The sequence below is a fragment of the Xyrauchen texanus genome, chromosome 8, assembly GCF_025860055.1.
Source record: "Xyrauchen texanus isolate HMW12.3.18 chromosome 8, RBS_HiC_50CHRs, whole genome shotgun sequence".
Classification (NCBI taxonomy): domain Eukaryota; kingdom Metazoa; phylum Chordata; class Actinopteri; order Cypriniformes; family Catostomidae; genus Xyrauchen; species Xyrauchen texanus.
Genome location: NC_068283.1, coordinates 40,328,065 through 40,400,153, shown reverse-complemented (window position 1 = coordinate 40,400,153; position 72,089 = coordinate 40,328,065). Strand labels below are relative to the sequence as shown.

Below are 72,089 nucleotides of genomic sequence, written 5' to 3'. Positions count from 1 at the left end.
CACTTTCATCTCATCCACAGGGATGAGTTTCAATCAGGATTAAGAGAAGATTAGATCATCAGTCCTGTGATGGATCTTTACATATGAGTAAAATTCTCTAATGAAATGTAGTTTTGTTGCAAATGTTTGTCGCATCATAAACCAGCTAAATGATTCTTATGCTGCCTTCAAGTGGACCTGGGAAGCTTGTAAATCTGAGCCAAACTTAAACAAATATGTAACGTAATATGGCAAAGGCTCTTTTTCTGTTGTACCGGTGAATAAACATACGTGAATAAGCCTGCATCTACTTACAGTATACCCGACATACAGTCAATTGTTTATTAATGCATGATATTAAACACAATATTAATGAATTTGTTTACAACACCTGTGAATGGTGAGTCATCAGATGACTCTATATAACAAATTAATATGATTGAAATAAAGTACAGAAGTTGACGTAAATTTGCTAAATCATTCTTAAATATAGACACGCCCCTTCCAAGATCCCTTGTTGGAAACTCAGGTCTCATCTAGAACTGGAGGCCCCCTAACACTGCACATTTTGGATATCTTCCTTATCTGACACACCCAATTCAGGTCGTAGAGTCAATCAGGTGTGTTTGATTAGGGAGATATCCAAATGGGTAGTGTTGGGGGGCCTCCACCACTGATCAAGAATTCTGGCTTTTTCGCTCATTAATACAAATTTGCTTGCTCATTCGTGTGCTGGGAACTCGTAATTCCGATATTTCTGACTCCATTTGAAGGGCACGTTACTTCTTGGCAAGTTCTGTCATTATTCTTCATTAACTGCACAGTCAAAATCCTCAAGTAAAGCTGGATTATTACCAATAACAATTTTTACCACGGGTAATTCCGACATGCGTTCAACTTGTAATAACAATCATTCCAACATGACTTGAATGCACCATTTGATATTTAAATAGCTGCAGCATCTTCAAACATCAGAAGCATTTTTCAGCATTCAAGAGGATTAATGTCAAATATTTCTCAGTGTATACATGAAAAGTCTTTGTGTTTTGTAGCGGATCTGGGTGAATCTAAAGTGAATCTATAGGGGGTAATGAGAGATGTACTTAAGAGTTAGTACTTTTAAGAGTATCTCAATAACATTTGCAAAATCATACTTTTTATTTATTCTTTTCTATTATAATTTTCAAGTTCTGAGTACATATGTGATTCACTGTGATTTAAAATTGTACACTTGCCACAAAAACAAACTTGCAACCAAGCAAACCAAATGGCACAAGTTCACTTGACTTTTACTTAAAGGAGACCTATTATGCCCCTTTTTACAAGATGTAATATAAGTCTCTAGTGTCCCCAGAATGTGTCTGAGCCCACGGATCATTTATTATACCATTTTGCAAATGTCTCTTTTTGGTTGGAATCAAAAAACACGCTGATGTCGTGTGTGTCTCTTTAAATGCAAATGAGCTGCTGCTCCCCGCCCCCTTTCTGGAAGAGGGCTGTGCCTTTACAGCTCCTGCTTCAGACACTACAGAAACAACAAATCAGAACCAATATGACTGACAGCGTAATATATGTAATATATGAGTTCCGGCATATATGTATGGATATATATATATATATATATATGTATATCTGGTCTCCATGAATACAATCAGAGACAATGGTAACACTTTTACAGCCAACAACAGAACACTTATGACACTTACGAAGCTGAGACATTATTCTTCTCACTGTATCTGCTTCAGCGGACTGTGTGTAGATCACTCAGGGGAGGAGCTATGATAATAGGGTGGAGTCAGTCACCAGTCGGGGGCGTGGCCTGCTCTAATGGGACATCACTTTAGAGCAGAAATGAAAACCGTTCATTTTGACACACTGTTTTTGATGAATAGAAATATAAGATAGAGGAGTAGGAGGACTTTTAATATAGTAGGGTGGTTGTGCTGCCGACTCACATGTGTATAAACACCATGTAAAAGTTAATTTTGCATAATAGGTCCTCTTTAAAACAGCCTACAAAATTAATTTCAGTGTAAAATGCTTGCAATATATTCCAACTCCAGTCATTCATCCTTGTGAAGAGACATCTCATCAGACTTAAGCAATGTGTTTTAATTATAACCAATCAACAGATGGATGAACTTGACTCAATAAAGCTATAAACAACTATATTCAATTGTCAAACAGCTATAAAATCAGCGAAACATTTTGACATAGAACCCATTTATTTAAGGATAAGTACAATTTCTCTGTACCTGTTACACGCTGTAAATTATGATAATATAACATGAATGTGATTACAATCTGATGGGGTGATTATTTTTTGGGAGTCCAGTTGGTCACACCTGTTTCCTTAACTGTATTCACACCTCTCAAGATCCTGATTGGCTATTTCAGCAGCTCAGTCAGCTCATTGCAGAAAGAGTTTATTGGCCAGATCTCATATCGTGGGTCTGTGCAGAAAACCTCTCTGAACTGAATTGTGTTGTTGAAGATCCTACAAAGACACAAACATTGAAATTACGGCTCAACTCAAACAAACACACTCAGCTCACAGTTTCATTTTGAGTCTCAACTTTGTTATCTGATGGTGTTTCCTCACCAGGGTCTGATCCATTCCTGCTGTATTAATCTCACAGTCCTGTTAACAGGTAGGTGTGTGTGTGTGTGTGTGTGTGTGTGCTCTCTGGATGACTGTGGATATCACACAGCAGTCCTCAGCGATCAGATGTAGAGTCTCAGTGTGTGTGTCTTCTCTCAGGTCCAGTGCGGAACCACAAGAGAAGTCCAGCTTGTCTTGAGAGCAGAACTGATGCCCCCTGCTGGAGAGCGGAGACACTGCAACAGGGAAGCAGTTTCAGTAACAGCGGTCTGTCCAAACTGAACACAAAAAAACCAGTCAGGACAGATTCTGGTCATATAATACTTTTATTTCACTATACAAACAGTCCCCCTTGAGAAACCAGTTGTTATGTGTCTAATTCAAGTGCACTATGGTGATGAGTAATGGATAAGTGCAAAGTAGACATTTGTTTTAACACTTTTATGTTTCTATTTTTATAATATGAACTTAAGTTGTAAGAAGGTCCACAGCATGAAGAGCAGGACAGAGTTCAGCTCTCTGCACTGAAGGTTGAATAAGTTTTCGACTGAACCGAACAGGCCGGACACAAACGCAACAGAACCGCTCTCATAGACAGCATGAAGACAGCATGAAGGTGGAGCTCATCCTGTACAGACAAATATCATACAAACCATCACTTATAAATCACTGTGCATTCATAGTTAATTCATGTATTCCGATATAAGGTGAGAATGACCACACACAGAGTGGACAGTCCAGAGTCTCAGTTGCCAAGCTGCTCAGGACAGGATATAGTGCCTTCCCAGACTGCTGTTTATCATTCTGGTCAAGTGAGAGTTCATGTACAGTGACTGGAGTGTGAACCCTCATTGACTTCAGTGCCTTCACTATTCTGGCTGGCATATAACCACTCATCCTGTGGAACCAACACAGATCAGAAACAGATAAATTCATCATTAGGAAAATTAAACAAGCTCAACATTTGAAGCAGTGTATTTTTTTTTTATTCTGTTCTGTACCTGAGTGTGTGTATGTGTCTGATGTGTTTAAAGAGAAGTCTTGTTCCTCTGAGAGAGATAGCTTGTGGTTTTACAATGAGGTACAATTTGTCAGCAGAGAGATGTAGTACTCTCCACATAGACCTGAGGGTGCTGATGGGTAACTGTCCTTTCAGGCACAGGGAGAAGCCCAGAGCTTTAAACCGTAAGATCGTCAGCTCTTGACTAGTTGAACTAGAGTTAACACACACTGCTCAGCACCACTGGAAAATACATTCAATACGTAATTAAAAGGAACAGATTAAAGAGGCCCAGTACAATTAAACAGCAATAATAACGTTACTTTCTTGTTGCAGATTTGTACACATTATATTGGACGTCAGAACAGAGTTTATTACTTTTCAACTGATGTTAAAAGTTTCAACATCTGTAAATAATTCCTTAATTACAGCAGCAATTAAGGAATTAAAGTGTCATTTATGTTGTAGAACAAAACATCCATGTATTGTCAAGTATTGTTTACCACAGACATTATTTTCCTTATAAGTTGAAAACCCCCTTTATAAAAACCCATAGGAAAATCCAGAGGGAACCCATGGTGAATTCTCTTCTGGGTTTGTGGACTACAATCTGAACAGCTCACACTAGGGAGTCATCGGTCCCTATCGCTAAAGCCCAACCCTGCATAATACCATCCTAGGGATTCAGAGTTCTGCACAACACTGACTTTGAGAATGCTGATTTCAAATTGTAAGGTAAACTTCTCCTTACATTTGGGAAATGTAGCACAAAGCATAATTTCATTGTAACACAGTTAATGAAGGGCAAGGAGGAGGCGAGAACCTCGACCCCTCCGTGTCTCTGGGGACGGCAGGGCACTCCTCCGCCCCCGGCAACGGCTCCCTCGCTCCAGGCGGTCGGGGTATCCAGTCCCCACTTGCCCCGCGGACGACGGCCGTTCCCCGCATCCGGGCGGTCGGGCTACTCCGTCACCCGGCAGATGGCAGCGGCGCTCCCCAGGGTGGACGGCAGTGTCGAGGACTCTGCGACGGGCATCCCTCCTCCTTCCCGGGTTTCGGCACCAATGTAACACAGTTAATGAAGGACAAGGAGGAGGTGAGAACCGGCTTGTCAACATAAATGATAATTTAATTAAACTCAAAACACACAAACATCAATACACACACATGACGGACATGCCCGTAATTCTCTCTCTCTCGAACCATCGTCACCGGCCGCATTTATCCCTCGTGCGCCTCATCAGGCCGATTGGGGACCGGGCGCGCGATATTCCAACCAGGCCACGCCCCCTTCCGCTCCACATTTATATATTTACGTTCAATGATTGAAATTAGTTTTTGCTCTATTAATGCTGAAAAATAGGTCGGAAACAAGTCATCACAGTCTGTGAACTTACTGTACATGCCCACAGGGTTCTCAGCACCATCAAGATAAAAGTTACGCTTCCAACACTAATGGGCCAAACAGGGAAACTTTTTGGCCAATGATTAAAAAAAGCCAAATATCTGCTGATTTATGGGCTTTGGTGATATATTGGTCGACCACTATTTTAGATAATAAAATTCACAATTTCTGTTTAGTCTATTTTAGCATAATTAGTTAATCAGACCATATACAAAACACAATGTAAATGTAATTATGAAAAACATTTTGAAACCATTAACAACATCACTGACATGGAAGACGTTACTTTAGTGTCTTTTTAATTTAACAGAAAATGGCTAAAACATGAATGCAGCTGTGAGATGTAGGGCAGACACTGAAAGACATTCTTAATTTTCCTCTTTTCCTCTATATAGTCTATCGGCTGGAATGGTTTCTTCTCTGTTCTGAGTTTCAGCCCTTCCAAGAGGTGGGATCTCTTTCTTTGTGAGAGACCTATGATCCAGACATCAGGTGCTGACTGGAAAACTGGCTGTAATGATGGAAGGAAACTCCTGCCTGTTTGAGACTCGTAGTCCTTCGCATGAGAGTAAAGACCAAGCAGGAAATCAAACTGTTCCTCTACACTCTCATATTGTTCTTCGCTATAAGTAAAGGTATTGTAACTGCACACAGACAACAGCAGAATAGAGAAACTTGTTCCTGTAACTCTGTTATTTTCTACTGCTGCAACACCAAGACTCAGACAAGGGGACAGAACCTAAAAAAAATTATTAAACAATTAATATTATACATGTTCCCTTTCGGTCTGACACTATGGGAAATTCCTTTCTCTACGACCTAGTTGAAGCCCTTTGTACAATAATGGCAATTCTAAAATAAGAAATGGTGTTTAAGCCCGGCACCTTTAGGCACAAAGTTGGCCTATATAAGCGGGTACAAAAACACCACTTCCTCAGAATTTTTCTCCTTCAAGACAGTGACTTCATCTCTCATCTTGACAAACCCCCTCATCTGCTTTGCCGTCGAGAGACATTCCACCAGCGGACGGGTTCTTCGCCTACAGATGCGAGAAAGATGACTTGTTGCGACTTGTAGTAAGACAACTGACCCGCTCCCATGCAGTTTTCTGGCGGAGACATTTGTCTCCTTTTGTTATTGTCATATGAATGGAGCCCGCCAAACATGCCAGGATTAGCTCGATCAGTTATAAACACCATCATGTAGGCTAGAGCGCCGTCTATGAGCCGCCTCTACGCACTAAATTGTAGTGTGTTTTCAAATTGGTGCACTTCACATGGCAAAGACCCAATTAATTGCTCCATATCTGAGATCCTCATGTTCCTTCAAGAGCGACTGGATGCAGGTCTCATCCCATTGGTGCTTAAGGTTTATGTAGTGATCATCTCTGCATACCATGTCCCGGAGGATGGCTCCTCTATAGGAAGACATTATCTAATTATAAAGTTCCTCAAGGGAGCGAAGTGCCTCAACCTGCTACATTCCCTCTCTAAATACCACAATCCTGCTGGCTCTAGCCTCAGTTAAACAGGTGGGTGATATGCAAGCGTTGTCGGTCGACAGCTCATGTCTGTCATTTGGGCCGGGACTCTCGAAGGCCTACCTCAAACCCAGAAAAGGCTACGTGCTTAAGATATTATCCAAACACTTCAGGGCCCAGGTCGTTCACCTACAAGCCTTCTTCCCCCTACCCAACTTCACACAGTCAAAATATTATAACAAACCCTATAAAAATTAAATGTTAAGCTTTAAGTTAATTTTATTGACCACAGCACCTTAAAGTAAAAACTCTGTTGAATTATAAAGGTTCCAGATGCTTAGACGATCAAAAAAATATATTGTATCCAATAAAAAACATGAAATTACATAATTACATACACTCACCTAAAGGATTATTAGGAACACCATACTAATACTGTGTTTGACCCCTTTCGCCTTCAGAACTGCCTTAATTCTACGTGGCATTGATTCAACAAGGTGCTGAAAGCATTCTTTAGAAATGTTGGCCCATATTGATAGGATAGCATCTTGCAGTTGATGGAGATTTGTGGGATGCACATCCAGGGCACGAAGCTCCTGCTCCACCACATCCCAAAGATGCTCTATTGGGTTGAGATCTGGTGACTGTGGGGGCCATTTTAGTACAGTGAACTCATTGTCATGTTCAAGAAACCAATTTGAAATGATTCGAGCTTTGTGACATGGTGCATTATCCTGCTGGAAGTAGCCATCAGAGGATGGGTACATAGTGGCCATAAAGGAATGGACATGGTCAGAAACAATGCTCAGGTAGGCCGTGGCATTTAAACGATGCCCAATTGGCACTAAGGGGCCTAAAGTGTGCCAAGAAAACATCCCCCACACCATTACACCACCACCACCAGCCTGCACAGTGGTAACAAGGCATGATGGATCCATGTTCTCATTCTGTTTACGCCAAATGCTGACTCTACCATCTGAATGTCTCAACAGAAATCGAGACTCATCAGACCAGGCAACATTTTTCCAGTCTTCAACTGTCCAATTTTGGTGAGCTCTTGCAAATTGTAGCCTCTTTTTCCTATTTGTAGTGGAGATGAGTGGTACCCGGTGGGGTCTTCTGCTGTTGTAGCCCATCCGCCTCAAGGTTGTGCGTGTTGTGGCTTCACAAATGCTTTGCTGCATACCTCGGTTGTAACGAGTGGTTATTTCAGGCAAAGTTGCTCTTCTATCAGCTTGAATCAGTCGGCCCATTCTCCTCTCACCTCTAGCATCAACAAGGCATTTTCACCCACAGGACTGCCGCGATACTGGATGTTTTTCCCTTTTCACACCATTCTTTGTAAACCCTAGAAATGGTTGTGCGTGAAAATCCCAGTAACTGAGCAGATTGTGAAATACTCAGACCGGCCCGTCTGGCACCAACAACCATGCCACGCTCAAAATTGCTTAAATCACCTTTCTTTCCCATTCTGACATTCAGTTTGGAGTTCAGGAGATTGTCTTGACCAGGACCACACCCCTAAATGCATTGAAGCAACTGCCATCTGATTGGTTGATTAGATAATTGCATTAATGAGAAATTGAACAGGTGTTCCTAATAATCCTTTAGGTGAGTGTAAATTATCATTAGCAATTATGTAATAAACCAACTTCGTGCATGTGGATGATCGTGTATGTCAGCCACCACCGAAGACCGTTTTTGATCCATGAAAAACCCTGACTTAGATATTTGAATGACTGTTTCCAGCCTCTCTATAAACCTCAGAATTATTATATATATTTAAATTGTTTTCTTTTGCCCCTTACAATTGTCAATGGAACACCATCTTTGCATTTAAAATCAGTAACAGTGTGTACCCAAAGGTTTGCTTTTGGGTCCCTTCCGCACAGGGCTTGTGCTGAGGCAGCTCCCTTCATTTGGGCCATGGCTTATATGGCTCAGCGGTGACATTTGGCGTGAGGTTCTCTTGAGAACGATTGGTTTATATCCCTGGACCTGAAAGATGTGTACTTTCATGTTCACATTTCCCTTCAACACAGTCAGTTTCTAAAATTTGCCTTAGAGGGGATCTCATATCAGTTCAAGGTCCTCCAGTTCAATGGCTCCACACTCATTCACAAAATGTGCAGAAGCAGTACTTGCCCCCATCAAAATGCAGGGCATCCACATCTTGGATAACTTGGACGACTGGCTAATATTAGCACAATCTGAGGTGCAGTGTTACAGGCACAAAAACATCTTGCTTGCACACCTACAGCATCTGGGAGATGAGAGTCAACTGGGTAAATGTTTATCCACACCGACTCAGAAAGTCCCCTTCTTGGGAATGGAGATAGACTTGAGCATGTTCGACAGACACACGCAGTTAATCCATTCTCCTCCAATTGCAAGGCTTCAAGCTGGGGAGAATGGTTCCTCTGAAAACATTTTTGAGAGCACTCATTTTGATGGCCGCCTCAGCTTCTGCCACAGCTTTGGGCTTATTGCACATGATATCCCCTAAATGTTGGGTTAGTGTGAAAGTGCTATGGAACGCATGACATCACAAAAGGCCATTTGTTTCTTTTGATGACACTGTTTAGCCACTGTCTAGCCACTGTCTACCTGAACAATACCTCGTTTTAATCAAAAGAGCATTAGAGCACTCGGTCGAATGACCAAATATATCATCATGGCATTTACAGTACATTGCCTAAAATCACTGGCAGTGTTTCTGGCTCCAAAAACATTCCTATCAAAACTCCAATATAATAATGTGCTGATTCAGATGAACAACACGTCAGTGGTGACCTATATAAATACACCGGAGAAGAGAATGGTGGTGTCCAATGTTGAAATTGTTAATTGAATGTCAAAACACCACAAATTGGTCTGGGCAGTTTAAACCTTCATGGCTGATTGAATTGCTCCCGGCTCCACCGGGTTCGGACACCTTTACTCACGAATGACAAAATTCAAGAATGTGTTTCCCCTATAATCTAAAACAACATGTGTTGTGCAAAATCAGAATAGATCTGGAAACAGTACTATAGGTTGTGCCAAATGGCCCAACTAGTCATGGTTTCCAAAGTTGGTGGAAAGGCAGAAAGCCCCACCTTAAATAATCCAATAGACACAGGATAAACCCTCAGACAGAGCTGGGAAATCTACACATTGCCTGAAAGGTACTCATGAAAATGAGATGGACTGTCACGCAAAAGGCTTGACACCATCTCGCAAGCCAAAAGCCCCTTCAATATGGCCATTTACTCACTAAAGTAGCGAGTCTTTTCAGACTGGTGTTCATCGCAGGATACTCAGCATATTTCTCTGTTAAAGTGATGCTTCAGTTTCTGCGAGAGTGCTTGGATGAGGGTTTTTCCCCCATCAACACTAAAGGTATAGGTTGCAACTATTGCGGTGAACCACGCCTCTAGCGGCAGCATTTCGGTAAGCAAGCACAATCTTTTCACAAATTTTGGAGTAGCCAAAAAATTAGTTTTGTTTGGGTTTAAGAATGGGTGAGCAAAATGTTTGCAACTCACTAATTGCAGCATTGTTTGCTTGAAAGCACTAAACTACATAACTTAAAACAGGAAAAGTTTTAACCTTCTATAAAGTATATAAAAGTCCAGCTGGCTGTTATCCACCATAATGTATGTTTAAAAACAAATGACTTGGAAGGAGTAAAAATAATAATAATAGCCTAATAACCTTGGGCCAACCTGATGCATCTTTAATTTGTTAAGTGGGCCAACATCAGGCATCAGGGCTTGAAATGTACTTTAGTGATCATTTCATCACTGTCTAACGAGTCAAGCAAGTTCCAGTCCAGATATAACAGAGAGAGATTAACGGAGTGAAGACACGTGCAGCTCCGCTTTAATTGTACAACAGAGAAGCAGCGCATTCAAGGAGTTCGTTCTGGATTTTGGAGCTCAGCAGCATTTTTCGGAGTAGTCTGTTTTTAATGTTGTATGATTTTAAATACTTTCATTAGTCTACCTCTGTTCCATCCTCACCAGAATCTCTGTGCTCTTCATGGGAGATCATGACTTTGTTGATTACCAATTTGACTAATTATGTTGTCCAATTGCTTATTATTAAAAAAATAACTCAAAGCTGTTGTTTGTTTGCCACCCTCACACTGCCATTGACCACGCTGATGACATTTCTAGAGGGGTTGATAGACAGGGACACAGTTAAATAGATCAAACTGTAATTTATCAATTTTTCTTTTCAGTTTCTCAAATTTGAGAACACATTTTGAGAATTCAGAATGTATTCTGTATTTATTTATTACTATTTTGCATTTACCCAAAGACATACCTTTAATAGGTACCAAAGCCTCCCTAAAAAGAGTGGTAGCACAATACGTCCAGCAGGGCGAGTTGCTGCTCTATCATTCAAATTTGATGCAGCAGATCCCAGAGCGACATCTGTTGAGAAGTGAGCCAAAGCCATGAAACACTGTCAATATGGAGATGACCCACAAAACAACATAAGATCCTCATGACAGGTTACGATTAGAGTCAATCAAAGAGGTTCATAGAAATCCAGATGCAAATTCCAACAGAAATGCCATGGGAGGACTTTCTCCCGAAAAAAGGTTTCTCAAGATAAACTTGGAAATGTACGATCACTACAAGAGAGAATAAGGCTTTTTAGGTCCTCCGGCACAGCAATGACTCAGATCACTAGCAGACGTAGGAATATCTCTTCCTCTGCCAAGACTGAAGCCAGGGGAGACATCTTACCTTTTGCATCAGTGCTTAATCACCCAGAGTCTAAAATTATTTAAAAACTACCAAATGAAAGGGGCCATAATCCAGAGCAGCGATAGTATACTTGACCAGACCACTGGCACGAAAAGACAATTTTCAAATACTAAAGATGCAAAGAATGTTTCAGAGAAAAATGTCACCTGCGTACATCTACCAGCATGAGTTCACTGGAGGCTGAAGCAATGTCTTGCTCCAAACATGAGGAAAGTGAAAGGGAGGATAGTCTGCCATTGGGAGCAACTTGGGGTTCAGTGTCTTGCCCAAGGACACTTCGAGTCGTGTGGGCCACGAAACACCAACCCTGTGATTAGTGGCCACCCTGCTCTACCACCTGAGCCACAGCCGCCCCATATTTATTATTTCATCAGCTTTGTCTCTAGTAACTGTACGTCTGTACTTTCAGGAGTCTAGACCTCAAAAGGTAGTGAGGAAGTAACTTGCCCTTTGGCATTGATGGGAAACAGGAATGGTGTCTTGCTTTCGACATGTGAGCGACATGAAAATGTAATTCAACATAAAATTCAGCTCCTTTAAACTGAATGCAAAGACAAACCAGATTCCTCAGCACAAAACAGATGTGATAAATAACCAGAACACAAACTTGCTTATTCGTCATCACTATATAAAGCCAAATAAAAAGTTCTGGGAGGATGCATCACTTGTCAGTCAGAGAACTTATATTATGACATCACAGCTCATAAAACATATCTCTGCATTTCTCTAAATTTGGCATTTATTGGTATAAAGACATACACGAAATGGACTTGAGGTTAAGTAATAGAGCACACCTTCATTAAAAGGGCTCTACTTGACCAGATGCACTTTTACTCTCCGTACATGTATGACAGAAATACTAAGCAGACGCTCTATTCTTACATCTCACCAATAGAATGTGCCAGCTATACAAGACATGCCAATGTAATTAGTAGTTAGTAATTAATTCCGTTTTTTTACTTTTTTTAATTAATAACAAGCAGGGTCCGGGGTTGCTAGGTTACGGGGACTGCTCCACCATTACCACCATTAACCTCCTCATCTGCTCTGTGTATCATTACAGTAAATATTCCACTTGATTGTTTTCTGTTCTATTCATTTCATTTCTGTTTTTACGAAGTGAGAAACGCTCCAAACGATACAGTGCAGGAGCTGTATTTATCCTTCATACAGAGGATAATCTGCTGCCTGTTACAAACATTTGCTGGGGGTGCTACGGGGGTGCTATGGACTTTCTTGGGGAGGCTGAATCATACGCTAGTCCCTCCCTAGTGCTGCATCTATTGATATGAAGAGATGAGGTGTCACTGTCAAAAGTCATTGTGACACAGTAACACTGGCACAAGTAACACACACTGATGGTTCAGCATCACACAACAGATATGTAGTATATATATATATATATATATATAGTACATTTTATCTCCAAAACAGCTCCACGTGATGTTTAAAAATAAATAATAAAAAAAACATCTTCGGGCTGGCCTGAGTAGCTCAGTGAGTATTGACGCTGACTACCACCCCTGGAGTCGCTAGTTTGAATCCAGGGTGTGCTGAGTGACTCCAGCCAGGTCTCCTAATTAACCAAATTGGCCCGGTTGCTAGGGAGGGTAGAGTCACTTGGGGTAACCTCCTCATGGTCACGATAAGTGGTTCTTGCTCTCAATGGGGCGTGTGGTGAGTTGTGCGTGGATCGTGGAGAGTAGCATGAGCCTCCACATGCTGTGAGTCTCCGCGGTGTCACGCACAACGAGCCACGTGATGGGATGCGCGGATTGACTGTCACAGAAGCGGAGGCAACTGAGACTTGTCCTCCACCACTCGGATTGAGACGAGTAACCGCGCCACCACAAGGACCTACTAAGTAGTGGGAATTGGGCATTCCAAATTGGGAGAAAAGGGGATTCAAAAAAACAACCCCAGCACTACACCGCTGCCTACTCCTGGTTACTATTGCCAGGATGATTTTGGACTTTGTCATTGTTCAATAATGCAGTTTAATTACAAAACAAAATAATAAATAAATAAATAGAAATCCTCCGCTGTTTGAATGTTTGACAAGTTCAATTCTATGAAATAACATGTGGTTCTACACCTTTAAAGATTTGTTGTAGCTCTTTACACCAATTCATTTACACGTGTAAATTTGACGTCATCATGTGATTTAGCGACTTTTAGCAACATTTTGGCGATTTCCCATGAGAAATAGTTGGCAACACTGGCCTGTGAACACTTGACACCGTTCTTCAATGTCAACGCAAGGACAGCAAGAATGTGGGGTGTTGTCAAAAGATGATGAAAACGGGCCGTCTTATGTAACTGTATTGAGTGATGGATGAGTCATGTGTGATAATTCTGGAGAGAGAACATTATGTGATTGATCAGTCCTCTCTTACGCACATTAAAGAGTTTAAAATTAGAATCGTTCCTTCACCAGCCTCCGGAACTGAGTCATCTTGTTGCCTGCAATCGCTTCCTCTATTATATACTGTATTGTTTAGTGACCTGAAGGAAGGTAGCCAAAAGCTTTTAGTCTTGTCACAATAAACAAAGCCTATCCTGTTTTCCTGCCATTTCAATGTGTTTAAATAACTTGCTTTATTCCTCTCGCTTTCCCATATCCAAATGCCCTGATGTTCACTGGTCAATTTGATCTGTCAGAGGATTCGGGTTACAGTGAGGCACTTATACTGGAAGTGAATGGGGCCAATCCATAAATGTTCAAATATACACTGTTTAAAATAAATAGTCACAAAATGTAAACAACATGTGATTTTAGACTGATAACGTTTCTGTGTGAAGTTAATTCCAATTTTATACCTTTGCTGCCATGTCAACGTAACACTCCTCCACCTTAAAACTCCAAAACGAGCATTTACAACAATTTAAACAAAGACGAAATTTATACGGTAAGACGGAAGTATATACGTCCCATTTCTGCTTTTAAACCCCCATTCACTTCCAGTGTAAGTGCCTCACTGTAACCTCAATAATGTTTTTTGCTCTTTCTTTAAAGAAAAGGCATAACAAGTCAAATTATTATTATTTGTATTTATTTTTTTAATTTTTTTGTGGTAATTGTTTTTTATTGTTCTTCCACAATTGTTGTCAATTGAGCTTAATCAGAGACTATTTAGCAGAGATGGGCCACTTCTGTTTAAATGAATGAGAGAAATTGGAACGCTTAACGGTCAACGGATGTAGAAAGGAAGTCCCGCCTTACAGGTAAAAGAGCCAATCACCATTTAGATACAGACATCACCTGTCAATCAACTCGAGAACACGCATGAACATTAGCGACACAAGACGCTAAAATTGCATTTTGTAACGTAATATGCGCTAAACAATCACAATTTATGATTCCAGGATTGTCAGATTTTATTGTTGATTTGAAACATGTTCTTTGATCGTAATCCTGACCAACCTTTTTTGAGATTTTGGTGTTCTCTCATTCAAATAAATAGGAGCTGCACTCTCATGACTGGAAATAGCCTCCTGCAGCATTCCAAAGATGGCCGACAGTGGTCTGACTTGCTTCAAAAAGTGTTGAACCCATTATGTTCCTATAAATCAAGTTGATAAATCAGTCAAGTTGCGGTTCTAGCTTGTTTGGCACCACGACCTTTAACGCGCCCCCAAAGTTGTTGACTGGGGGTGGGGGGGTAGTGGTGCTGTCGCCTCAAAGTTGTTGACAGGGGGTGGGGGGTTGGTGACGCCGCCCAATTCGCCCATGCTTAATTCCGCCCTGAGGACCGCAAGTCCACTTTACTCGGCCATTTGAGAAACAATTTGAAAAGCAAAGAAAATGACTTGATTTTAGGTAAACTGTAAAAAAAAAACATTATATAAAAATAATGCTTTAAAATATTTTTAAATGATAACAAAGCAAAATATTGTATAATAGACAGACCTTTTAGCGTTTTATTTCCTCACTAATGCAGACAAATCAAATTACAGTACTTAAAATAGCATTTCTCACTGTAGAGGCCTGTATTAACCACTCATTGATTAGTGAAGAGGACAGTTATGGATGCAGAGCTACTCTTGGCCGGCTCACAGTGAATATTGTAAAGGCTGTAACTGCATATTGGTAGCTTGCATCTATTTTCACACAATTGTCAAATGCTTTTATCCAAAGTGGCTTACAGTGAATTCAAGCTATAAAATCTTATCAGAATGTGCAAAAATCAAACCTGGAAATCAAACTCCTCATGTATTCAGTTTAGCAAACGGAAAGTGATGACATTAAATACTTTTGTTAAAGGGATTTTTCCATTTAAATGACTTAAATATTGATCTGTTTCTCACCCATACTATCATATCACTAATGAAGACATGGATTATACCACTGGAGTCACATGGATTACTTTTATGCTGTCGTAACATACATTTTGGACCTTCTGAGTTCTGGTCATCATTCACGTACATTGTATGGACCTACAGAGCTGAAATTTTCTTCTAAAAACTTCATTTGTGTTCTGCTGAAGCAGGAAAGTCAGACACATCTGGGATGGCATGAGAGTGAGTAAATGATACGAGAATTTTTATTTAGGGTGAACTGTCCCTTTAAGTTGCTACACTCCACCTAAAACAATTTTAAACAGCATTTGCACATTTATACATTTTATGCGTGCGATTTATCAATTTATTTTGTGATGCATATTAATTGAGAGATTGACTACATGGAATATTTGTACTTTTTAATTTGTCACACTGCAATATAATTTAAAGAAGTGAAGGCAAAAATTATGAAAACCATTTATAAACTTTCCTTTACATTAATATAAATGTAAAAAAAAAAAAAAAATAGCTTTGCTAATTAACATGTTTATTGTAATAGTTTATGAATATACACGTAAGGACATAGAGGTGTGAATGGAAAAAGGTTAAGTTAAGTTTACAAGATATTTAAATCTACCCAAATTGTGTGAACCATGCAGAATTATAAGCAGACTGACTATTTATTAATTACTACATGATAAGACTAAGTAATTACTGTACTTGTAGACTTGGTTACTATAAAAGTATGAAATAAAGAAAAAATCCAACATTTGCGTCTCACTCACCTCCATGCACCTGTCAATCCTACTGAACATTGTTTCCATCCTCCTCCTGCTCTCTCTCTCTCTCTCTCTCTCTCTCTCTCTCTCTCTCTCTCTCTCTCTCTCTCTCTCTCTCTCTCTCTCTCTCTCTCTCTCTCTCTCTCTCACTTCAGGTGTGATTGTTGAGCGTGGTGCGAGTGTACGTTTGGAGCTTGTGAGTGTTTTTCTATACTTTTTTCTATACTTTTCTTTTCTTTCTTTCTTAGTTTATTGTTTGCGGGTTTTGGGTTTTTTGTTTGTTTGGGCCGCGTGCTACCGTCCTTTCTTTTGCGGACAGCATGTCGGCCCCAGGTGTGCAGAGTTTGGGCAAACTCACGCGGCGCCATGGGGTGAAGGTGGCGTCCGCGGTGAGCATTGAGGATTGTTGTTTGGCTGTAGGTGAGGTTGTGGGGCATGAGCACATCATGTCAGCCTCAAGAATGAACAGTGCCACTGTTATTTTTCTAAGCACTGTGGAAAAAGCGAATGAGCTTGTTGAGACCGGAATAGTTATCGATGATGTGTTTTCTCCTGTTCTTACACTTTCAATGCCATCGAGAAAAGTTTTACTATCTAATGTACCACCTTTCATTAGTAATGCAACCTTAGCGGGAGTTTTATCCCGTTACGGTAAAATAGTGTCTCCGATAAAAATGATCTCAATTGGATGTAAATCTCCTCTGCTGAAACATGTTGTTTCTTTTAGGAGGTTTGTTTATATGACCATTAAAGATGACGCCGATCTTGATCTGTCACTGCGTTTCAAAATCGATGATTTTGATTATGTCATCTACGCAACGACAGACAAGATGAAATGTTTTAATTGTGGGGAGGTGGGTCATTTAATTCGTGCATGTCCTGGGAAAAGTAAAAACAACAGCTCCGCGGCTGCTGATGTTAATGTTGATCCGGGTGAGGCTGGACCATCAAACGCGGCTCCGCCTGCGGCAGAGACCGGTGCAGGTGCGGGTGCAGCGGGGGACGGTGATGCTCCGGTTCCACCCGCGAGTGAATGTAATATGTTTCATGAAACTGCCCCCGAAAAAGTGATTGTGGAGAATAAAACTGATGATGCGGAGTTAAATACTCTTTCTCATGAACCTGCCACTAACACGAGCACGCAACCCAGTGAAAGTGCGTCTAATGTAGTCCAGCCCAATCTGTTGTGTGATGGTGTTGACATGGAAACGGAACAGAGTTATTTTAAAGTCCCAGCGAAGAGGAAGAAGTCAAGTGTTGTTTCAGCTGTTCGAGCTAAGAAAGCAGATGAGGAGTTCTCTGATGAGCAGGGGTGCCGCCAGAAATTCTGGGCCCTATGGAAACCAAAATTTCTGGGCCCCCTACATTTTTTACAGATAAAATTTAACCCAATAAACATGCCCAGTATACTTTAAAAAAGTACTTAGCGCATTGCATAGTTAAAATGTCTAAAGATGAGTACAAAGCCTACAAAAACAAGAAAAAAATATATAGAAATATGTACTTGTTTACATAAAAGGGAGAACATTTATAATCTCAATTGCAATTGCAAGCACAACAGAACATAATGTACACATATTGACATGTACTTTACATGAACAAGCTTTAGCTGGGTCAAACTGCTCAATCAGGAAACATCAGCTAGAACTAACCCAGAATTAAATCAGTCCAGGACTAAAACTAGCTAGGCCAAAAGGGCTCAAAATCAAGACACACCAGGAGTAATGCCAGGCCTATACCAGTCCAGGACTAAACAAGTACTGAACCAGACATCAACTGTTTGTTATCCAGGTCTAACAAAGTTATGTTCAACATCACTTTATAATGGCCCAGTGGCGTGCCTTTCTGCTGGCAAAATCATGTATCAAATCATCAAAGTTCAGCTTTCTTGCCAGTTTGCTTTCAATGGATAGTATGGCAAGCTGACAAAGTCTATCCTGCAACATAGCAGACCTCAGATCATTTTTTATCAGTTTCAGCTTTCTGAATGCTCTCTCGCCACCAGCAACGGTCACAGGCAGTGTGCAAAATATTCGCAAAACTATGCAGACCTACCCAAAAATACTCTGCAGCTGCATCTTGTAAATGCTGTTGACACCCTGGGAAAGTGGCCCTATATACAGAGTTGAGGTGTCTGACTTCATCTTCAAATTCACAAGTCAGATCAGTGTTGTATTTTGAAATCAATAGGAGAACGAGGTGCAGACAATAAAGCTGACTCTGCATCTGTATAAGTCAAACACACACACACACACACACACACACACACACGTAATAATAACCATATTATTTTTATTGGCCTAGTTTTCTTAATATAAAATATTAAAATATCTATTTTGTAAACTCCTTATAGCCAATGGTTACTACAGACACATGTTTTATTCAATTTTATATAATTTTTTCTGGGGCATTTTATTCACATTAAGAATGTCAAGTTTGACAGCATCGATCGTAGCAGCAGCACTGTCACTTCACAGAACATACGACACACACACGGCAAACTGATTTTGTAATTTTTGAAGCGTGTAGATTACTTTGTGTTTTGTAAAGTTATCATCATGTGGCGAACACAGTAGATAAGACGTGTTTAGAGGCTTCAATCTTCGTGAAGTTTCGCGCTCAGGCTCACCTTGTTCGGCTGAGACGGGGACGTGGGGACGGGGGGAAGGAGGAAGTGGGTGTGCAGCAGCCGCTGAATCTGTGTCTACGAGACATGATAACCCCGGAGACAGCAGAGATGTTATTATTGTTGGATGTAAATCATAATTCAGTAATTATTTTACTAAGCTAGCTAGATAAAAGCAGGTCATGTAGCAACAAAAATAAGTAACTCTGAAATTTTGGAATACAGGAATAGGGCAAGCTACCTTTCTTTTTGGAAAACTGTGTGACATACTGTCGACTTCGGCGTTCTCTGTCTTCTCTTTCCTTCTTTTCTTTCCGTTTTTGATGCCTTGACTTTTGATGTGACATGCCTGCGTGTGTCACTGTCTGCACTGCATCATAGCAAGTGCAATAAGCAAGAGACGCTACACTAGCGATCGTAGCTCGGCCAGCGCAGGTGGAATGAACCATTGTGAGGGGGAGGGGTGTGACTGAAACAGTAAATACATTATTTGTTTTTTAAATATTAAATCTATGGTCAAAATGGACAAAATACACATTTAGTGCATGAGGGGCCCTAGCAAATGTAATGTATGTATAAAAAAGAGAAAAGAAATAAGAAAAGAAAAAGGGGGGTCTGCTCTTCTGGGCCCTAAATCAGCCTGGGCCCTTAGAATCGTCCTAACCTTCCACCCCTTTACGGCGCTCTTGCTGATGAGAGTGGCAATGAGTCTTCTGACTCCAACATCAGTCTCTCTCAGTGTGACTTCTCCAACTGCTCTTATGAGCTAGACGACATCAAACTCTTCCTCAGAGCTACAAAAAACAAGAGAGGGGTGTGTGTACAGGACTACTTTCCAGACACAGCACAGTTTGTTGAGAAAACAAGGCTTTTTAGGTCAGAAGGTCTGTTCACAGACAGAGAAGTGTACCGTTTAAAAATCATGTGGACAAAAATCACCTCTGAGAACTCTAATGGAGGCAGTAAGAAACCCTGATAGTCTGTCTGCTGATGTGATGTGTGTGTGTGCAGTGCTGCTGTGCTTTTTACTCTCTTTCTCTTCTCCAAACATGGGAGACATGAACATTGCGACTTTGAATGTCAATGGAGCAAGAGAAATGAGAAAAGAGCAGAGATGTTTGAACTGATCAAACAAAGAAAAATTGATGTTGTAATGTTACAGGAAACACACAGTGATTTGAGGAATGCTGCTGATTGGGCAGTGGAGTGGGACGGGCTCTCTGTCCTGAGTCACAACACCTCACTCAGTGGAGGGGTCGCTATTCTTTTTAATAAGGGTTTTAGTCCACACTCCTATCAGGTGGAGGAGGTGGTTAAAGGCAGACTTTTAAAAGTAAGAGCTACTTTTGGACATTTTATTTGTGTTTTTATTTGTGTGTACGTCCCAACATCCACAACAGAAAGAATGTTGTTTTTAAACACATTATCATCTGTTTTAGAGAAATGCTGTTTGGAAGAATATTTATTCTTGGGTGGTGATTTTAACTGTGCAGAGTCAAACATGGACAGAAATCATGTTGAACCACACATGCCCTCTCGTAACCGTCTGATCCAGCTGGTCAAGCGGCATGAGTTATGTGATGTATGGAGACAGTTTCATGGCACACAAAGGCAGTACACCTGGTCTCATGTTCGGGACAGTGTGATCTCTCTGGCAAGACTGGACCGGTTTTATGTTTTTAAGCATCACTGTAATATTTTAAAAAGATGTTTTATTACCCCTCTTAGTTTCTCTGATCACAGTATGGTGCAGTGTTCTGTGCTTTTTAACTCTTTTAAACCAAGAAGTGCGTACTGGCAGCTAAACACTTCCTTGTTAAGTGACAGTTTTTTTAAGAGCACTTTTAAATTGTTCTGGGATGATTTCCGAGATACAAAGAGTTCTTTTAGATCCCTACGACAGTGGTGGGATTTTGGGAAAGCCCAAATAAAACAGTTTTGCTTGCAATACACTCAAAACGTCACTACAGAGACAACTCTTTTAATGAACACCTTGGAGACTGACATTTTAAAGCTTCAAGAATTGGCTGAGTCAACTGGTGTGCAGGGTCATTTTGACTCTCTTTTAAATAAAAGGACACAGTTGGCTGACCTACTGGGTATCAAAGCACAGGGGGCTCTGGTCAGGTCGAGGTTCCAGAGTGTGGACCAGATGGATGCTTCATCCAGATTCTTCTTCAGTCTTGAGAAGAAGAATGGTCAAAGCAGAGTCATCCATGCTCTACGATCCGACTCTGGAAGTTTATTGACTGACTCTACAGAGATTCGTAAGAGAGCAGTGGGTGTCTATGAGAGCTTGTACAAGAGTGAAGTTGGGGGAGGATACAGGGGTGAAAGTGTTTTCTTAGATGACTTACCCCAGGTATCAGAGGAAGCCAATGGCAAGATCTCTGGTGCTTTGAGTATGGGGGAACTGCATAAGGCCCTCCAAGGAATGGAGTCCGGGAAGGTGTCAGGCATCGACGGTCTACCAGTTGACTTTTATAAGTCGTTCTGGTCAGAAATAAGTGTAAACCAAATATAATTTTTGTAGTTACTTACATTTGTAAGTAGTGCTTTTTCAAATAAAACCCTAAAATCCGTTGTGTGTGTGTGTGTGTGTGTGTGTGTGTGTGTGTGTATACTGCAAAATTATTTACAGTATATAATTAATTAACAATGGCTGAATCACTCACTCCTATACAGGGATGGATTAACCACTAGGCCGATTGGGCCGTTGCCCAGGGGCTTCTAAACCCAAAGGGCCCCGAGCTATAAATCGATTATTTATTTATTTTGAGATCTCTATTATAAATGCACATGAATGTCAGCATTATGTAAAATACTATTTGTTCGGCCGAATGCGTGCTGGAGGACAGCGGCGCGAGCACAGGCACTCGAGTGTTTATGTTTCGTGTTTGTTTCACACAAGTAATTTTAGATTCATGAAAGCATGACCCTACCAGACAACATACTGTGTCCAATTGCAAACATGAGAGCAGGTAAACATCTTCGCCAAACGGATAACAGATAAACATCCATCCAGACTGCAGCGACACCATCCTGAACTGTGTCTGACGGAGGTGAACTGCGTTGAAGGACTAGAGAGAACAGCGTCTGATTCACAAAACACTTCCAAACACAAAGATAAGCTGCAGTTTACTGTGTACACAGGTGATGGTTTAAATTAATATAAGCAACAGAATTCGTGCAACAGTATAGAGGACTTTAAAATGTTTAAGTTGCCAGGTTAAAAGCAATCTGGAATCATGTGTAACAGTCACATTAAGTCCTCTATACAACCTGAACTTCATCAGAATGTCGATTTGTGACACCAGCGCTGGAAAAGCTTGATGCTGCGCAACAAATGGTAAAACAGAACGCAGGTGTCTCGAGATGTGTTAATAAATATTATAGTTCATTTAAACTTTACAGTGAGTAGTGGCACAACGACCAAAGATGTCCGTCTAGTGTGTGTTTAGTTTACACATCCTCGACACACGATTGAACAGTCCGTAACTCGCCCTATAGCCTACTTGAAAAACTGACCCGAAACTGGTCCTAAACCTGTAGGTTTATCAGGTACCATCGGACTCAGATTGGGTTGAAGACCTCAAAACGTGCAGAATAACTCAATGGTGATTTTGGTATTTCAATAACATGCACATCCCTATTAATAACACATGACGATCAGTTCATAGTTAAATAGTACATATAACTGCCTGTGTCAGACATTGCCACAAACATTACGTCAATTTGAATAATCCAACCAACAGCGTCCTGTGGCGCTTGCATGGTTTACCGGTTCATGAGCCTCTCAGTTTTTAATCCATCCTTGCTCCTAACTTTAGTTTAGCAAATCATATGATAAATGGTCTGCACTTATATAGTTCCTTTTTATTAACCTTAGAGGTTACCAAAGCGCTTTACACTGTGTCCCATTCACACATTCATACAGCAATGGCGGCAGAGCTGCCATGCAAGGTGCTAGCTTGCCATTGGGAGCAACTTGGGGTTCAGTGTCTTGCCCAAGGACACTTCGCCACATGGAGTCATGTGGGCCGGGAATCGAACCACCAACCCTGCGATTAGCAGCTGACCCACTATACCACCTGAGCCACAGCCGCCCACATATATTCCCAAAACATTTTTAAGAGAGAAAATCAAGCGAAATATCAATACATTTAGCAATTTGTAGAAAGAAAAGTAATTTCCAAAATTTGTGTTGTCTGCAGTAGACTTGCAAGCAATAATAGTTTGTATTATTTTTCATCCTATTTTCCTGATGGACTGGCCTTCCCTACCTAAAACATAACAATCTGCCAAATACATGAACATGTAAGATCTGAATACTGAGTGAAGCTGGATGAATAAACAAGCATAGGCCTTGAGAACTACAGAAACAGTCCAAACCGCCCCTCATGTGAACCTCTGTCCTTGTTATCCCCCCTCACTGCTTTCCTAACTTTCCATCCGCCTTTCATGTTTTGCCAAACTCAATTGTTTGGGTATATGTGCAACTACCACAAGCATCCTCAAGACTCAGCCACATCTGAATTAAATAGGTACTGACATGAACTCATTTCTGTTACCCACTGTCCTAGAGCAGCTCAGATCCTGTTTCAGATGTTTTCTAATATATTTTCTTTCTCATCTGAGTTTCCAGTTTTCTTTCTTCACTAATCTGCACAAGCATATGATTAATCCCACTAATCCCTACTGCATATGCATAGATCCATACACAGACTCAAAATCAGTGGTGTAGCCAAGGATGGGTCGGGGTGAGCCTAGGCCCACCCTAATTATCCCCAGGCCAAGTCAGAATATTATTCATTAGTCTTTGACTACAAATATATATTTATAAAATAGTTAAATACATTCTGATTTCTGAACGTGTGCAAGAACTGTTTCAATGTGCCACAAGGAAAATTTGGTAAAAGAACATGGCTGAAAACCTGGCCCATCCATTTTTATTGAGGCCCACCCAAAAGTAATTTTCTCACAATGCCCTTGATCCAAAAATTAAAGCCACAAATTCCATGAGGCTTCTCTCTATTTAGTAGAACATAAGCACGCGCATCAGTTATTTTTGCTTATTTTGAGTGAGGCAAGTGTTTTATTTTGCTCTTGTTTTTTCCGAAACAGATGACTTGTTTCTCTCATGAGATCTGGAAACAATGCAACTGGGATATCACCCACTCTTAGCACAGAGACCTGTCGTTTTAAAAAGAAACTTTATTAACCGCTCTTTTATTTTGTTCAAACTGGTTACCATTTGGAAAGAAGGCTGCAGAACTTCTGAACCGGAACGAAAATACACTGTTTCTGCTCAGAATGAACCGAAATGTGAAACATTGAATTTTTACTCTCTGTCTACGGCCTAGTCCACACTAATACATTTTTTGTTTGAAAACGCATCTTTTTCTCACCGTTTTGGCCTTCCGTCCACAACGAGATGGCGTTTTTGTCCGCGAAAAGGCACTCCAAAGTGGATACATTTAAAAACGCCGTTTTCACGTTGTAGTGTGGAATGTGAAATTGGATGCTTTGGAAAACGATGACGCATTTTTAGTCACGTGACGCAGTCAAGTTACCTCTTCCCAGTCCAGCCCTGCCACTTACTGACACAAAAATGTCATCTGCAGATCTGATGACTGAACGAATCTTTTTGGTGAATGGATTCTAAAGACTACCGACTACGATGAATCAAATCCTCAATCAAATAATACTGCTATCTTGAAAAGCCTCCTTAGAGTTATCTTGCATGCAATCTTAATTCTTATCTTAATTCAACAATGTAATTCAATTCAATGCATTTATGTATATAGATAATATTTGTGGCAGGGCGGAGGGCGGGGCCGGGTCTTGATTTCGGCACCAGTGTAATGGGATTAAAAGGAAAGGAGGAGGCGAGAACCGGCTTGATAATATAAATAATAGTTTAATATAAAACTGAACCAAAAAGACACAAACACACAAAGGTGTCGGGAAGCTTCCCGTAAATCTCTCTCTCTCTCTGTCGAACTGCCGTCTCCAGTCGGCCCTTATCCCTCTCGGGATAATCAGCCTGATTAGGGGCCGGGTGTGCGGAATCACGACACGGCCCCGCCCACCACCCTGCCACATTTTTTATGTCACAAAAAGCGACCGTTTTATACTTCACATGAAAAATACATTGAACACAGTATGGCTCCCTTTGTACTTCCAACTAGGGATGACATGGTACCAAGCCAAAACTTCCGTGGTTGATACCAGTGAAATAAAAAAAACTTTCCATACCAATATCAATACCGCAGCAAAATCTACAATTCTATGTTTAAGATATATTTGTTGACATAAATATTAAAGCTGCACTATGTAAGATTTTTGGGTTAAAAATGAACATATTGAAATTATCGATTAAGTACATAAACAATCAGTGTTCAAAACAATGTCCTTAAACCTGAAATCGCTGGCTACTGTCATTCCTCTTGCGTCATGACATCATGTCTGTAAACACAGGAAAGAAGAGCCGGCTGTCACGTGTTCAGGCTGAGAACGCGGTTCACCTCCGTCAGACACAGTTCAGGATGGTGTCGCTGCAGTCTGGATGGATGTTTATCTGTTATCCGTTTGGCGAAGATGTTTACCTGCTCTCATGTTTGGAATTGGACACAGTATGTTGTCTGGTAGGGTCATGCTTTTATGAATCTAACATTACTTGTGTGTTTACCGAGCGCCATCTACGTTGTCAGGGGAAGCTACTGTGCATGTTTACTAATATGTATGATTTCCGAAATGCTCTTCTTGAACATATTATTTTCATGTTTAAAAATGTATGTTTTATTCCCATTATTGCTAGTTTTATGTTCTTAGTTTACAGTGTTATTAGGCCTACAGTTTCACTTGCTTATCAACTGCCGTATTCATTTTTCAGTTTTTCATTTTATTCACAGTTTTAGTCTTTTGACCAAAACGTCCTTTAAAAATAGTCAATATTTCGTCATCATATTCAGTTTTACTCTGTCAAAAATGACAACATTTTTGTCAATGAAAATAATATCTTTTACTTGATGATGACGTGCAAAATGGACAAAAAAAGTGTCAAACTGTATCAGACCAAATTTTATTAAATATTCAAATATTTAGAAAAACAATTGTAAACATTTTCTAATGTAAACATGCTTCAAACATACAGTATAAATGTGCAAAGGCCTACTGTCCTTGTGAAAAACCTGAAATAATACTACTAATAATAATGTATAGATGGAAGTATTAGCTTTTTTTTTAGAAGTTAGCCTGTATTATGAATTATTCAAGCTTTAGAGACTTATTCATTTTCCGTGAAAGGACATAGCGTGTAGCATGCCTCTTATGGAAGCTGCAAGTTATGCAACACAAGTCCGGACGGGTCCCCGGCTTGAGTCGAGCGGTGGGGGTATGTGGTGGCGAGGGCATGGTCATGCGTTCGCCTGGAAGAGAGTAAGCAGTAAGGGCTCTCACATGAGATGAATTGCTGGTTATTGCTTGTTTCTGTGTTTGCAGTGAGAGACGGGGAAATAAAAGGTTGAGGAGAGCAGTTCTATTAGGCTGCATTTACACTTTCCTAGCCAAAACAACCATATATTTAGTCTTCACAGACATTCAATGCTAAGAGCTTGAGTTGAGGAAGGAGCGGGCTATTGCAGTAAGAGTCTGTGGTCACACTGGCACAATCTAAAAAGGCTGAACGACCATCACAAGAGGGAACAAAAGAGTGCAGTTTGGGTAATGTGAGGTAAGGTCAGCTGCTCCGAGCAGGGAGCATTTTGGGACATCGACGAGTGTTGACCAGTCAAAGCATGAAATGTGAATAAGCTGAAGGGTCTGGAATTTGATGGGCTGGCTGGATCAGGGCCAAGTGCCAGTCTGAGTTAAACACTTCCAGGAAACTTCTGAGACAGCATGTTACCATTTTACTATATTCAGCCAAACGTCACCACTCACACAATTCATCTTCTCAAAGGTGATCGCTGTCTGATCTGAAATAACTTTATCGTTGTATATGGGGACCATGGTGGGTAGTGCAAATCTGTTATTATAAAGATTCATTGTAATGAAAAGAAACCAGTCAATTGCATCAGACTTGGACAAAATGTTCTGAGCCCTCCGGACAGTGAATATGCATGCAGGAAAATTAGGTCATCTATATGTGTCCTACCCCACTGATTATGAATGTATTATGCAAGTTACAGAGCGCCTGTTACATAACGCAGTCATGTACTCATGGTCCTCTCTCTCTCTCTCTCTCTCTCTCTCTCTCTCTCTCTCGCTCTCTATCTTTCTCTCTTTTATTCCCCCACCCCCTCTCTCTTGCCCAACTGCAAGGGGGTTTTAAGCTTGGACAGCCTTTTTTGCACAAAAGCAGCAACAATATCTTCCATAACCCAATATGCCATTGGACTCCAACAAAAAGACTAGTGTTTCGTGGTAGAAGTAAGCCATTTGAGGAAAAACGAGCATCTTTAATCATAAGCAGACATGCATGATTTATTTCATGCGTGATGAAAAGCTCAGTTATTCTAAGTCTAAAGTGGTGTAAAAGATGAGAGGATTATGGGAACATGTTTTACTGCTTGTCCTTGTATTGTAAGGAAAACTTTAATTATCTTAAAATATGATATAATTTAGACAAACCATGCATCAATAGTTTGTTCTATTTTCATGCAATAAAACATCTGATTGGACAAGTTGTGTTCAAAAGTGCTTACTGTATGTGTTTCACTGTTTGTTTCACACCGATTTTCTTTTCCTTCCTTTCTCTCTCTCTCTCTCTCTCTTCTTTCTGTGCCCTGGAAACCACCAAGAACACCCAAGCAACCTCCTACCAATGCCTTAGTAATCAGTCAGAACATCATAACAACTGCCTAGCAACCACTCTGAACACCTTTTGCAACCACCTAGCAAGGCCTACATCCCTTCCTACTTTAAATCTATCTTCAAACTGTTTAAAAGTATTTACGTAAACTCAGGGACAGATTACCGACCGGGCCAATGGGGCCAGTGCCCAGGGGCCCTTGACTACCAGGTGGCGTTTGACTGCCAGGGGGTGCCCTGGGCTTTAAGGCTACGCAATCTAGTTTGGTGATCCCCTGCTTGAAAACCCGTTTGGGCATGAACAACGAACCCACCTGCTCAACAACTTTCGACCATGAACAACGAACCCCCTTGACAACTGGAGTGGGGCCCTTGGAGATAATCGGCCCCAGGGCATTTGCAAGTCATAATCAGCTCCTGCGTAAACTACATGAGGCCTTTAGACTGTTTTAAACTTCCAGCCAAGTGATGTCATCATTTTAAGATTTACACATTTAAATTTCATAACAAAATTCCATCAAATTGACTTGAGTAATCTTTAACAAAATAAAGAAATCCAGTTTTATTCTTTTTTTTATTTTTTTTTTTTATGGATTTTGTTTTTAAATTGAAATGCATAAATCTTAAACACAGGCTAAACTATTCTTGAAGTGCAACATTCAAAGTTGGACTAGGCAACTATCTTTTGTAGTTTATTTTTAGTATGTGGTCTTAGTGATTTTCTTCCATGCCTTTGCATTGATTTTGAGAAAGTGAGCTTTGATCGTGAGATACCTAAAGAACATAACATACATAATTTAACATGTAGTTGAAGTGCATATATGTAGTCATGATATACTTTTCATATCAACTCTCCCATTATCAAGAGCACTTTATTAGTTTCACTTACATTTATACATGCAGTTACTGATGTCTCCTTTGAGGTGTTTATGGTTATTTCATAACGCTCCACGTTCCTAGTTCCTAGCAACTGGTAATGGTTACCATAGCAACGTGTTGACGTATTTTGACATCCAAAAATAGAAAGATATAGGAAAAATGTTATCCCAGGACGTGTGTACTCCTCAGGGTAGAAAACGTTCTTTTATTTGGGGTGCAGTATCCACACTTAACCTGATTAAATGTCTATGGAGAGATATTCATTTCAAAGACATAGCTTTTTATGGCATTGTGTGCCATTTTTGCATTGTGCATGTGCGTGAGATGATATTATGTTAAAGCATATTATGATACAGGTGTACAGATCATTGAACAGTTCAAAGCGAAAGAATGTCAATGTCTTGGCATGTCTGTGTGCGTGGACACACTTCCTCTCTACAACATGAGGGGAGCAATAACAACTTGTTTTACAGGTTGAACACAACAGATTGAGTCAGACTCTATTCATAGTAAGAGATATGCAACTCAAGCCCTGCAGAGAACGGTCATAAATAAGAAAATATACAGGGTACAAGTTGCTATAAATATAACACTCTACTCACCTTAAAATTCTACAGGAACTCTTGGGTTCCTGTAACTCAACTGGTAGGGGATGGCGCTAGCAATGCCAAAATCATGGGCTCATTTCCCAGGGAACACACAAACTGCTCAAATGTATATGTTGAATGCACTGTAAATCACTTTGGATAAAAGCATCTGACAAATCCATAAGTGTAAATGCAAATGTTTAAACAAGATTTCTGTACAGAATGTACACATATGGTGGCCCCAATATCATTTGAATACTTGAAATACATTAAGACATGTGCAGTACGAATGTCACTGCATTAGATAAAAACCTGTACCCTGTACTGGAATAGGTGCTCCACAGGACTGGCTCCCATGTGGACTTTTCCCCCTGTGTATATTTTCCATGGTACGGTCCCCTTGCGAGCGGATGCCCGTCTCCCTTTGGCAGTCCTCACGGACCTAAAAGCCCATGTGATGTATTTCACCACTCTTTACCTCCCCCAGTCTGGGCAGGTGTGGTCTCCGCTGGGTCTTTCCCCCCTGAAAGAATAGGAATACTGGGAAAGATCGCCTTCCCCGATGCGTATGATAGCGTTAATATGGCCCCAGCCGCTTTAAATCTATGCGAGAAACATAGAGAGAGAAAAGGCGCGGCTGGTGTGGCCTGCTCCCATGCTTGGCACGTCGCCTTGTTCCCCCCTGTCGGGGGTAAAGAACCAGAAGGCTTTGACGATTTTATGGGGCGTTGGGGAAGGGTATGTGCAGCCTGGCACAGCTGGTCGCTTTGGCACATAAAATACCTCCATGCTCCTATGTCAGCAGTACACATACATGGCTCTGCGCATGGCGTGATTTAAATTGGACCCCTAGTGTCGCCGCTTCATCACAACGTCGAAGTGAGCAACAGACGGGGAACGTCTAGGTTACTGTTGTAACCTCCGTTCCCTGATGGAGGGAACGAGATATTGTAACCTCATTGTCGGCTCCTCTGAAAAATTCTGAATGAAACAGATGCATTTCCCTCCCTTTATACCCGTATGTCTGGGGGCGGGACATGCAAATTCTGTCTGCCAATTTCTCATTGGCCTTTTCTCATAGATTAGAGATTTAAAAGGTTCTCAAGAGAGACCCCTAGTGTCGCTTCTTCGACACAACGTCGCGTTCCCTCCATCAGGGAACGGAGGTTACATCCGTAACCTAGACGTTTTCATTTTTTTGAAAGAGAAACTTTATTTCAAAGGACAGATCCCTGCTATCTTTGAGCTGCACATGTGCTTATTTAATGGGTGTAAATGTGTCTAATGAGAAATACAATTGGGAGGAAAACAAATCAGTGATTCATCCTTTCTTTGAAGAACAATGGATCTTAACACTGCCTTTCAGTGGCAAGCTGAATTAAACAAATTGTTTTTAAGCTGTTACATAAACGGAGATAATGCAGTGCTCAGTACAGGCGGCTCTGTGTGCATTTGTTTGTACATGCTGAGAGACTTTAGTGTTACCACTAGAATCTATGTAATTTGCCCATAGGGGTAATTGTACAGTGTTGCAAGCCAGTTTCTGTTTTATGTCGTCTTCACCACAAATTTCCGTAAATAATTAACATGGAACAAAAGATGTAAGAAAATAATAATGCAGTATGCAAATGCAGAATTTGTTTTAAGTTTATATATATAAACCGAGTTAGTATTTTCTTACATCTTTTGCTCCATCTACATTTCTTATTATTATCATAATATTATTCCTAATATTATTATTATCATTCATTATTATTATCTTTATCTGTATTTGGGTAAGGGATGGGCATTTTGAGTAATTTTGTTATCGAGTAGCCAATTCGAACACATCAGAACATAACCGATTACTTGAAATTTAGAATTTAAGTTCAACCTTTAACCTTTGAACCCAATTTTCTCACATAGAAACATACATTCCAAGTCTCTTAAATAATTAATATGTTACTTTTAGGAACTATTCCTTTAAAAACCTCATGCATCCACAGCCTGGTGAGAGCAGCACTTTCATTGTTGCCCAGGGCAGACAAAAGGCACAAAGGAAAATCAAATTGCAAGTTTGTGTTTTTACTAGTTGAATATTGAAAACTGAATGAGCACTCGAATAATCGATAACTCGTGTACGTACAATACTGTGCAAAAGTTTTAGGCACTTGTGAAAAATGTTGCATAGTGAGAATGTCTTAAAAACTAATTAAATAAATAGTTTTCTTTTATCAATTAACATCATATTAAGTCCAGTAAACATAAAAAAATCTGAATCAATATTCGGTGTGATAAGCTTTGCCTTTAAAACAGCCCCAATTCTCCTAGATACACCTGGACTCAGTTTGGCTTGGTTGTTGGCAGATAGGACGTTCAAAGCTTCTTGGAGAATTCGTCCCAGTTCTTCGATCTATTTCGGCTGTCTCAATTGCTTCTGTCACTTTAATGTAATCTCAGACTGACCCAATGTTCAGTGGGGGCTTTGTGGGGAACATGACATCTGTTGAAGGGCTCCCTGTTCTTCTATTCTAATCTTTTCTATTTGCAAAAGTAATGTTTGGGAGTCTAACATTTATATTTCCAATTGACACACTAAAGCTGAAGATATAAATAACCATCACAAGACAAATGCTTTTGTGAAACATCTCATGTGCCGAAGACTTTTGCACAGTACTGTACCTGATTTGGGAGTGCAACTTTTCTAATCATTTTTACCTAAAACTTTACCACTCTTCTTTTGCTGCTTTGCAAGCTATGGTAGTTCCATTCTGCTATTTTATGTGACTTATTTTGCATGATTTCTCTTTGTGCACAGCTATGCTGCAAACGCTTTTTGACTACAAATGTACCATTTTTGCCATGCCCAATAAAGCACATTAAATTGGAAATTTAAGCTGATAGAGAACAGAAGGAGAGAGATAGAGAGAGGAGGGGGAGTGTGGCTAAGCTGTTCCCTCGTATGAACTGGTAAACATATGTGAGAGGTCAGATGAGGATGCTTTGTTGTTATTCCCGCAGATTTAATTCAGTGCCCTGAAATCACCTAAAAGAGCAACAAATCTAGTGAATGCTACTGACTCGTAGGCATGAAGATACGAAACCTCAGCAGTTAAATCAATCGCCACAAATGGTCAGGGTCAGGTTTATTACTTTAAATAAATAAATTTTTAAATAAATAGCTTTAAATAAATATAAAAAAAACATGCTATAAACCTTTCAGGCCATTTCCTTCCATTTACAGCTATTTTAAATGGGTTTCATCCAAATTTTGGAGCTAGCACCCACACTCTAAAAAGATAAGTGCTGACCCTGAACAGTGTCCTTCTGGTTTTTAAAAAATGTAATGTGAAATGCAGTCGCTACAACTGGATATATTTCTGTGATCGCCTGAATGATTGAGGAACTTCACATACACAGAACTGTTTGCCATATCTCACTGCACCTCTTTCATCACAGTGATAACCCTGCCCTTGTGTTAACTCTGTTTGTTTAAAGGGTAATCTGAGGTGAAGTAGCTAAGTGTGTCAATGTGTTAATACCTGAGCTGAGCTGGTGTGGATTAACTCAGTGCACCTGCTACATCGCAAACATGCACTGAGACATCGCACGGATAGCATGCACAGGATTAGAAATGAATTACCATTGTAAAAATCTGAAAGCAAGAAGGTTAAAAGTTCTATAAGGATACTGGAACTCCTGCATTGCTGTAACTGTACCTCTGGAAAAGACAGATGAAATTTTCCCCAGTTTCTCTGGCTGTTGTTGGTTAGGGCGGTGACGGCAAACCATGGCAATAGGTACAGACACAATTTAGGGAACAGTAAACTTCCAAGAGTACAAAATGTATTCATTTATTTGTGAAGGAAATGAAACAAAAAGTGTTCATTTAAAATGTCAGCCAAGCTTGACTATAGTGCTGAAGGTTTGTTGACTGAGGTTCAGTATGCTTATGAGATGCATCATGCTTTATTACATTACAGTTCAACATGCGTCATTGTCTCTATGGCTGGGTTTCTATCCATAAATCACATAAAAAAAAACAAATGTTGAATAGAAACACAAAGATGCAAATAAAATCTCTAAAACGTGCATTTAAAAAAAGAAATAAGATAAGAATGCACAGATGGAAACACATTTACTGAATATATTTCTATTGAATGTATATACAAATGCACATCAAAAAAGTCAAGTGACTTTGCCACAAGTCATGTGACTACATAATTTACACAGAGAACATCATCAATATCCTTGCATAGCATATGAAATGTTGCTCTGGTTATTATGATGTCGGAGACATTTTCATTTACATTTATGCATTTGGCAGATGCTTTTATCCAAAGCGACTTACAGTGCACTTATTACAGGGACAATCCCCCCCCGGAGCAACCTGGATTAAGTGTCTTGCTCAAGGACACAATGGGGGTGGCTGTGGGGATCGAACCAGTGACCTTCTGATTACCAGTTATGTGCTTTAGTCCACTACGCCACCACCACTCCATATTATATACATGATTGGAGACATGATTGGGTTACAATTACTTCCCAGAACTCTATGACACGCTTTCGCTCCCATATATAATGCATTTGCTTTTAAACACATGGGATGGAAATGCAAATAGTTTTTGCAGATAGTATTGGATGGAGACATCACTTACGATAGTAGAGTTTCAATAGCATGACCAAGTCTCTGTTCTATGAACATTTGCCAAAACCATGAACTACTTGAAACCCAAGCCAAGGTTGTTTTTCTAGTAACTGCCTCACAGTCATGAGCTAGTGTTGTTCCACTGTTCCAGATCTGCCTTTGTGTAAACAGAGCAAGGACATCCAGCCCTGATGTCACTGTAGGTCCCGGTGCAAAAGAAGGCAAGGCAGGTGAACAGACTTAGGAAAGGTTGAGGCTTCATCGATGATGATTGATGGAAAGTCATCAATGTTATGAGAAAGGACCCTCATTTTCATGAGCGTTTTTCCGAAGTTATTGAATTATATTGACTTAAACTCAAGCTACACCTCACACAAAGTGTCTTCATGTGGCTTCAGAAGAATTTGAGTATAGCACACAGGTCAAGTGGACCAATTATGTGGTACTTTTATAATGCCTTTGTGTCAACATTTGAGCTTGACTGTCGCAGTAGGCTAATCATTCACTTTAATTGTGTGGAGCAGCCCGGTCAGTCTGCTCAATTTTGTGTGCATTTTGTGCACACAGGTACATGCAGACAGAACAGACTGATCTCACAGTGAAATTGGAAACCGTAGGTTGACTTCTCTTTAGCTAAAATCAGTCTGTGCTTACCAAGACGTGGAACACTGCCCAAGCTGGCCAAAGCGGTAATTGTAGTTGGGCGTATGGACACACGTGAGTGGCTTTTTTCGGATATAATGTCCACTGGGGGCGCCTAAAATAGAGTTGTTTTCAGCTGTACAGACTTTAATACAGTGAAGAGGAATGCATATTTTATAAATTGTATAAAATATGCATTCCACAACCCAAACCCCAAACTTACACCAAACCAACAGCGGAGTAAATATGTATTGTTCGAGGAAAAAATGCAACCTGCGAATCGCACTTGTCACTGATTATGCAAACACGATTACTTCCTGGTTTCAGCACAGGATCAGAACCTTAGTCTCCCACGCTTGTGACGCAATGCACTTTCCATTAGCACCGATGTAAAAATGTCTGATGGAAGATGGCACTTGTTGGTGGGTCGGCATAATGTGGCCGATCCTAGGGTACTAAAACACTCGGAAACAACAAGCCAACTTCCAGTGTGATCAAGTTGGACAGACTGATGTCAATGATTGGAAACCTAGGGTAACTTTCTAATATCAAGTCAAGTGTTCAGCTTTTTACAATAATACACACTTTGGTAAAACAATTAGAAATCAAGAGCATGAGAGCCCATATCAATCCATGTCAAGTACAAGTTACAGTACCATAGAATCTCATGGAGACTCTACCATCTGCCTCAAGTTGTGTCAGCTGCTGCAGCAGATGGCCCAAAAATCTGATCAGTCAAACTTAGTTTGAAAACATTCACATGGCTTCTGACAGAGAAAGCGTATGAGGTTACGCACATCTTCGAATACCAGGCCATTCTATAAATAGTGAGGATGTTTATTTGTTTGCTTGAGCAAGATGAAAATACTGCTGTTCCTCATGGTGGGCAAACCAAACACACATGCTGTTAATTTTGCTTTCTCTCCAGTTTCTCAGTACTAGATGAGCTGTTGTAGAAGCACAGACTGTCTGTTCCGTAGTGCACAAGCATGGAGACATTGTTCCAGGGTGACATTTAGGCATTACGATTATGTATTAGTTCCGTAATACAAAACAGATGACCAACTTGTTCTGTAAACACACATTGTCAAGAACTTGATTAACTTTACATAGCTAGACTGTTCATATGTAAGGAAAACAAACAGATTTAGATATTTATTTAACAACCAGTTACAGTTTTGTTTAGTAAGATGTAAAAAGCTTCAGAGAATGTGTGGTTAAAAATCTAATCTTCACTAGCATTGTACAATCACTGGTAAGGAATCTAAATTATGAAGGACAGACTGTTACCCAATGAAATCATCTTACCTTTCACCTAATTCATGTAGCAACTGTTTTTGAACCGTCTAGATGAGAACATGCCTCTCTAAAGACCCTAATTCTATTTCTAATTAATATACAGTATACCAAACAATTAAGATGGCAATGTAAAACTAAATAGTACAATTAATAAATCTTTTGTGATAAGATGGGTGAAAAAGATGACGCAAATAGAGATTCCTTCAATCAAGGTAGTTTCATGATTATGTAAAGGGAGTCAGCTGGTACATGATAGCTGTGCGGTATGTGTAAATCGCACTCCTCTGGCCTCAAGAGATGCACTAGCGACTGACCCTAGAGTCTGTAGCCTTTAGCGTCCTCTTTAGCACGCCCACCTCCCATGCCGGAGATACAGGTTAAAATCCCGCTCTGAGATGGTTGAGCAGGTCCAGTTACAGTGGTGCCGTGACCCGGATGGGAGTGAGGTTTAGGGGTGAGTGTAATAGGAGTCAGCTGGTACATGATAGCTGTGCAGTGTGTGTAAATCTCACTCCTCTGGCCTCAAGAGGTGCACTAGCGGCTGACACTAGAGTCTGTATCCTTTAAGGTGCGTACACACTGCCAGCGACATCGCGCACGACAGCGACTCCATACCATTCATTTTCAATGCGAGCACAGCGACTTCCAGCGATACGAGCTGTCGCGACCATTGGCGACTATATGTGGGCATGTCCAGCGACCCGACAAAGTTGAGACAAGTTCAACTTTATTCAAATGAAGAGCGACTAACGGAAGCGACAGCCAATAGGAGAGAAGACGGGATAGCTGTGGCAAGAAAAGAGATTCGCTGTCAACAGCAATGGAATAACATCCGTGAATGTCATTTATAAACGTTACTAGGCAACCAGTAGTGGGAACACCCACTAGCGACTTCACCGCCAGCCACTGGCGACCTGCAGCGACAAAGTCGCTGGCAGTGTGTACGCACCTTTAGCGTCCTCTTTAGTACACCCACCTCCCATGCCGGAGACACAGGTTCGAATCCTGCTCTGAGTGGGTTGAGCAGGCCCGGTTACACTTTATTTACATTTATTCTGGGATCAAGTTAAGTGACAGCATTTTTGCATAATGTTGATTATCACCCAAAAAAAAAATATATATATATAAAAAAGAATTTAAAAAATGGTCTTGTCCCGCCTTTTCTTTAAAAACAAAAGAAGCAAAAGTTACAGTGAGGTGCTAACAATGGAGGTGAATGGAGCCAATTTTTGGAGGGTTTAAAGGCAGATATGTGAAGCTTATCAATTCATAAAAGAACTTCCATTAATTATTCTGTTAAAACTTGTTTATTATTTAAGCCGTAAAGTTAAAGAGGATTGCATTCTTGTGTTTATGGTCATTTTAGGGTTTTAGGGTTTACAGCGTTACAATCATCATGGCAACAAAGTTGTAAAACTGAATATAACTTTACACAAGTTAGTAAGTTATTTTATCACACATATTGTTTACATCTTGCGGCAACACTTTTGAAACAGAGAGTATTTTAACGTTTACGGATTGGCCCCCATTCACTTCCATTATAAGTGCCTCACTGTAACCCAGATATGCTACTTTGATATATACCATGTTACAGAATGATTAACATATTCACATTTGCATGGTACCTCAATACAGAATAGGCTACTATGTCACTTTGTGGTTGTATACAACAGCAGCTTTGCATAACATGGTGGTAAGAGAGTGCACAGTTTTGCTTTCAAGATGCTCAGTAAAGGCATTTTAACAAAACAGCTCTGTAATCTGATGTGATTACAATTATGCCATTTATTTTGTAACCACAGAGCTGGAGAGCTGGTCTCACGTCACTAGCGCTGGCAGAGAGTCTAAATATAGTTTTTGTACATTTATTGAGGACAGCAGTCGGTTGTCAGGACACAGGAGGGGAGAGGGCGGCGCTGGAGGTTGAGCAATATTACTTACTGCTTTCGAAAAGATTATTCTGACGAAAACTGTAACGAGGGAGAGATTAGTGGTAAGAGAAGGCTCCTGCGTACGGAGGTGGGCGGTCCGTTCTTTCACTCTTAACACAGAGCCATGTGGTTCAGACGGGGTTATGAAGCGTCCCCGACTGAACTTGACGGAGCAAAGACACAAATAGGGGCTGCGCGCGATTCCAGGGGAAACAGACTCGGGACGATTGAACGGCGACAGGACGCGGCCGGTAACAGTCTGTTGCACTTTAAAGGGGGATAAACGAAACCGAATAACGTTTTATTTATTTTAGTGTGTGTGTGTGTGTTTTGTGTACATGTGCAAAACCATCAAGTCTTGAACCGACCTGACGCACGAAGGCTTTCTTCGACAGAAAAAGCGGAGGACTTTTGCGATTTGTAATGGTAATTATCGCGTTTGTTTCGTTTAATAATGTTTGCATTTCCGTTGTTTTAGGACATTGAGGTGCAAAACTGTGTAAAAAAAAAAAAAGTATACATATATAATTATATATATAGGCTATTTATTCAATTAAAGCTAAATATTGAGCTGAACTTGATTAGGCTTAGTCTTTTGTATTGTACAGGTTTAATTAAAATGTTTACATTAAAATGTAAGTGTTAGTTTAAATTCCGGTAACGGGACGATAACGGTTACATTATTAAATAGTAGGCTAATCGATTGTTGTGCAATGCTGCGAAGGTTTAGGATTATATATATATTTTTTCTCCAATTAATTTCGCATATATATATATATATATATATATATAGTTCCTAATTTATTTCTCTCATTCTCATGCACACACAACATATATATGTGTGTGTGTGTGTGTGTGTGTGTAAATGAGAGAATTAAACTAGGAAAGTTTATCTTATTATACTGTTTTATATTATTTGTAAGAAGGGAAAACTGGTCATGAATATGTGCCTATGAAACATACAGCTGCGCGAGGTATTCATGTAACAACTCTTTAATAATGTGGCAAAGAGAGCATGTTGTATTGCCTCAGACTTTGTTGGAAGTGTCTCACTGGGACAGGAAGATGATAAGACTCACTCACGAACAAGCTGTTTCGCAAATAGGTCATCTCAGGAATTCATATAGGCGTGTTTGACTCACACAAATCACTTACTGTTGTTTAAGAGCGGCTCTTCTGTGAGAATGAAATTCAAATGCATTATAACCATCTTGATGGTCTAAATGACAGTCGCTTTGTTTAAGTGATCCATTGTTAACCTGATTTTATGCAGTGTGTAACACGAACATACTGTGCTTTGCCATTGGGTGGCAATGAAATTACATAACATTGTGTTATAACCCCTCTTATGTAACTTATTGAATATTGTGTTATTCTTTCTGCCACCAGGTGGAGCCATTGATACGTCTATAATCTTGATATTTGCCCAATAAATACACGTTCAGAAACAGGACTTGAACAACCAAACAAGCTTTTCACATCACAAGTCAGTCATAAATAACTCCAAGTATGTTCGAAGAGTCATCTCAGGAGTTGAGAGAGCAGACTGCTGGAGTCACCACGGGGTTGCTGGGGTTAAATGTGGCAGCTCCCAGTGGCACCATGTCCTTCACAGACGAGGCTGTGTCCATTCTTACCTCAAGTAGTTTGCTGGCACGGTCACTCCTTGGCCGAACAATATCAGTAAAGTGCAAAGAAACTGCTCCAGGAAATTCCACCATAAGACGGAAGCGGGAGTTCATTCCTCACGAAAAGAAGGACGAGGGCTACTGGGACAAGCGCAAGAAAAACAACGAAGCTGCAAAGCGCTCGCGCGAGAAACGGCGAGTTAATGATATGGTGCTGGAAAACCGAGTGCTTGCATTGCTTGAGGAGAATGCCAGACTGAGAGCGGAACTGCTCGCCCTTAAGTTCCGCTTCGGCCTGATTAAAGATCCTTCCAACGCTCCCATTCTTCCACTCACGACAGGAACCTGCATCCCACAGCCTTCGACAACACATTACTACCTTCCACGTGGGGATGGAACCCACCATGCTGGTCCAACGATCTCCCACCAGTCGCCTGCCCAGTGTGGAGCCCAAGCTGGGCGAGTTCTTAGAGACGCAAGCAGTATGTCTGAAGATTCAGGGTTCTCCACTCCTGGTGGGTCCAGCGTTGGAAGTCCTGTCTTCTTTGAGGACAGACTGAGTGACCATGGCAAACTGTCACCACACCGAGCAGATGAGCTTGGCTATGAGTACCATCACTCCCCAAATACAGATGGCGCCTTAGTAGTGGGACATGTAACCGTGTCATCCAGTCGGATGGAGTCAGTGGATGGTATGAGGAGTCTCCCGCACAAACTTCGATTCAAATCTCCAGGCAGTGGCGAAGGTGACAATCCTGGAGACCGACAAAGTCCTATCCTGCCTGTAGGGAGCACTAGAGTACACGGCCTGTCTGGTGCAAGTGAAGTGTCAGGTTTCTGGCCACAACAGGATGGAGAGGAAACCAGAAAAGTGATGCCACAGCAGCACTGCAATACCGCCAGCGGTTACAGCCACAACATGAGTCCCAATGAATCGCAATACCATGTTGAGAACAATATGCTCAAATCTCAGCTCAGCTCTCTCAGTGAGGAGGTGGCCCAGCTCAAAAAGCTCTTCTCCGAGCAGCTGCTCACCAAAACGAATTGAAGGCATTTGAAAACAGCCACAATTATATCACATTCCTTCTTCAGTTTAATCCTGATGGAAAGACAGATGGAAAAATCAACATGTACATTACTACCTCATCACTGTGGTCATAACCAAATTGGGCCTAGACTAAGGTCTCACAAAACTCAATAGAAAACCCATATTCAGGAAGATGCAAGAAGTTTTCAAGAGCATCCCAACTGTATCAGAACACATATCACTGCATTGTTGTAAATGGCAACACCTCACCTCTATTCCTCCTTTGCATCAAACACTGTGATCTTGCTCAGAAATGCCTCAAGCTCCTGGAAAACCATGTGTCTCTCAGAAAGCGTACATCCTCCTTCATAGCATCATTCCTCTAGTCTATTATGTGCCAACACTACTGTTACATTTTTTTTAAAGACTTATCAGATAGCAAGATGTGATATGTGGGCTGATAGTCTTTACAAGTAATGTTTCTTCTGCAGCTTAACAGATTTGTAGATTTGTTTGATGCTCTTGGATAATTTTTTGCAACATATGCCGCAGATTAACACAGAACAAGCAACACCAGGGACTGGCAGATTCCTCGCATCTGTTAACATCATATGGTTTATTCAAAGTGGCAGTTCTCCTTGTTAGAAATAATCTTGTATATTGTCACCACCATGAACCAGTAGCAACTCACATAATGACAGTGAACGACTGCATACTTTATTTCCATTCAGATCACTGCCATTGTCCAGACAAGAATAATAGCTAAAAGACATACACTGTTATTTGTGTTTTGATGGTGAAATCTCTGTTGTCTTGTGAGTTCTCATGTATTTGTACAGTAAATATGCATACCGTTCGTGTGAATAAATCTTTGAACAGCATTTGTTTGCCTCAGTTATTGTTAGAATAGATTTATAGATGCATACATTTACATTTATGCATTTGGCAGACGCTTTTATCCAAAGCGACTTACAGTGCACTTATTACAGGGACAATCCCCCTGGAGCAACCTGGAGTTAAGTGCCTTGCTCAAGGACACAATGGTGGTGCCTCTGGGGATCAAACCAGCAACCTTCTGTTTACCAGCTCAGTACTTTAGCCCACTATGCCGCCACCACCACCATGCATGTCTCTTTTTAGTTAATTGTCTTGAAAGACCACCACTACCTTTCCAGAACAGTGGTTTGCTGTGTAATATTCTTTACAAACATTAAAATGCAAGAACCAAAAGTTGAGGTAAAACACCCCATCCTAGATGGACATGTCTAATGTTCATGCACGCATTGCAATGTACTGCTTTGTATACAAGTTCAAACAGGCACAAGCAAAGCAAAGTCAGATGTTCTTTAGGAGGGGGCAGATTAGTAATTAAAACTGTATGGAGAATTCCTATACAGTATGGGGATTGTTATGCAAGATGGAAGGGGCCTTGAAATATGTTACTAATAAGAAAGTTGGATCAATTCTCCAGTAAAAGCACGTTTGCTTTATGAAAATACAAATTAAACTCCTTTACACTAAGATGAGATGAATAACTTACACAGTAATTAGAAAAAAGTAAATTAGAGTGAACTTGAGGTTCGCAGAACAATTTGGGTATATGAACACAGGTCTTGCTGATTAAAGATCTTATTTAATTACTTTGAGAGAACAAGCTCTCCCCAGCTGCTCCGGAATTGCTTTTATCAATGACAAAAATAAAGTATATAAAGTGAAGTAAATTAAAAGCAGCGAAGATGTTTGTCTATTTGAATTATATACAATCTCTTTATGTATTACTATTCAATTTATATACTGTTATGCACTGAATTTTGTATACCAACCACAATGAAATAATCCACATTTGTAGGAGTAATACTAGAGTAATCCAGAAGAGAGCAGCAAATATGAAAGTTTCAAATATTGCCATTCAGAGCATGAACACTTGTGATCCACATTGATAATAATATTCAAATTGAGTGACTCACAAAGATTTGTACTGCAATATCACCTGATTCCAGATCAGATTAAACCTTGGTATTTCCATTTATATTCCCTAAACTTCTCACAACGTCTCACACCACCAAGCATAGGCTAAAATCCCCTGAGAACTTAATTCCCTGTGGGCTCTCTGGTGACGTAAGTGAATAAAAATAGCTTTAATATTCTATTTAAGGAGTGAATCTCTAAAACATGATACAAAAATGTTATTGAGCTGCAATGTTTGTTTAAAGGCCCTCTCCACTTCAACACATCCGTTATTTTTTACCATTATGGCTCAGCCAAAAAAATGTGTTGTAACGCTGCTGCTATGGACTTCTTTGTTTGCTGTCCTTATCTTCATACCGTTTCGCGGCTGACCCAAACTGCATGGCAAAATGCCCGGTATGCCAGATTGCCAGTCTAGCCCTGGTGCACGTAAATGGACACCAATTTTTTACGGTCCAAAAAGCACACTTAGTCAGCATCAAAGTAATCCAAATGACTCCCGGCGATCAAGAAATGTCTTCTGAAGTGGTTTGTTTGACAGACTGAATGTATATAACAGCAAATTTGTATTTTTGGGTGAACTGTTCCTTTAAGATGCGTCTCGGGTGATCCGATCACGTGTGGTCAGGTGAGACACATCACTGTTTACACCTGGTCGGTTAAATGCATCGCCGGTGACCGCTTGTAATACGATTTAGAGGGGAGGGTCTCTGTTTCATGACGACATACATCTATCACTATGACACTATGTTTTAGAAAAAGCACGAAACAAAAGGCACACTATTTCTCCCAGATGCAGCTAAAATTAATTTAAGCACTAAATAAACATTTCGAGCAGAATTGTCCATTATTTTAGTGGATTAGTTGTATTAACCTGAGCAGCAGATGTTCGTGCTTCTCAAAAGTGTCCCTGTATGTTGAAATCAGACACACTGAAGAAGAACCGTGAAGTTCTTATGCTTGTGTATATATATACGCTTTATTCAGATCGGACGATTATTTCCATTTAAGCTGCTTATTACCGGCAAAGTTTAAACACTTGTTTTAGCACAGCGGTTGATAGACAGGCGATGGGGTGGAGCTTCGCTGCTGCCGGGACACATTCAGGACAGATTAGCATTTACGCCTCGAATGTGATGCGTTCACATGTGTTTTTGACCACATATGTATGTGGTTTTTGTGATACGATCACAAAACGTTTTAGACCACGTTTTGGAGCACTGACCACATGTGATACGATCACCAAAAACTAATCTTAATACCAGGTGGAAACGGGGTCTGATCTTCATCACTCTGCCATTAAATGGGAGGCTAGCCATGACATTGGGCAGGTAATGCAACGGTTGCCATGGAAACCGTTGGGCGGGTGGGATTGGGAGTTGAAAGCAAGAAGGAGTGGGGGGAGGGGATAGTGGGCTACTAGTCAACATCAAAATACTAGTGTTTGTGATTTCCATAACTGAGGGAAAATGAAATATAATTTTTTTTTCCCTGTTAATCTCATTTATTTACAAGAGGAACGAATCCAGAAGAATAGAGTCCAGTCAATTAAATATTAATGAATCATCTGAGGTGGCTTCAATCCCTGACATCTCACACCCAGACATCTATTTGATGTGTTTTTTACATCTGGAAGACATATTTTGCAAATCTGCAATATGTCTGTAAGACTTTTCCTGTCTGATGTCAGTAAGACATTCAGCGGATGTCTTTAAGAAGTTTAAAATTTAGAAAGTTTGTAAAGCTGATCCCAGATTGCACATGTACATCTCCCATATGTTGGTTTGATCTTGAAAGCCTCATATTTTAATTAACATCTACTAAACATCTTAAAAAGATCAGATTTACAAACAGTATAAATCATAAATGTCTCAAAGTCATCTGCTGAATGTCTTATTAACATCCGAGAGGAAACGTCTTTTAAACGCATTAAAGATGAGCAAACAACCTAAAACATCTTCCTGTTGTAAAAACGCACATCAAGTATTTTAGCTGATGTCAATTAAAATGTGATGCTTCCAGATTAAACGCTCTTAAACAGATGTCTCGGAGATGTACTTCGGATAACATTTAGAAAATCTGGCTTTAGAATATCTACATCTAGAGGATTGGTGCTTAAATAGGTCATGACAATTTTCCTTGGTCTTTTGACATATTATAGGTCATTAGTATAAAAACATACTCTTAATTTCAGAACTCAAAACGTCTTCACTGAGAAAAGAGCATTTGTTGAAACCAAGCTGCCAAAGCGACTTCCTCCACATTGTGATGTCACACTGTGGTAGATATTTGCATCTGACCGCCTCCACAACAGCACATCACCTTTACCTTATCACTTGCGAAGTCCCACAGCTGTAACCAGTGAGATCCAAGGAGAGAGCAGGTCAGTCAGGAGCAGAGAGCCAATCAGTGCAAAGCAGTGGCCCTTTAATGTCAAGTCTTTTTTATCCCCTTTTCTCCCAATTTTGGAATGCCCAATTCCCTTTACTTAGTATGTCCTCGTGGTGGCACGGTTACTCAATCCAGGTGGCGGAGGACATGTCTCAGTTGCCTCTGCTTCGGAGGCCATCAATCTGTGCATCTTATCACATGGCTTGTTGTGCATGACACCGCGGAGACTCCGCACGTGGAGGCTCATGCTACTCTCCGCGATCCACGCACAACTTACCAAGCGCCCCACTGAGCGCGAGAACCAGGAGGTTACCCCATATGAATCCACCCTCCCTAGCAACCGGGCCAATTTGGTTGCTTTGGAGACCTGGCTGGAGTCACTCAGCACGCCCTGGATTCGAACTCGCGACTCGAATACTCGCTGAGCTACCCAGGCCCCGTTTCCTGTCAAGTCTTAAAGGAGAAGTAGCACCAAAACAGAGCGTTTCAGACAGAGGGTCAGAATGCAGGTTACATGACATTTTTATGCAGAAAAACTTTACTAATATTATAAGGGAATCTTAAGGAACATATTAAAATAATTTAAAAAATGCATATCATTACCCCTTTAAGGTCAGAATGTTATGCACGTTTTACAGATCTTATTTTATACATATCTTGATCTTATAAAAAGTGGTGACATAGTTGCAAGGGTCACTGTGCCCATTTCATGATATAAGCAGTCTGCAGCAAGCTTAACAGCTTCTGAAAACGTCTCGACCGCAGTCTGTTTTCTAAATGTCGACCTTATTATGAATATCTCCGTCCTACATCTGAGAGAGTTGGACCGGCGGGCTGTCTGATCCCTCCTAGTTATCCGCTGCTCACGTCGCCAAAGGCTTTTCAGAGGCGGGTAGGTGGGGATGTAGGTGGGGGCAAAGGAGAGAAACAAAACGTGACGAGGCACCCGAAGCGTCCTGTTATGCAACTGCTGACCTACTAACATACATTTCTAAACAGAAGCAGCGAGCGGCAGGATACTGGTGCGCCTCGCCAACACAACAAGGAACCAGGGCAAAAAAAAACACACGGGCTGCGTACAGCAACCGCAGAGCTTGAAGCGTGTGTGGATCACACTTCGTCATTTTTATCCAGTTCACTGAGGCGTATGCAAAGGCGAGACAACCAACGGACGGCAAATAAATTGGATGCACGCGCAAAATCCATAAACGGTATGTTTTTGCAATTGCTTGGCTACTTTTAGGTACACAAACGCACATTGTTTTGAACCAACACGCTACAGCGTCTGACGCGATCTTGCGAATTGTTACGTGAATGTTTAATGCGATTATTGAAAATAAAATCGAGTAGGTTAATTTGCAATGCAGTGGATTCAACACACTTACGGATAAGGGCAGTGGTTGTCTGGTTTATCTTTTGTGGGTTTACGCATGATCGTGATAACGATTCGGATGTTGCTAAATATGCATGTTCGCAGGGTTAAGGCGAGGCCAGCCCAGGACCCATCTGATGATAGGACATTTTGGAATTCCTTAAGAAATATTTAGGCTAAAAAAGATATATATTTATGCATAATATATATAGCCTATATATGTATAATATATATAATGTGTGTGTGTTTATGTATGTATGTATGTATGTATGTGTGTGTGTGTGTGTGTGTGTGTATATATGTATGTGTAATATATCATAATTATATATATATATATATATATATATATATGCATGAATAATAAAAGTGTCTTACCTTGAATCCAGCTGGTCGTAACACTTTATCATAATTTTAATTAAAAGTACTGACAACCATTATTAGGCTACACTGCAGTATATGGACCTCATTAGTAATATATTGATTTTAAAATTAATATTAGAAAGCTCCTACGAGTCTGTAAGCATGTTTGTCAATGTTTGACCAGTGAAAGTTATTATAAAGTGTTAAATCCAGTTAGGAAGTTAATGCGGATATTTGTGAAGGGAAAAACTCGTTAGCTTGGCGGACACGCTTCTCGCTGTCACGTGCAGCCGTGCTCGGGAAAGGTTAACGCGGTTGTTTACGTTAGACGAGTCAGACACGTTAACCCTTTCCTGGTATACATTCAGGAGAAAATTGCAACCAAATGTAACTTCCCTATATGCAAAATGTAATTTGGTTGAAACGTAACAAAATATGGTCCGATGTCTTCACTCATCATGATCGTGGAGTTTTATATGAACAACACCAATGTTTTTAGAGATCTATTATGTGATCGTTTAATGGGACGGTGTGTGTAAAATGTACTTGTGCTATTGAAGGGTTGTAAACATAATGATTACATATGTCAGTGAAGTTTACATGGCTATTGTCCTGACAATCGCCACCAGTTCACCAGGCTACCTTTCCATAATCATAAGGTTTTTATGTTACACAATGTATTTCAAGAAAGGAAATGCCTCATGACGTACAGTGTAGTATGCATAGTGTGCATAGAATACATAATGGTAGGCTATACTAAGTTCATTAAAAGTGTAACATGACTTTGTATCTATATGCCAAAGTACTGTCTTTGTTGCATATTCAGCATAACTTATTTAAACTGCTCTGATAACAGTCTACATGTCTTTCATAGAGCTTTAAAAATGAATGATTTTATCAGTTGCAGGGAAATTATGTGAGATAGTGTTTTATCTATGGGCAAAGACGTAATATGCTATTTTATCTTCTTAAGTACAGATAAGTTTAGCAAATGTCAATGTAGTAATGCAGTGTAGGGTACATCAGAAAACAGAAGGGAAGGCTTTATCGAATCATTTCAAGCTTCCCATGGGTTGCATGAACAGCCTGACATTTGTGGATGTGAGATTGCATGGCAAGTAGCTTTGTAGTTGTCTTTTGACATTATACAGTTGTGTCACTGCGTGTTAAGGGTTGCATAATGGTAAGAAATGAGAAGTTGCAAGTGAAAGAAATGCAGGGTCTTGAATGCATAAGGGGGCGTCAGGTGAACTGCTCGTGTGTTCCAGCATTGAACGTAGGTCATTATCATTTAAGGAGGAATGGATCAGAGCAGCATAAACCTGGAGAAATGCTCCAGGCTAAAAAAATTAAAAGTGATTGTAAGATTCAGACAGTTTTACACATTCATGCCGCAAAGTCTGTATCGGCAGCAATACGATAATATCAACGAGATCATTGATAGTGATAATTCCTACTTATTAGATTGTGCACATGAATGTTTTTAATTTGTATGGGTAAAAGAAATGCTTCTCAATTGCATTGTTTTAAAGAGTTTAATAGTGGTTATGATTTTATCGCTCTCTGTGCATATTCAGTATATTCATTGTGAAATTTCTCAAGACTTCTTGGTGAAGAAAGAAATATAGGGCTTGCCATTATTGTGTCGATGTGGCTAAAAGGGTGAGGCGAATTACAGTTTAGTTTTGTGGGGCAGGAGAGTGCATGTGACTGGTGAAACACATGGAATTGGTCAAAGCGTTTATTTTTTTCAAAAGAGGATGATATGAGTGCATTTATAGAAGGAGTTGGTCTGTAACTCCGCCTGCCTGTCCAAGGCCTGCCTTCCTGCTACCGGAGGAGATAAACCCAGGCATGGAATCCAGGGAGTGAAATAAAACCAGCCCACATGCCGAATATTACATTCTGCCTCGGGGTCAATTACACGGTGTCGTGGGTCAGTCAACACAACGAATCAGCCAAAGTATTATCAAACACTCAGGAGGCTTCATTAGTAAATGCAGAATATGGGTTTATTGTAGGTCCAATATACCACAATACACCTAGTTGGTCTCAAAACCAACTGAACTGAGGCTATGGGCTTCATCTTTTATAGTCTAGTTGCCCCTTTTTCTTACTGTTGCTTTCTTAGATTGATGTATTTCTAAAAACTGATTGCATCATCATAATCACACCATTGCTTTCCCATTATAGTTACTCAGCTTCTTGTATCTATTTTAATAAAGTGGGGGCTGGTAGATGTGCGTGGGTTACTCGCCACCTCTTATGCAGTCAACCCTTTACATTGCTTCTATCATTGTTCACTGTTCTCCACTCATTCTGGGTCACATGAGGCTATGCATGAGATCATTGGTTTATGTGAGGTTATAATGATCACGTGATTATACACTTTTGGTTCAGCTTTCTCTCCCACATTTCTCTCCTTTGAGACTTTGAAATGTCTCACTCTTTTACCTCTTTGCTGCAGATAATAATCTTCTATAATGAATGTTGTTAGTCCATATTAACCCATCATAAATGAATACGTTGGTTATTATACATGGTTGCACAAAAATGATATTTTTTATATCTGGTGCTTTTATGATCTGTGGTAACAAACTTATAGTCCCCCTGCACCCTAAATATACAACCATGTTGATGTATGATTATATGTTTTACATTGTATTATCTTATTATTATTATCTTAATTGTCTCCGGTATATGTTGTTCCTGGTTGCAGCCAGTTCTAATCCACGCAGCTCCTGTTGTCCGATTATAAATGGTAGTTTTATGACAGCACAGCTCTTATTAATCTTTTTCAAAGTCCTCATCCTGTTCTTCATTTTCCAAATCACTTCCCAGTAAGCTTTTTCCCTCTATTACAAATTATCCATGTGCCACTGTCATCTTTGCTACCTGATTTTGTATATACTGGCATATGCATGGTCCCATGCATAGTGCAATTATTCCTATAATTACTATTGGTAATATAATTTGGAATAATACAGGTGAAACTCGAAAAATTAGAATATCGTGCAAAAGTTCATTAATTTCACTAATTCATCTTAAAAGGTGAAACTAATATATTATATAGACTCATTACAAGCAAAGTAAGATATTTCAAGCCTTTATTTGATATCATTTTGATGATTATGGCTTACAGCTTATGAAAACCCCAAATTCAGAATCTCAGAAAATTAGAATATTACATGAAATCAATAAAAAAAGGATTTTAAATACAGAAATGTCGGCCCTCTGAAAAGTATAATCATGCATATGTACTCAGTACTTGGTTTGGGCCCCTTTTGCATTAATTACTGCCTCAATGCGCGTGGCATGGATGCTATCAGCCTGTGGCACTGCTGAGGTGTTATGGAAGACCAAGATGCTTCAATAGCGGCCTTCAGCTCTTCTGCATTGTTTGGTCTCATGTCTCTCATCTTTCTCTTGGCAATGCCCCATAGATTCTCTATGGGGTTCAGGTCAGGCGAGTTTGCTGGCCAATCAAGCACAGTAATACCATGGTCATTGAACCAGGTTTTGGTACTTTTGGCAGTGTGGGCAGGTGCCAAGTCCTGCTGGAAAATGAAGTCAGCATCTCCATAAAGCTTGTCTGCTGAAGGAAGCATGAAGTGCTCTAAAATGTCCCGGTAGACGGCTGCGTTGACTCTGGACTTAATAAAGCACAGTGGACCAACACCAGCCGATGACATGGCTCCCCAAACCAACACAGACTGTGGAAACTTCACACTGGACTTCAAGCATCTTGGATTGTGTGCCTCTCCATTCTTCCTCCAGACTCTGGGACCTTGGTTTCCAAATGAGATGCAAAATTTGCTCTCATCAGAAAAGAGGACTTTGGACCACTGAGCAACAGACCAGTTCTTTTTTCTTTAGCCCAGGTAAGACATTTGACATTTGAAGCCCATGTCCAGGACCCGTCTGTGTGTGGTGGCTCTTGATGCAGTAACTCCAGCATCAGTCCACTCCTTGTGAAGCTCCCCACACATTTGAATGGCCTTTTCCTGACAATCCTCTCCAGGCTACGGTCATCCCTGCTGCTTGTGCACCTTTTTCTTCCACACTTTTCCCTTCCACTTAACTTTCTATTAATGTGCTTTGATACAGCACTTTGAAAACATCCAACTTCTTTTGCAATTACCTTTTGAGGCTTTCCCTCCTTGTGGAGGGTGTCAATGATGGTTTTCTGCACAACTGTCAGGTCAGCAGTCTTCCCCATGATTGTGAATTCAACTGAACCAGACTGAGAGACCATTTAAAGGCTCAGGAACCCTTTGCAGGTGTTTAGCTGATTAGAGTGTGACACTTTGAGCCTACAATACTGAACCTTTTCACAATATTCTAATTTTCTGAGATTCTGAATTTGGGGTTTTCATAAGCTGTAAGCCATAATCATCAAAATTATATCAAATAAAGGCTTGAAATATCTTACTTTGCTTGTAATGAGTCTATATAATATATTAGTTTCACCTTTTAAGTTGAATTAGTGAAATTAATGAACTTTTGCACGATATTCTAATTTTTCGAGTTTCACCTGTACTGTCCATTTCCCAAAACCATCCCCAGATCCATGGTCCGTATCCATGTACTTCATCCATGTTCATTTCTCTTTGAAGTTTCTTTAGTTGATCTATTGCCTGCCCAATTGTTCCAGTTTCATTATCATTTGCTGGTCTGAAAGTATAACATTTGTCTTACAATTGTTGTACATACCCCTCCTTGTGCTGCTGTCAGAGAATCCAACACTATTCTGTTCTGGGTCACAACCTCTCTCATTGCCACAAGTTCTTCCCTTCTCATGCCAATTCAATGGAGTTTAGTAGTGAGTTTAATTTGAAGTGTATTTTAGCTACGCAGTTCCATTGGAGATACACTCCCACACCTGGTACCAAGGACGAGAAAAATAATTCTCCCCAATATCGGCTACTGACATCCAGGTGCTTCTTTTTGGCCCCAGGTGTCTGTGATCTGTTTTTGTCATTATTGCCAATATGTCTTTATCTACATGGACCATTGTACAAATTCCTGGCCAGTTTCCTGGTAGTCTGGAATATATTGTATTTCCACACAGCCACCAGTAGTTCACTAAATTATCGATTCCATTGATGTCTGGTGTTGTCCTTTGGTATGGTTTTTATCAGCATCCCCTTAAACAATCCTTTTGTCGTGCTGTTAATGTCCCATGGGCTTCCTATTTCTTCAAGCCACTTTATTTGGAACAGATGCGCTTTCGTATTCTCCCATTTTCATTCCCTCAAGTTTTGCAGGATCTTTGGTTTGAGGGAATGCTTCTCTTAGGGTTTTCCATGTTTTATTTCTGTAAGCCCCAAATGGTCTGTCATCCCATTGTGGATTTGTTGCATCTATTCCTACTGTCTGAAGTAGTTGACGTGTTTGTCCCTGACCAACTGTCAGTGATATGTATTTTAGATCTCCTACTGCCAACTGATGTCCTACTGTTCTTTCTTCAAATGCTGTTATCCATTTTGTGTTCCTCCATGCAGGGGCAGTGATCCATACTTTAGCCCTTGTACATCCGTAAATGACCATGGCACATAATCAGTTCGTAGTCCCTTAGTTATCATTGGTTTCTTGGATTACTCCCTTGTGTTGTGTGCTTCCCCTGAATGTAGAGGGCATTTCTCGTCCTCCTCCTACTGTGTCTATTAGATGTTCTTTAACATTTATTTGGTAGTTAATTTGTTGCAGTGCCTTATCTAATTTTTCTTTTAGTTCTCGCTGCTGTATCTTCAGTCTTGTTTTGCATCATGTTCACTTGTAATGCAGGTGTTAGGGTTAATGTCCCTTCTGGTCTTTATGGCCTGCCAGCATCCTTTTGTCCACTTGTATCCCACATATCATCTTCCTCTTACTCTCCTCTTTGTCTTTCAAATGATTCCCTTTCTTCAGGGCTCCACTGCTTTCTTCTTGGTGCTGTTGGTGTTTTTAGTATTATAGGTGTTCTTGATGTTCCAGGTTGTGGAGTGCTTTCATTCACTGGGTACATCATTCTTTTTGGTCACTTCCCTTTATCTTTATTCCTTTTCTGGTCTTCTTGTTGACTTGCATCACTCGTATCTCTTTCCTCTTCACCTCTGTCTTGCTCTTCCTGCCACTCTCTTTCTTGTTCTGCTTCTTCCATCATTCCCTAGTCCAGCACTTACTCAACATTATTGCTCCCCATTTGCTGTTCTTCCCTTATTCTTCCCTCCATTTCAATATTTGTCAATTCTTCAGTAAGTGGGCATTGTAAACAAACTTCCATTATGCTGGTGGGGCTGTCGGGGGAAGGGGTGCTGTTAGTAGCTTGGGATCAGCTGTCGTGGGTCAGTCAACACAAACAATCAGCCAGGGTATTATCAAAGACTCAGGAGGCTTCAGTAGTAAATGCAGAATATATGTTTATTGTACAGTTCGGTCCAATATACCACAATACACTGAGTTGGTCTTGAGATCAACTGAACTGAGGCTATGGGTCTTCATCTTTTATAGTCTTGTTGCCCCTCTTTCTTGTTGCTTTCTTAGCTTGACGTATTTCTAAAAAACTGTCTGTGTCATCATAATCACACCATTGTTTTCCCACGATCACTGGTCAGCTTCTTGTATCTATTTTAATTGTGATGGGGGTTGGCGGATTGCCATTGGTTACTCCCCACCTCTTACGCAGTCAACCCCCCTTACATTCCTTCTATTATTTTTCACTGTTCTCTGGTCACATGAGGCTATACTTGAGTTAATTGGGTTATGTGAGGTTATAATGATCATGTGATTATACACTTTTGGTTCAGCGTCCTCTCCCACAACGGCCGCAATGAAATTCAGCTCCCGACTTCTCCCTTTAGTTCCATTACTTAAACGGCTCTAAAGCAACAGATTAAATAATTGAGCTGAGTTTTAGTTTCCAGGCCTCGCCCAAGTTAAGATTACAGTGGGCCAGACATGCTTTTTCTTCCCTAGTGAAAGCCCACATGGATAAATATACCCCAGTTTTATGTAGGGCAAGTGAAAGTGAGTTTTATGGGCACATTACAATTTTGAGCTTAGGTAATGACAGGCCATCAAATGAAGTCAAATTAGTAAAAAACAATTATATTAATCTATATGTCACATGATAATCAACAGCAGATTTAAATAAGACATGACACACCTGTTTGTCTGTTAAGTGTTTAGGATGGTTCTGTTGTTGTTGTTATCTCCATGTTGATGACTTGGATCTGTAGTTGTATTGTTGTTAGGAGACAAGACAAGGAGATATACATTTTTGTGACTCATGGGTGTGGTTTAAAGGCTAAATGAATAATCTACTGACTGTTCTTATTAATCATCTTCCTTTTAACTGTATTTTTGTGTAAAAAAAGAATGATTAGGAAGGGACTCGGGTCAAGATAGAAGCCAGAGAAGAGAGGAAGAGCCTTCAGTCTTTTTCTTGCAGTTGTTAATTTGTATTTTTGTTTATCCTGCTAGTATATTCTTTCTCACTTAATTTACCATAAAGATACAATGAAATGGCTTGACAAACACATTCTTTTCTGTATTGATGTATGACCCACTGAAACACTGAGGTAGCACATTTGTCCATAGTTTGTCCAACATATGTTTAGCAGATAAATACACATTTAAAATTTCGATTTTTCACTAATAAGGTCATCTATTACTCTTAGTATATATATTATAGGAGTAATAGATGACCCTAAAGCTGTTAAACATGGACTAAAGGCCACAAAACCCCAATTTTATTTTCATTGGGTCTTCAAAATAAAAGATGCCTGTATCTCATAGCATTCATGAGGAGGAAGTTAAATGGAGCGCAAATTAAGTGCAAAGGCTGGGACTCAATTGGACTCAATGAGAACCTCTAAAAATTATTTAGAATCCAAGGATAGCTTTGAATACCAGCCAAATATTGGCAAAGTGCAAACAGATAAGTCTTTAAAAATAGGTCAAGTGCAGTTTGAATTTTTACAAAGTAATTTCAGTCTTTCTCAGATTTCCCAGAGAATTGGTGCAAGTGTGGTTGTTTCAATGTGGGGATGTGTTAGACAGCTGTGTTTGTGAAGCTGGCGTTCTTTAAACTGATTGCAAATATCCGAATGGATCTTTCTCTTCTCCTCTCTCAATTCCTCATTTTTATTTTCTCCTTCATTCCATTTATCCTCAAACCATCGCTCACCTCCCTATTTTAAGCAAACACTTTAATTCCCTTGCCCTCTCCAGTGCTCCCATCTCTCTCTTCTGATCCTTGGTGCACTACTGACCTACATTTGAGCACAATGGAAGAGAGTCTGTGATTTCTTGTTATCTGCCTAGTTTCTGGGTCACTGGGTCATTCAGCAAGGGGGTCTTTTTGTTTTCCATTTTGTACCTCAGTGAAATGACCGACAGGCACTCTGCTTGTACCTGTTTCAATATTTTGTTACAATTAACATAGCCCAACATTTATGTGCTTTAGTCTACTACACCACCACCACTACACCATACATTAACATATCTTTGAAAAATATTTGGAAAATATTACCATTTTGTTCAGGGTTGATTATTCATTGCCAGACTAAACCAGAACAGGCCAAAAAGTGTTGAACACATCAGAGAAGGGTTAAGCTGTCTGTCATTACATAATGTTCCCTCAGATGTCTGGGATGAGGAGAACATAACCCAGAAAAAGGGCTGCCAGATCATGGGATTACATTGCATTCATAGGATAGAATCCTGACTCATTTCAGCTGCCCAGATCATGGATGAAAGATTAGAATTAGAGCCATTGGAAAATTTCCGGTACAGATTTCAGTCATATGCTATTTTAGATATTTCATGTTTTGGGAAAGTTTTAAGCATCGCATGCTACTTATTATTATTAATGGAGACTGACAAATAGGCCTATAGAAATGCTTCTACTCTCAAAACATTCTATTCTGATGGACTCCATCTGATTCAGTAATGTATTGTTGGTTTAAATTAACAGTGCCTTGCAATATTTGAAGAATTAAATTAATTTTATGTTCTTAAATAAAATCGGAGTCTGGGTGGTGAGTCTGAAAAAGATGACAACTCCTGGTTTATAGCATTTTAGACCACTGTGAGAACAAATATTAAATATAGAGCGTACCAAATTCTCAGTATCCTGAGCCCACCTACCGGGTATCGGGAATTAGACCAGATCTTTGCAGCCAAACTGACATGTAGATTCCAACTGACGATAGGTTCACAGGAATGTGGGATTGCCAAGTGGTTGCTGATCATCACTTGTTACTTTGCCCCTCCATTAGTGCACACTTTTAGATGGCTGAAACCGGTACTACCCTCCGCATCTAGAGTCATATCCATGACATTTTCTCCTGTTACCCTTTATTCTAAAAGACCTGACCTATATTACAAAGCCCTCTATTCTCAGATCATAAAACTTGGCTTTTATCTGACCTTGGTTTATCTCTCATGATTGTGACTATTAGGTTACTTTCGCTTCATTGTTTAGCTCATGCTTGCTTGCTTAAAAGTTCACATTGAACTCTTAAGAAATGAGTAATGATTTGGAATTTGGTCCTTGGCCCCATCACACTGGGCCCCATTGCATTGGCACCAAAATGGTGGGCTCTACATCCAAAAGGAGATGTGTTGTAACATTGATTTTCTTCTTCTTTCGGCTGCTCCTGTTAGGGGTCGCCACAGCAGACCATCTGTGATCCGCATATTTGACTTGGCATAGGTTTTGCGCTGTATGCCCTTCCTGACACAACCCCAGTGGCTGGGGGACTCTCACTCACACCTATTGGGCAATTTAGAGTCTCCATTTCACTTAACCTGCATGTTTTTGTACTTGTGTGGGAAACCCACGTGAACTCCTGTTGTAACACTTATGTTAATGTTTCAAAAGCCAAAACCTCAATTGCATTGTTTCCCTGAGTGCAGATATAATATGGGCTAATATTTCAAACTGTTCAAACAAATCATGTGTTCATAGCTAATGTTTACCATATGTGCAATTATGATTGCAGGACACATTTGTCCTGCCAGCAAATTTTGTACAAATGGTAATGTTAAACTTTAACTGGTGTCAAAATGGAAACAAATTAGTGCAAATCTCTAAGTAAATCTTTTGTTTTCATTTTAGCTATTTGTTCACAACTAGAGTTGAAAGCGTAGCTTGGATAATAACTGCTGTTCTTAACCTTGTTCCTGTTGCATCGTAAGATGTGCCAATGTCTAGTCAGAGAGTAGAGGTTAAGGGTCACAGACAGACAAATCAATAGCAGGGTTAAGAGGTCAGACGGTGGTTGCTGGGCAGCACAAATCATTCAGTGGTTGCTAGGGTCAAGTAGTTGAAGCAAGAACAAATGAGACTTGCACAGCTGTACATTCCTCTTCTAAATCTTCTGATTACCCATGCTTTTCTGCATGGCTGGGTAGTTTAATTTAAAACAAGATATAGCAAGTTAAAATACAAATTAAATTAATTTAAGTACCCAGAGACAAACTGTGTGAGGATTAACAAATATTTCTCTTTTCTTTTTATGTTTGCAGCCATCGAACAGCCAGCTGAAGGTTTAGAGAGCAACACCCCTCCCTATTAGGCTGACAAGCTGGAGCAGACGGAGTGGCCTATATTCTCCAACACGCCTGAGGCACTGGGACACTTTTGTCAGCTTGATAGAGCCTTGTTGTGAAAAGGAATACAACAACAAGTACACAAAAGGGGTCAGAATCCTTCGATTGTTCACCTTCTCCATACCTCAGGATTGCATTTCCCCTCTTTCTGTCACTGGATTGGATTTGATAGACTCTGTCAAAATCACAAAGTGCAATAGAGGTGCACATCTTCTTGCTTTTCTCAGCCAACCTGGACACTTAATAATCAAGGAATATTAACTAATTACTTGAGAAACACATCAACAAAATCAATGAGGTTTAGCTTTCCAGAAGCTACAATACCTCAAATTTTTGCTGATCCTGCAACTTAATCGAAAATTCACAAGTCTACTGTACGTAGGGAGATCTCACAGGGATTCTTGTAAGCACCTTTCCCCTTTACCCCATCCCTGGTTTTTCATTCATTTCCATTACCAGTGGTGGAGCCAAGATCCCAAACTGGCTTCCATTGAGGAACAATGGAAAGTTTAAACTTACGAATCTCAACAAATTCCATTGTAAAGTGCAAAGCTTTAGAGAACCCGCAAAGCTTCCCAGGCTACAGCAACCTTCTTCATTCACCTCAAAACAACCCTCGCCAGAACCGCCTTCTCAAGCCAAAGCTAAACATGAGCTGCCGCCGCAAGCGTGAATTCATCTCAAATGAGAAAAAGGATGAGTCCTACTGGGAAAAGCGACGCAAGAACAATGAGGCAGCCAAGCGTTCCCGGGAAAAACGGCGCCAGAATGACATGGTCCTGGAGAACAGAGTTATGGCACTAAACAATGAAAATGTGCGCCTGAAAACTGAGCTTTTACAGCTTAAGCTTAGGTTTGGTCTCATTAGCACAACCTCCTACATGGAAAAGAGTCAGCAGATTGGTGGATCACTCAATGGAACTTCTGGAGACAACGCCATAACTTCCTCTACCACCAATCGTTTCTACCCAAGTGGTTACTCCAATATTTCTCAGGTGTTGATGAACTCTGATTCTTCTGAAACTGATCAGTCAGGTCGAGGGGAGGGACATGTGAAATTAGCAAAATACTCCCCACGGGGTTCCCTATCAGATATGTCTGATGGCTCCTCCCGGGACAGCCCAGAGCCAATGAATTATGACATCAAGCAGGAAGGCGTGGGACTAGAGATGGACTTCAGTAGCACCACCACACAGATCATGTTCAACATCCATTCAAGGTTGCCTGCAGTACTATGCCAGCAATCATTTGAAACCGGATATTCCAGCAACCAACATAAACAACACTGCCAGGAGAAGATTGCAAGTCCTGTGGTCCCTCAATCCGCTCAAAGAAGCGTCATCCTTTACCGTTCTAGCAGTGCCTCATATCCTGTTGAAAGTCACGGGACTCAGGAAATTATTCCAAAACAACATCATAACCTTCCCCAGCCTACAGAGGGACCAACAGGAATGTCCAAAAGCTTAGCGGAGGTGACAAAACAGCTAGGGAGAAAAATCTTGGACTCTCCTCCTTACGACAATACAGATGATGCAGCTGAGATGCAAGCTTACAGGGCCCAGCAACAGACCCAGAGGGTTAATGTTACTGCTCCAGACCTTCTGCTAAGATCAGAGGAGGAAGATGAATCAGAAATGTGTCATCATTCTAATGGCATCCCAGAGGACGATGAGCCAGCATTGACCTATGAAGAAGACATGAGACAAGAAAGGTACTATCAGGCTCACTCAGGAAAATACACTTCATCAAGTGACGGATATCATCGTAGCTCTGATAAAGAGGGCTCCACTGATGATGAGTCCCCCTGTTCCTCTTGCTCTGACACAGGCAGCTACAGCCGTCACATTTTCATTCACCAGAGCTCCTTCTCGCCAAGCCAATCCAAAGATGGCCAAGCGGAAATCAAAGGCATGGCGCTGCCCCACAAACTGCGACTCAAGCACAGAGCTCAGAGTAATGGCAAAGCAGCATCTCAAGACTCACCAATGACTCCACCTGCTAACGTCCAGCCATTACCACAACACCCTTACTTGGCATTGTCTCAACCTGTCCAGCAACAACAGGTTGGCATAGAGAAGGACAGCCAAGTGTAGGGTTTTACAAGCAGGCCACCTCAACAGAGGGAGGAAAGATCGAATGTGGAAAGAAGGAATCCAGTGAACGTAAGAGACACAACTGAGTTAAAGGGAGACTGTGGGACACACTGAGGGCAATATGAAGACATTAGATGCCTGTTAGGCTATCTATAAAGCCCTGAGAGACTTTTTATGAACCCATTGTCCCTTTATCTCGAAGTCTTACCTTGATCCTCTACCTGCACTTGGATGCCTAGAGATATGAGGGCTGGACATCATCATGGCATAACCTCTAGATGGATTGTACACTAATGTATAGACTCACCTTATTTGTTTGGTTTGTTTGTTTCTTTTAATCTCCTCCTAAGCAGCACTTTTACAAATAAATTAAATTGGAGTAAATGCTTTTGATCACACTTGCCCATATTTCCAGTGATGTCAATGTAACAATGTACATTAAATTCAACAGCAATATCTACCTTTTGGGAGGCATTGTAATAGATTCTTACTTGTAAATAGGCAACTTCAAGTGCCCCTTATTGTTTGTGGCCACTTTTACAAACCTAAAAAATATCTACTGGTGGCTATTAATCATCTTTAAACATACCAAACGCTAGAAGATTCAGGGAAAGTTCCCTAGACCAAAGAAACATGGCTTAAATTCATGCATCTCTCTGCTCCCTACCTCTGTTTTTCTAACTAGTGCTCCATTTCTTTTCTCATGCGCAACGACCCTGCTACTACTATTATTTATTTATTTTTTATCATTTTTAATTTTCTTTTTGTCAAAGCACTTGTTTTGTGTATATAAGTGTGATATACTTATTATATATAAAAATATTTTAAGAAGAAAACTAAAAGATTACAAAAAAAAAGGGAAGGAGAGAATTGCGAATGGATTTGTTTGTCAAAATACTGTACAATTTCAAAGTGTTTTTGTTTGAAGTGTCACTTAATATAAACTATTTTTTTTTACATAAAAAAATGTGCTGTTTTATTTGTATTTTTTTTTTAACTGTCCTTTTATAGGAAAATGGCAAAATGCCCCAAAGCCTTTACAAATACATTAACAGTCTGATGTAAGTTTGACATCAAAGATACTAAAAACAAGTTTTCCTTGCAGTTATTGCTCAATGATTTGTCTGGTCTTGCAACACTACTAAGTCTTTCTCAGATAATATTTAGTCTTTCAAAAGAATGAAAAACTACTAATTCACTTGCCCTTATATGTAGCCTCCCTATTTATTTCTTTATGAATCCATTGATGTAAAAGCATGTCAGTTCACATGAAAGGAATGTTTGTGGTTTATAGGAGAGCTCTAACCTGCTTGCATCAGTATTAATGGATGATTGCAAGCAGTAGTATCTTTGACCCAATGCCATTTAACCATTTGAAGACTACTTGTACGTCTTTCACATTTGCCTCAATTTTGTCACAAACCCCCTTTTATATTTTTTCAAAACAAGTCTATATGTCAGGTCAACTTATGGCACTTGTGTATAAATGTAAAATATTTTCTCATGACACTGTATTGTGCTTTTTTAAACAATCTGTTTGGTGGCCAAGTGTTGTCCTTTATCACTAGCTGTGTCTACTTCCTGTTTACTGTGATTATGTAATTGCTCATCATGTTGTCACCTATCCTTTTGTCCTTTCAGTGTGTTTCAAATGAGTGATGTTTGATGTTTGTTTTTTTTTTTTCTAATGTTTTTATAAAAATGAAAAGTATAAAAGCAACCAAGGCTTGTTTTTTTTTTTTTTGTTTGTTTGTTCTTGTGTTGACAGTGACACTGCTGATCTGTTGTTTTATAATGGATGCAAATTGTAAAAACACTAATATTCAATGCTAGGGTTGGGTGCATTTCAGAAATATAAAAATAAACAAAAGATGTTGCATTTCTTGTGTTTGTTTTTCATTATTTATATCTTGATAGATGCAATATATAATTATGTATGTAATTGTGTAGTTGTCATGAAGTACTATGCCAATTCCAATTTTAAACCGCATTTTGGTAGTTTTTTATAATTATTATATGCATGCTGATGAACTCTATGAAAAATATTATTTTATATAGGCGAAATGGTTACATAACATTACATTTTGGAAAACTGAAAAAAGAGTGACAAATACAGCACCTAAAATATTAACTTTCCTTTATATATTAATATAAATTAAGATAAAATCTTGATGTTGAAAGTGTCAGTTCAACTCCCCAAATATCTGTGATCTAGATTTAAAACTTCATTGAATCAAGTCTTGTTGAATTTAACACCAGACTACTCAACAGAAAACCTTTCAGCATGTTTGAAGAAGCTTTAACTTCCTTTCTAATAGAAAAACTGAATTTCACTCAAGTTGAAATGGATTATTAAACAAAGGCAAGAATGCAAGAACTGCATAAAACCACTGAACCACCTATTTCCTCTGTTCTCTAAACAATCTGGTTTAACATGGCAAGGGCAGAAGTGTTGAATATCTTGATCTGCCCTATCATGAGATTAGCATTGCATAAAACAAACATACAATGAAGTCATACAGGATTACACAATCTGTATCTCTTTTTGTTTGATAACGCACAAACAAAACCTTTATTTTGATTGTTCCTTCATGTTTTTAGTATGCAAGATTACCCTGCCTGGAGCATTGGACGGGACCGGTTCCTTTGAAATGAATTGCATTGTTTGAATCCACTGTCCTCTTATAAAACTGAAATCCTTGTTCTGATTACATTTCAACAAGGGAGGGGTGTTACACAATCTATGTGTGAGGACAGATGCAGACAGATAGGTCACAAACACAGAGCTGACTTAAGAGAGAGAGATCTCAGGGGAAAATGAGGGACTGGGTCGTTGGGATTTAGAAATCTCCTGAGACACTCTGAAACCGTGCGTGTCTGTCTGTCTGTCTGTCTGTCTGTCTGATTGGAAACACCCTGACCCGTGGCTGGCCTGTCTAACAGGCGATACAGGCAGCCGCCTAGGGGCCCGATGTACTAAAAACAGCATAGTAAGTATAAAACGAGCTATGAATAATCATGAAAAGACAAATAACTGAAAGTTACAATGTAACTAATGTATCTAAAATCGGCAAGATGTAAAGCTAAGCAGAACACACTAATCTGCATAATTTATTCATAACGCAAAGCATTGCTGGGAACAGGAGCACGGCTTCTTTTCACAGTATTAATAGACACAGATCACACCTTGCTGAATAATGTGCACGTCTGACAGAAACACAGGAAAAAAAGTTATGAAAAATATTGCTTTGTTGCTGTTTGAGTCTTTGAGGCTTATATTGTGTAAAGGATAGCAGAAAGAGCCCTTGTCAAATCATTGGGGCTTTTCACGTTGTCTAAAGAATAATCTGCTGGGGAAAGAATACAGACACTATGGATATAAACACGGATATGAGCAATTAATCTAGAAAATAACAAAACCATCCTATCTACGAAGATCTCTGCTCTCTGAGAGGTGTGCTTGTTCTTTGGAAATATATATTTGGAGCTGTTATGTTTATAGGCCCTATTTAAAATATGTCATTGTTTGAACTTTTATTCACTTTTGCACACATTCTGACCAACATTTCGTTGATTTTGATGCTCTAAATAAACTTTAACGCATGGTTATGTGGGTTGAAATTGAATTTCAAGCATTGTCAGCAGTGTCCTGTACAATTCAAACTATCTAAAACTATTTTAAACAGCATTTTCTGACTTTGTGTAACTTTAATGGGTAACACTAACAGTTGTAAAAGTTAACATTACTTAATACAATATGAACATAACAGTAAACAATTGTCTTTTTTATAAATTGACTTGACTTCAATTGCCAAGGTGAATAAATGCTGGGAAATGGTATTATACATTGTTAATGATACCTAAAGCAAACCTTATTGTACAATTTTACCCATTAATTATCATACTTGCAGTTTCCATGACCACATATTAATTGAGGCTCTGGTTTATTTGTACTTCAAGAAAAATGTTGAGGCTATAAAATGGTGACTTGTCAGTAGTGGTGGTGGTGTATTGGGCTAAAGCACAAAACTGTTAATCAGAAGGTCCCTGGTTCTGATCCCCACAGCCACCACCATTGTGTCCTTGAGCAAGGCACTTAACTCCAGGTTGCTCCGGGGGGATTGTCCCTGTAATAAGTGCACTGTAAGTTGCTTTGGATAAAAGTGTCTGCCAAATGCATAAATGTTGTCACAGCACCTAAAATACACATATGTATGCATGTTAACCAAACAAGCTATTGGACATGTTATTTGTCATCTACCAAGCTATGCAGTATAGCGCTTCTTTTTTACGGCTTTCTATTCAAAACATCTGCTCATCACGTTTGCAGCGGTTCTATGGATGTTTTAAAGTTATGATAATTTTCACACCAAGGGGCCATTTTCATGATTTCTCCTAGGGCCCCACAAACCCACGGGCCAGCCCTGGCCTGACTCCGTCTATTGTAAGAGTGAGCAATGCAATATTTCAAAACTAAATCATTCCCATTCTAATCAATGAAGCAGTTCACACGGCGAGTTTGTAAAAAGTTACAACAATTACTTCTTTTATTACCTTTCACACAAATCACAAATAAATCAGCCTGTGATGAGTTCCTGGCATAATGCTATCTTATAACATCAAAACACTTTTACTATAGTGCATGACTTTTAAGGCATACATTTTAAAATTTGCATTATAGAACCAGCTGCATTAAAAAGCTTATTTAAGTGCAATCAAGTGATGTGGTAGCTCAGCTTATAGAGCATAAAGGACTGGGGTACAAGTGAATTTTTTTTTAATGAAAAACTGAACCAAAAACATAAACACAGAGCAGCTGCAAGTCATTTCTCTCTCGAACTCGTGCGCCCCCATCAGGCTGCTTGGGGACCGGGCGTATGTTATTCCGGCCTGGCCCCACCCTCCTCCGCTCTACAATCCTCCCGGCGTGCCTCAGGCCGGGGAGCCTCCGGCATGACGCACATCCCCCACTCCTCTGTTGACCCTCCATCTGCCGGCTGGTCATCCCCACCTTGCTCGACCTGGGAGGAGGCAACAGGGTAAAAACAACAACAAAACAATATAGGCGATGGATAAAGGCCAACACGGAGCGACAGAGAGAGTGAGAAGAGAGAGGGGGCGGGACTCACTCACCAGTTCTCTGATGCGCCATCACGTGGTCCCCGATCACTCCTCCACCATCTCAGGCAGACGGCAGCCGCTCCTCCCCGGGCAGACCGGAGTCAGACCGACCCCCAGTGGACAGAACGCCCCTCCACGTTCTTGGTGACCCGTGGGGACTCTCCTCCACCCCTGACAGCGGCCCTACTGTCGCTTCCCTCCTCTCCTCATGGACGGCGGTCCTCTCGACCCCTCTGCATTTCTGAGGGATGGCAGGGCACTCCTCCGCTCCTGGCAGCGGCTCCATCGCTCCAGGCTGTCGGGGAGTCCAGTCACCACTCGCCCGTGTCCAGGCGGTCGGGCTTCTCTGTCCCCCAGCGGATGGCAGCAGCGCTTCCATGGTGGGCGGCAGTATCGAGGACACCGCGACGGGCATCCCTCCTCCTTCCCGGGTTTCGGCACCAATGTAAAGCGGGTTAAGGGAAAGGAGGAGGCGAGAACCGGCTTGGCAATATAAATAATAGTTTAATGGAAAACTGAACCAAAAACACACAAACCTCCTCCGCTCTACAGGTAGGTATGTAGGTTTGTTGATTTAAAAGTCGATAAAGCAAACCTCAATAACCTCATCTGTTTGGGAGGAAATGTAACTGGCCGTGAAATTTGTCCAACCCTATCTCAATTTTCATGAGATGGTAACTCAAAAGGCGGGTAACTTTGCATTCAACCTGCCACTTATTTTATCCTGTTCAATTAAAGTGTCTATTGCAAAAGAAAGATTGTATAACACATTTCAACAATGTTTTCTCCACTCTATGCACAACAAAAATAAGCAAATTTTTACAAGATCTTTTAAATAAGCTAAGCTTTATGCTTCTTATCTGTGCAGTCTGAATATGGCCGTCAAGATAAATATGCACGGCTTACAGTGTGAACAGCCCTAATCAGTATGGCAATTTTTTTTACATTTTGGCAGATGCTTTTATCCAAAGCGACTTACAGTGCATTATTACAGGGACAATCCCCCAGAGCAACCTGGAGTTAAGTGCCTTGCTCAAGGACACAATGGTGGTGGCCGTGGGGATTGAACCAGCAACCTTCTGATTACCAGTTATGTGCTTTAGCCCACTACGCCACCACCACTCCACTCGCAATTGCCAGTCAATGCAACCACCTTCTTAGGTCGATGCCTGCAGCCTCATTCCTACATTAATAAACACAAGTAACAGCATTTCTTTTGTTCGCCTGTGTTTTTGAAGTCAATGTCATAACCTCTTTTGTGAGCTTCAGAACACCGCTATAATGGTTGCCCCAGTAACTGTGGGGGGTGTTGAGATGGTAAAGGTAATATTCCCCCCGACAACATCAAAAGTAATGGTAGCACAGTCTCCTATGCATTCTGCTTTGCTTTCCCTTTCCTCCTTATGAGATCGGAGAGCATGGAAGCTTGCATAAACAGGTCAGTTGAAAAGTAGGTCAACACTGAGGGGAGGGAGCAATGGTGAGAGAGAGAGAGAGAGAGAGAGAGAGAGAGATAGAGTGATGCTGATGGACAAAGAACTGAGAGTATTGCGAAAGAAAAAAGAGAGGGGGAGAGAGAGACAGGGCATGGTAAGCTGAAGGAAAACAGGCCTCTCGTGTTACCTGGCTTATTTCTAACTGCTGAGTGTATGGGGTCAGTAAATCAGGCCACCGCTGCGGGTGTTTGTGTGACTGCAGGGCGGAAATATTGTGCTCTTCGTTTTGGCCTCCTGTAAACTTTCCTCCACTTGGCCAGGTTTTCAACAGCAGCACCATTTGCCCTCTGCAATAGCAATGTAAAAAAAAAAGTCAAATGTAAATAAAACTATATTTGAACTTTTTCTGATAAAAAAAAAATGTGAGTATTGCCCATACAATGACGCTAGGATACTACTTTGTGATTCCCAAGGTTTTTTTAGCATGTTGTTATGAGCTTGCTAGGGTCCTCTAAGTAGTTGTAAGGTGGTTGCTAACTGTCCTAAAACAGAGCTTACCCTCAAGTCTGTATATGATATCCTGGTCCCTAGATATGGCAATGTAGGTCTTTGGCCATTTAATGGTCCGCTAGGTGAAAATCATCTGAAACATGCCTCTACAAGGTAGTACAATAGTTCTATTTTTAAAGGGACAGTTCACCCAAAAATTACAATTCTCTCATGATTTACTCACCCTCATGCCATCCCTGATGTGTAGGACTTTCTTTCTTCAGCAGAACATAAACAAAGATTTTTAGAAGAATATCTCAACTCTGTAGGTCCATACAATGCAAGTGAATGGTGACTAGAACTCAGAAGGTCCAAAAAGGACATAAAGTCAGCATAATAGTAATCCAGAAGACTCCAGTGGTTAAATCCATATCTTAAGAAGCGATATGATATGTGTGGGTCAAAAATTATCATTTTTTTACTCTAAATCTCCACTTTCACATCTGAAAGTCAAATGTGGGGCCTGTTTAGTTTCACTTTCACGTCTAAAAGTGAAAGTGTAGATTTAGAGGAAAAAAGGATTAAAAGTTAGATTTTTTTTCTCACCCACAATTATTATATTGCTTTTGATGATGTGAATTGAACCACTGGTGTCTTTTGGATTATATTTTTATATTTTATGTTGCCTTTATGTGATTTTTGAGTTACAAATATCTGATCACCATTCACTTTCATTCCTATAGAGGTGAAGCATTTTTCTAAAAATCTTGTTTGTGTTCTGCAGCAGAAAGTCATACACAACTGGGATGGCATGAGGGTGAATTAATGATGAAAGAATTATGATTTTTGGGTGAACTATCCCTTTAATGTGAGGTTATCATTTTGGCTGATATACAGTATTTTGAATTTAAGTGATGTAGTTGGTTGAAACAGTTGAAACCATTCATATACCAACACCTTAACACCTTGTTATGCAGCTACCAAACAGAACCATTTCACCTGCCGCATTGTGCTCTCCACCCACACATATTGGCAAAAAAAACATGTCTCTATGAATATGGATGATAGACAACACCCCTACTACCCCTTTGGCTGTTGACTTGACATTTTTACCCACAATGAAATGTAACAATTTCCACTACTAACAATCCTCTGTCATCATTAATCATATTTTGTAATCATTACTCTAGGATGCCTTGTACATGTTTCTAAGTAAAAGGTTTTTTCTGACTTTCCATTATGGCAAAATGGAAATTCCAGCTGCAAACATTTGAGATCCAGTCACCTGATAAGTAAAACCAGGCAGCTTATAGCCTTCATCAGTCACTGATATTACGTTACATTTGTCAGGCAACTATTAACTATAATAATAACTATAAAACCAGCAATGATAATGAGGATAATAATGATAACAAAAATAACTGAATCTGAGTAAATATTAATTATGAATTTTATTGAATTCATCCATCTGCTCAACAACAATGTTTGGTAGCAAACCTCAGAAAACGACTCACAAAACCAACAACATTACTAACTTTCTTCAAAGCTTATTTTAAAATTTGTTCTCTTTCTTTGTCTCAATGCTCTGACATTGCAGTTCATGTGCTCTTCAGGACTCGTACCCCATTCCTTTGCATCACATATGCAACAATCAGCTGAGCTACAGTGCAATTTGATCACACTCAAACAAGCTTGTAAATGTAGTTGGTTATGTAATGCAAATGTTAAAATGAGTCATGCGCTATAGTAAAATTGTTTATATGCCATAAGATTGCATTATGTGTGGAACAGAGTGAAAAGTGTTTATTTAATCTGCCGTTTTACTCGTGATATGAGTGAAAGGGGATAAAGGTAATTGTTGTTTTTGCGCCTGTAGTGTTCATTCCACCAGGAAATTGCCATGTTATGTACAACAGGCCACTTAAAACTCATTCAGCTAAAAATTTGTGATGTAAAACAAATTGTATGACCAGGTTGCGAATGCCACTGGGTGAGAAATATGACAGTCTTCACAGACAGTAAAATGGCGACTTAACAAACCAAACGAATTTAACAACATCCTCTCTCACACAATCTCCTCTCTTGATTTCATTGTAGCTAATTACTTTTTACTTTTTTAATACTTAAGTACTATTTTGTATGAATACTTTTTTACTTTCACTCAAGTATGTTTCTGGCTAGATATTTGGACTTTTAATTGAGTAAAATTTTCACTCAGTATCCATACTTTCATTTAAGTATAATTTCTGAGTACTTTTTACACCCATGATAGACTTTCAAAAACAATTTCTCATAACCGTATACTTGAAAAAGGAATGACATTTGGAAACCCGGGTTTAATGCAAGTTAAAGGTGCAGTATGTAAGATTCAGAAACCCTTGTTATTAATGACACCTGTGGCTGTTAAGTGAACTGCAGCAGCTACATGTTGCTCGTCCGCACACTCCATAGGGACTCGAGCGAGCATCGACCCAAACAATGATGTTACGTACAAAGAGGCTGAACGTGATTCACCGGCATCATGCTGACTTGAAATTAAAATTACACAGTTATGATGTATATTATATAAACTGTATATTTTATTTGACTCTCCAATGCTGGAACAGGGCTAAAACAAAGTGTGGATATAGGTCTGACTATGCAAGACTGTAGATTGAAGTAATTGCATGAGACATTGACTGCATTTATATTACAACCTATGTCAGCGCTAGCAAGCTAGTCAGCTTTATCAATAGCTGTTAGGTAAATTTGGTGGATGATGACAGTAGCTGTTTATAAAATAGACTGTACATATGCTGACACAATTCAGTATTGATGTGATTCCATCACAACTGTCATTTTGTATATATCGATGCGCTATTGTTTTATAATTATAGAACATATATATATTCTCTGTTCTGTATATTCTCCCCTCTCCGGTATCCAACACCTTATCATGGTGGAGAGGTTTGTGTGCCCTTATGATCCTGACGGCTGAGTTGTCTGGATCCAGGTGCTCCTGGTAGGGTCTCCCAAGGCAAAGTGGTCTCAGGTGAGGGGGCCAGACTAAGAATGGTTCACAAAGACTCCATGGACGAAACGGCAAGAGGAGGATTTACCCTGCCCGGAGGAAGCCCAGGGCCCTGGAAATGCATGATTGGGAGGAACGGCCTCCCTGATCTGAACTCAAGTGGATGTTTGTTATTGGACTTCTGTGCTAGTCATGGATTATCTATAACAAACACCATGTTCGACATAAGTATGCACATAAGTGTACGTGGTACCAGAGCACCTTAGGCCAAAGGTCGATGATCGATTTTGTAATCGTGTCGTCGGATCTGAGGCCATATGTTTTGGACACTCGGGTGAAGAGAGGGTCGGAGCTGTCAACCAATCACCATCTGGTGGTGAGTTGGGTCAGGGGGTGGGGAAAGAATCTGGACAGACCAGGAAAGCCCAAGCGAGTAGTGCGGGTGAACTGGGAACATTTGGTAGAGGCCCCTGTCCGCAAGATCTTCAAATCACACCTCCAGCGGAGCTTTTCAGACATCCCTGTGGAGGTTGGGGACATTGAACTGGAGTGGGCAATGTTCAAAGCTTCCATTGCCGAAGACTGCGTCCTCAAAGTTTTAGGTGCCGCAAGGGGTGGTAACCCTCGAACACCGTGGTGGACACTGGTGGTCAGGGAAGCCGTCCGACTGAAGAAAGAGGCCTTCCGTGATTTGTTGTCCCGGAGTTCTCCAGAGGCAGTTGCAAGGTACCGACAGGCCTGAAGGGCTGCGGCCTCTGCCATGAGGGAGGCAAAGCAGTGGGTGTGGGAAAAGTTCGGAGAAGCCATGGAGAAGGACTTTCAGTCCGCACCAAAGTGCTTCTGGAAAACCGTCCGCCACTTTAGGAGGGGGAAACGGGGAACCATCAAAGCTGTATACAGCAAAGATGGGACTCTGTTGACCTCAACCGAGGAGGTTATCGGGCGGTGGAAGGAACACTTTGAAGAAGTCCTAAATCCCAACACGCACTCTATGTTAGAAGCAGAGCCGGAGGCTGATGGGGGATCAGATTCTATTTCCCTGGGGGAGGTCACTGAGGTAGTCAGACAACTCCACAGTGGCAAAGCCCCAGGGATTGATGAGATCCAAACAGAAATGCTGAAAGCTTTGAATGTGGAGGGGGTGTCATGGATGACACGCCTCTTCAGCACTGCATGGAAGTCTGGGACAGTGCCTAAGGAGTGGAAGAACGGGGTGCTGGTTCCCCTCTTCAAAAAGGGGGATCAGAGAGTGTGTGCCAACTACAGGGGTATCACACTTCTCAGCCTAATCGTCAGGCAAATTTGGCCCTAAAACTATAATCGCAATTATTTGTTTGACAGTTAATCGGCAGTAAAAGTCAACCCTAAAACAGACAACTAATCGTGATAATCGCAATTATTTGTTTGACAGTTAATCGCTAGGCAAATGTCATAATTGAGACAGCCCTAAAACAGACAATTAATCATGATAATAGCAATTATTTGTTTGACAGTTAATCGTCAGCCAAATGTCATAATCAAGACAGCCCTAAAACAGACAATCAGTCGAGATAATCGCAATTATTTGTTTGACAGGTAATCGTCAGCCAGATGTCATTATCGAGACAGCCCTAGCCCCAAGTACAAAGTGTCCACCTTTCAAGTCTCTGTGATATTCAGGTCTCGACGTGCTTGGGTCTAGATTCCTTTATGGGATTTTTGGTTGCCTGTATTCTTGTCTGTCTGGCAAAAATCATAGAAACACTTTGAAAAATATAATAGCACACCATTTCACAACCCCTTAAAAGCCTTGCGATTTGAGGTATCATTCATGTCTGTAGCGGAAATAATAGGACAGTGTTTATAAAGTTATGCTCCAGAGTTTCAAATTTAGTTGGAATATATGAAGATATACATACTAAGTATTATCATTTAGTCTAAAATGTAGAATTATATTTTTATAGTAAGTATGAACGCAAATAGAATGAATTCTGTTTGCCTTTTTATGGTGTGATAACTCATTTTACTCATTTCTCGACTCGTTTCTAAAACACATCGCCTTGTTTGTGTTTCCCGGGGGCCGTTTGGGTTTCCCTTTTCAAATTAAACTTTTGTATTTTAAAACAACATGTGGCCTCATCTGTTTAATAAAATAAATGCATGTACCCTGTTATTCCCAACTTCCCATTAAGCAGTTTTATAGTTTTGGCTGTATTTACTGACTGCAGAAAGTCAACCAGCGTAAAATGCAAGCAGCTTGGACGGATTGCACAACACGCTAATATGTGTTCAGTAACACAAACCTTTCGCTCCCATGTGCTCTCATATGTGTGTGTGATGGTCACTGTTAATATACTGTATGCATGCTTTTTTCTCAGAAACCAGAAATCGGCTTAGTCTAGCTGGCTTTGTGCCATGTGAGTCTGCAATCACTACAGAAAAACCACTCCAGGTGTTGTTTTTTATTTAATTTTCCTATTTGAAGCCTGAAATTAGGTCAGGCGTGCACCAAGGAGAGCGTGGACGCTGGAAGGAGAGCTTAATGAATCTTGTGTTTAGCCGTGCCTTTATAACTTAACACTCTGTACAAGCCTGACTCATATTAGTACTGTTACTGTTTTGAAGTGCAATGGCTGTGTAAACACAAATTTCACATAACAATAGCTGTTAAATGACTTTGCAAGTATTCCTGTTGTGATGGATTTCTAGAATAGCAATAGGTGCTACACATGACAAGAGTATTTGAGTAGAAAAGAAAGAGAAAGCACTCCTTACATCTAGATTCATAGTATAACACAGATTGAAAATTTTGTTATCACAGCTTCGAATTTAAAACACTTTAAATTCGGCACAAAAAGAGTCAGAAATGTTTCAGAACTGAACGTGTCTTTAATTACATTAAATAAAATGTCCAGGTCTTATTTT

At 40.3% G+C, this 72,089-nt stretch overlaps 2 protein-coding genes and 1 long non-coding RNA gene across 5 annotated transcripts; 2 read left to right on the top strand and 1 right to left on the bottom strand.

The window, feature by feature from the left end:
• Nucleotides 1-1,792: 1,792 nt before the first annotated feature.
• On the bottom strand, nt 1,793-3,476 carry LOC127647858 (uncharacterized). Its single transcript, XR_007971112.1, has 3 exons — nt 3,307-3,476; nt 2,582-3,209; nt 1,793-2,476 (listed from the first exon to the last, which is right to left on the bottom strand). It is a non-coding gene; the product is annotated as an uncharacterized LOC127647858 (long non-coding RNA).
• A 34,163-nt stretch (nt 3,477-37,639) lies between these two features.
• LOC127647849 (nuclear factor interleukin-3-regulated protein-like) lies at nt 37,640-41,245 on the top strand. 3 transcript variants are annotated; one of them, XM_052132345.1, is made up of 2 exons: nt 37,640-37,753; nt 39,081-41,245. In XM_052132345.1, the coding sequence occupies exon 2, from the start codon at nt 39,201-39,203 to the stop codon at nt 40,365-40,367; it is 1,167 nt and encodes a 388-aa protein (XP_051988305.1). In that variant the 5' UTR covers nt 37,640-37,753; nt 39,081-39,200; the 3' UTR covers nt 40,368-41,245. The 3 variants fall into 3 exon arrangements, with proteins under 3 accessions (XP_051988305.1, XP_051988304.1, XP_051988303.1); XM_052132344.1 differs by lacking the exon at nt 37,640-37,753 and adding an exon at nt 37,760-37,942; XM_052132343.1 differs by lacking the exon at nt 37,640-37,753 and adding an exon at nt 37,760-38,117.
• Nucleotides 41,246-45,609: 4,364 nt separating this feature from the next.
• On the top strand, nt 45,610-61,001 carry LOC127647846 (uncharacterized). Its single transcript, XM_052132338.1, has 2 exons — nt 45,610-45,916; nt 56,953-61,001. Exon 2 carries the CDS (start codon nt 57,537-57,539, stop codon nt 59,127-59,129), a length of 1,593 nt encoding a protein of 530 aa, XP_051988298.1. The 5' UTR covers nt 45,610-45,916; nt 56,953-57,536; the 3' UTR covers nt 59,130-61,001.
• Nucleotides 61,002-72,089: the final 11,088 nt, after the last annotated feature.

What these genes read in the sequence shown, in the direction of transcription:
- LOC127647849 (XM_052132345.1), top strand. Translation starts at nt 39,201, where the DNA reads ATGTTCGAAGAGTCATCTCAGGAGTTGAGAGAGCAGACTGCTGGAGTC.
- LOC127647846 (XM_052132338.1), top strand. Translation starts at nt 57,537, where the DNA reads ATGGAAAGTTTAAACTTACGAATCTCAACAAATTCCATTGTAAAGTGC.